The 71353-nt window shown below is 46.6% G+C and overlaps 2 protein-coding genes across 3 annotated transcripts in view; both read right to left on the bottom strand.

The window, feature by feature from the left end:
• The window catches only part of PPP1R2 (protein phosphatase 1 regulatory inhibitor subunit 2), a 20405-nt gene extending 12150 nt beyond the window's left edge, over window positions 1-8255 (bottom strand). Inside the window, exons 1-2 of one of the 2 annotated variants that reach the window (XM_058662093.1) lie at window positions 7800-8255; window positions 6137-6223 (exon numbers count right to left, since the gene is read on the bottom strand). In XM_058662093.1, coding sequence (XP_058518076.1) covers window positions 6137-6223; window positions 7800-7921 — 209 coding nt within the window. In that variant the 5' untranslated portion in view covers window positions 7922-8255. The remainder of the gene's footprint in view (window positions 1-6136; window positions 6224-7799) is intronic. The other variant, XM_004577806.3, reaches the window with a different exon arrangement.
• A 25903-nt stretch (window positions 8256-34158) lies between these two features.
• Window positions 34159-51575, bottom strand: APOD (apolipoprotein D). Its single transcript, XM_004578244.3, has 5 exons — window positions 51413-51575; window positions 47086-47244; window positions 42663-42784; window positions 36863-36951; window positions 34159-34616 (listed from the first exon to the last, which is right to left on the bottom strand). The coding sequence occupies exons 2-5, from the start codon at window positions 47209-47211 to the stop codon at window positions 34381-34383; spliced, it is 573 nt and encodes a 190-aa protein (XP_004578301.2). The 5' UTR covers window positions 47212-47244; window positions 51413-51575; the 3' UTR covers window positions 34159-34380.
• Between the last annotated feature and the right edge of the window lie 19778 nt (window positions 51576-71353).

Below are 71353 nucleotides of genomic sequence, written 5' to 3'. Positions count from 1 at the left end.
GAAAGCAAGAGTGTACTAAGAAATGCAATACCTGGGAGCTGGCTTGTGGTGCAGCACTTTCTGGAGGCTAAGGATGCAGAGACAGATATTTCACAGGTGATAAAGGCAATTTTCAGCACCCCCCCAAAAAAGTTAAAGTTGCCTTAAAGTCTCCTCATTGTGAAATAGTCTAAGTCTGAAACACCTACATGAAGCTAAAAACTAAGACATAGGTCTTCTTTTATTTTTAAAAAAGATTTACTTATTTTTATTAGAAAGGCAGATATAGAGGAGAGACAGAGGAAAATCTTTTTTTTTTAAAGATTTATTTATTTTTATTGGAAAGGCAGATATACAGAGAGGAGAGACAGGAAGATCTTCCGTCCGATGATTCACTCCCCAAATGACTGCAACGGTCAGCGCTGCACCGATCCAAAGCCAGGAGCCTAGAACCTCTTCCAGGTCTCCCTTGTGGATGCAGGGTCTCAAGTCTTTGGGCTGTCCTCAACTGCTTTCCCAGGCCACAAGCAGGGAGCTGGATTGGCAGGGGAGCTACCAGGATTAGAACCGGCGCCCATAAGGGATACCGCACGTTCAGGGTGAGGAATTTAGCCACTAGGCCACAGCACCGGGCCCCAGACAAAAATCTTGTGTTAGCTGACTCACTCCCCAAGGGGTCACAATGGCCACAGCAGAGCCAATATGATTTCAGGAGCCCAGAGGCTCTTCCAGGTCTCCCACACAGGTGTAGGGTCCCAAGGCTTTGGGCCATCCTAGACTGCTTTCCCAGGCCACAAGCAGGGAGCTGGATGGGAAGTGGAGCAGCCAGGGCACGAACTGGGGCCCATGTGGGATTCTGGTGCACGTAAGACAATGACTTTAGCCAGTAAGCTACCACACAGGGCCCAACAGGTCATTATTTTTAAGAAAGAAACCATTTCTACTGCATCATTATTCATTCAGCAGGAAACTCTTATGGGTATCCACCCAAGTCCCCTGAATTTTCAGCTAATCAAATTAAAATGTCTCTGATATTAAAAAAATCACTTAGTTAAGCTAGATTGGATAAAGAGAGCTTTAATAGTATCTATTCTTCAGATGCCCAGTCTTCTACCTATCATACTAATAGTTGATTCTGTGTCAGAAAACAAAATACAAACTAGTTGGGAGACCAATGTTTTAAGTTCCAGCTACCTTTCACGAGTGTCGTTTATTACAAACAATTCCAATAAACACCTTCTTTTGGGTTATATTTATGTGAAAATTATTATAAAATGGAGCTATAATACTTCCTATGAATAGTGTTGCTAACTGAAATAACGTCTGTGAAATCAAATTATAAAAGCACCATACAAATGTGAAGGAGCTTTTAGGATTTTAAAATCCAAAGTCTTGGATTAAAAATACTAGAACATGGGCCAGCACTGTGGCAGAGTGGTCTCTTGTTTGAAACCTGGATGTTTCGCTCGTGGTCCAGCTCCCCACGTGTGACGCACCTGGGAAAGCAGTGAAAGACGGCCCAAGTGCTAGGGTTCCTTGCGGGAAGAAGTTCCTTACTTAGGACTGACAGCCCCAGCTGTTGTGGCCATTTGGGGAGTGTACCAATCTTTCTGTTTCTCCTTCTCTGTAAATCTGATTCTCTAATAACAAGAAATAAACCTTTAAAAAATACCAAAACAAGATTTCACTTAATATACAGGGACTGAGTTACAATAGTTTTCTGAAAAGAAGTTTGAATTGCTTTTGTGTTAATTCCCTTCTACCTTTGTCCTACAAGATTTGAAACCTAAATCGTATCTTTGGAGATCTCCCCACTTGAACTGCTGGACTCAGAATTCTAACCAAGAAAAGACAGAAGACAGAATAGGACAATCATTCATCTCAGCTACATGTTGGCAGCGAAATATGGGACAAATGGAGACTTCATGATGGACCATATCAATCAGTGGACCACCTCATCGAGCGAAACTGGCAGTGACTCATAACTGGAGAACTATTAACTCCACTTGAGCACATATCTCAGAGCATGCCCCACATCCGAGACTTGGGGTGGGCGGGAAACCGGGTGGGGCTTCTCCCTCAATATCCCCTTTTACCTCAGATACATGATGGAAACAATATGGACATAATAGCATTGCCCACCTCCCTATCCCCCTGAACCTTTTTTTTTTTTCTTTTCTTCTCTTTCTTGATTTTCCTTCAACTATAGTTAACTATGTAAAGATTGTCAACAACAATACAATAAAATGGATTATTAAAAAAAAAAAAAAAAAAAAAAAAAAACAAAAACAAAAACAAAAAAAAAAAAAAAAAAAAAAAAAAAAGAAACCTAAATCATTTTTGGAAACACTCAGGAATTGCTACAAAATGGACATTTCTAAAAAGCAGTTAGTTCTCTACTTCAGATTAAATTTAGTTTCAGGAACTTTATTGTTTACTCTTTTCTGCAAATATTTGTAAATTTAGGAATGGCTATCAATTTAGGTAAGACACTTGAGATGCTTGTGTCCCATTACTGGAGTGCTTAAATGGAGGTCTTGCTCACACTGCTTCCAATCCAGCTTCCTGCTAAAGCACAAGCCGGGAGGCAACAGGTGAGGGCTCAAATAACTGAGACCCTGCCACCATGGGGAAGAACTAGATTAGGTTCCCAGGTCCTGGCTTCAAACGCATGCCCTAGCGGCTACAGTCGTTTGGAAGTGAACCAACCAATGGAAGATCTCTCCCACTCTCTCTCATTCTTTTTTCAAATAAGTAAATCAATAAATCTTTTAAAAAAAGATTTATTTTTATTGGAAAGTCAGATTTATAGAGATAAGGAGAGACATATGCTGGTTCACTCCCCAAGTGGCCACAACAGCCGGAGCTGTACCAGTATGAACCCAGGAGCCAGAAGCTTCTTCCAGGTCTCCCATACGGATGCAGGGTCCAGCAACAATTTAGGCTGTTCTCTCCTGCTTTCCCTGACCACAGGCAGCAACTAGAAGGAAAGTGGAGCATCTGGGATACGAACCAGCGCCCAAAGGGGATCCCGGTATGTGCAAGGTGAGGACTCTAGCCACTAGGCTACTGCACTGTGCCCAAAATCAATAAATCTTAAAAGTGGGAGGAAAAAAAAACTACAATCTCCCCAAAATGTTAGGAAATCAATGAAATTTCAACAAACTGTCAGAAGGCACTGGATATGAAAATCCACACCTCCACAATTCATGGCATGACCCTGAACTTTCAAAATCAACATCATGCACTGTGTGACCTTTCTGGACCAGTCTATCTGCAGACAGAAACAGAGGCACCACCACTACACGGCAGGTCTGCTGTGATGGCAAAAGCACCTGCTGGTTTTAGGCCTCTCTTCACTCCGCCTTGGGTAACTAGTTTTGCTACAACTTACATCTGGTCAATAAAAAGTCCCAACTTCTCACTTTCACTTTGTTAAGTCAAAGGATGCCACTTCAAAAACCCACATATACTTTTTGTAGCGGTGACGTGCTCTTTTGATAGTTTTGCCTGTGCCTGGTGTGGGAAGTAGGATTTTTGCTTCAAGGTGAAAAATGTTAATTGCACATTTCATAAGTAGTTTTGTTTCTTTAAATAAAAATTTAACTTGCACAGGTTGACAGAGTACAAGATTTTGGAGACTGATGTCATTACCAAACAGGTGAAGACTTACTGATAGAAGCAATTATAAGCAAGCAAAAAATAACTTTTATACAGTGAGATTCTGTGTGTAATATTCCACACCTCCTTATCAGCAGAAAAGACAGAGTTGGATTATGCCTCTACCTTGAATTATACCAAAGGAAATTAATTTAAGCACATTTTTTTGAAGCAGTAGTGGAGCCCAGATTGTATAAAACATCCCGCTGAGATACAGTAAAAGTTAGATTCCTATATTCATTACTATTACAGCAAGACTAACACCCAAAAGTTAGGCATTCGATTAAACAGTTGCATTTACTAATTCATTTAATACTTCAGCTTACCTACACGCACACACAAAATAATTCACTGGAAAATCATAACTAATAGCTTGCCATGGCAGACAGGATTCAAACCCAAGCAATTACCCAGTTCAAACCTTAAGTGTAACACTTCTCATAAAATAGGCTTTAGCGACATTTAACATATTTTAGTAATTCAAAATGTACATTTTTGCAATTTTAATATTTCCATAAAATAACTAAAGTAGATTGCACCTTATAATTGGCAGTTTTTCTTTCTTGGTAATACACTTTAGAACCAATGGTGCCCTGTTTTCATGAAGTACACATATGTATGCACACACTGGCTAACTTACACCTGCAGCTGTACACTATACTCAAGGTATGTGGAAAGAATATTGGAAATCTTACAATCAACAGAAGACAGTGAAGTTTTACTAGACAGTGGATCACAATGTACCCAGATATATCTATGCCAAATTAAGTGTGTTTATAAGTTCCATCTAATTTTAATTTAAGCAATCAATAAAAAGTAGTACCTAATAGTATCTTCAAGGAAATCATTCACTGAAAATAACAATCCTAATGTAAAGCACAAAGAGAAGAGTAATACTAGTAAGGGCAGCACTCAGCCTCATCACTCAGATTCCCTGGCTGTAATTTACTTGTGAAAATGGATTTGCAGTATTCCAGGTGTGTTGGCAACGTGACGCCACCGGGAGGGACCAGGGTTACAAAAAAGACAACACACAATGGGTCACTCTTGTAAACAGAATGCCGTTTATTTGGGGTAAGCCGGCCTCTTTTATAGTCTTCCTAGTTCCTCCCAGTATTATCCCAATGCTCAGGCAACTCCTAAGCTCCCCTGGGGGCATCTTAAAAAAGGGAAGCAGGGAAGAGGAACCTGAGGTCAAGCCAGGGGCTAAATGTATTAGGCCAAGATTGCCCATCCTGTTATCCCTTAGAAACAAGCTAAGCTGTGGAGTTAACCCTTGGGAGACCGGGCCCTGCACAGGTGCCTCAGTATTTGCTCAGACACCTGAAGAGTAGGAAGAAGTCAGATTGCCCACTGCCCATGTTCCTAGCTGAGGTGAACTGGCCCAGGTAAAGTCAAACCAACACTTTTACTTCAGCACTTATACAGTGTACAAAGGTCTCTTCACAATTCCTTCAGGATTTGTTCTCCTACATTTTTGTTGGTAAATTTCCTATGCTCTGAAGTGTAAAACACTGTCTAATGTTCCTAAGTGCAAGAAGGCTGTGATGTGACTTTCAGAGAAAACAAGAATAGAGAACCTTCGTCAGGCACAAGTTAATAGTGTCATTGGCTGTGAGCATAATGTTAATAAACCATTGCTAAGTGGAGACACAGAACAGGTGTGACCATAGATGTACAGGAATTTTATTCCAACTTCCCCTAAGAGCAAGGCTTCGGTACTCACTGATTCAGTGTATGGGCGTACTTCACAGAACTTAATTATTGTAAGTAACAACAAGAGACTTAGACCTCTGGTCAACTTTACACATGAAATTCTTCTGCCTTGTTCTGTATGTCACGTTGTATCATTACACTGTCATTTGAAGTTTTCAATCTTTCAAAACAATTTTTTAAGATTTGAAAGGCAGATTTTTACAGAGAGGAAAGATACAGAGAGATGTCTTCCATCCACTGATTCACCCCCCAAATGGCTGCAATGGTCGGCGGTAAGCCAATCTGAAGCCAGGAGCCAAGAGTTCCTTCCAAGTCTCCCAGGTGGGTGCAGCGTCCCCCGGCCTCGGCACAGCCTCTACTGCTATCCCAGGCAACAAACAAGGAGCTAGATGGGAAGTGGAGCAGCCAGGACATGAACTGGTGCCCATACAGGTGCCACAGGGTGGGTACTACATTAGCCCCTAAAGTTTCTCACTCTTAAGTGCCTTGTAATTGCAAGAATTATTAATTTCCTTTTTATGCAAAAGGAAGAATATTGATTATAATTAAATTAAAACTCAACATTACAGAGTTTCAAGTGCATTCAATTGTACTTCATTACTTCTGTTCAAAGAAGTCCTTATAAAGTTAGTAATGTTGCTTGCAAGAGCTGTGACATCACAATGCACACTGCTTGACTAATAGAATTATTTCTTGACTTTACAGTCACAGAATACTGATCATGAAAAGCCCAGCTCGTTTTACCACTTGGAACCAAGCATCAAGACCCTCAATGACTTACAGCTTGGTAGCTCCCTTTGAAGACACAATTCTAACTGCAGCTTCTACACACAAAGCCCGGAACAGCTGACTTAGTCCAGGACAGCAGCTTTGGAGACAAAAAAGACCTGGATGAAAACCCTAGGCAATTAGAGAGGAGCCAACCCATACTATGGGGCAGGGGAAATTAGAGCAGATCAAAGGTGAGAATAAGTAGAAGCTAAGAAAGCAGAGAAAGAAAAGACAGAAAGCTCACATTGCAGAATAACACAAGTGTCCCTGCCACATACATTCCTGAGGCTACCTGAGGACCATCCGCAGCTGTCTTCAACTACCTTGGTCTTCCTATTATAGCTTTGTTCTGCTGAGACTGTTTTCTTAATCCCATGACCTAAAATGCACGCTCCTCCCCTACAACTCTCCATTTAAAGTGGCTTACCCCAAACAGGGTTTGGAAAACTGCCTGGCACAGAATGCAGGACTGCAGCACCCAAAAGGGAGTGAGTGAGACATGGCACTGGGAGCTGCCGGATAAAAGCAAGGCCCTTTCCAAACTCAGAAACTTGTCATACTATCTAATATTTTCTCTAAGGTAATGTAGGTTATCCCAAAGTTACTATCATGAAGTTATGAATTCCTTTTATGGTCCAAAATGAAATCCTTTTTACAGGAAAGCTCTGATTCTAATAGTCTCAGAGTTCATGACCATAACTCAGTGTCAAGACCTCCCCAACTTCAGTAACTTTAACCTTTTTTTTTTTAACAGAATGCAGAGTTACATTTTAATACCCTGGTCCTCTTGCACCTGTGAACCAGTGTCTCACACTTTATATGATTTATTGCAAACTTTTTTTTTCCACCCAGCTTTGTATCTTGGAGATCTTTCTCTGTGTACAAAATCACACTGGAAATTGCTCCATTATACACACATACACCATAATGAATATTTCACTAGTTCTCACTAATGGGCCTTGGGTTGTTTCCAATTATCTATTACTACATGCCAATGCTTCCGGGCAACACGGGTCCCTGCAGAGTAAGGCTCAAGCAACTAAAATATCATTGGAACACTTCAAGTTGCTCCTCTCCCGACGATGAGCTTACTTGTGTCTGCACACAAACTAGAAATCATTTAAAACTAGCTGTAGATGCAAAAACTTACGCGCAGTAAATAGCTTTCCATTAAATATAGATCAAGGACTTAGGAAGTGCCGTGACAATGACACACCAGGAAGTCAGGCAGACATGTGTGGCCCGAAGCTTCAGGGCGACAGTAAGGGTCTTTTGCGGGGGCTGGGAGGAGACGGTCTCAATGGCTCGTGTCTTAAAGGGTTCCCAAGATAAGTAAACACACTAATTACTAAAGATTCCTAGACAGCTCAGAAATGAGGCTAAGAAATGTCAGCGAAAACTCCGAAACTTCAGTTTGATTCTTTAAGGTTCCCAACCACGGCAAGCACAAGGCTCCTGGTTGTTTACCAAACATGACAGACGTGCGTACTTTTTAACAACAAGGAAACGCGGCACGCGGCAGGGCTCCTGCCCCTCTTTCATCCTTACTCCGGGCACTGCGGACCGGAGGGCCGGGCGCGGCCGGGGTCGCGGCCCCGGGGGCGGCGGGGGGGGGAACGCCGGCTGCCCGGCCGGGGAAGGACGGACTCCATCCCCCCCGCCCCGGCTCTCACCTCAGCTCCTCGTCGACGCTCCCGCGGGGCTGCTCGGTCGAGGCCACCCGAGAGGAAGTCGCGGAGGTCTTGTTCTTCAGGATCCCCTTGATGGGCCGGTGCGAGGCCGTCGAGGCCGCCATTGCCGGGAGCTCCGGGGGTCGGCTCAGGGTCGCTGCTGGCGTGGGGTCCGGGAAGAGAAGGGGTCGGGCGCTCGCAGAGCCCCCTGCCAAGGCAGCCGCAACAGCCCGCTCGGGGCTAACGCAGCCTGCGCGCCTCTGGGTGTCGCAAAGACGGCCACGGACGCTGGTGGTCACGACACAAATGACCCCGACGCCAGAGCCTATGCCGCCCGGCCCGGCGGCCCCCGGCGCGCCGCCCTTCACCGCCGGCGTTTCACCCGCGGCCCGCGGAGACAGGCCGGCCTAGAGCCCCACCGCGGGAGCGACGCGGCAGCCCCAGCCCCGCGGGCCCGCCCTCTCGCGATATCTAAGGCGGGGCAGGGGCGGGGAGAGAACAAAGCCCACCTTCTGGCCCCGCCCCCTGCGTCCGGCCTCCCGCCGCCGGCTGGCTCCGGCCTCCCGCCGGCTGGCTCCGGCCGGGAGCGGCTCCCTGAGCGGGCGGGAGCGCTTCTGCCAGCCCGGCGCCCGGCTCGCGGCCCGGCCGGGCACCGCGGGGCGTGTCCGCCAGCCCCGTCCACGCCCCTCACCCGCACGGAGGGCGATTTCTGTTTCAACACTCTTAGACTCGAAGGTAACGTCACTCAACCACGCTGTTCACTGGCTTTCTAGAAAGATGACGTTTCGTTTTTCCCATTCAAGTCGCCGAAAAGATTGTTTTCTGAAATCGTAGAATGTCAGCAGTAGTGTGGACCTACTGTGAGGTCACAGGCACGTTGACTTGTAAGAAACAGGGGGCGCTTTGACTTTTCACCGCTGGAGAGGGGCTGCTAGGGCAGAGCGTGGAAGTGATCGCTGCTTGTCCGGAGCCTGTGAGGAGTGACCGGGAGGGCGCCGGGTGCTGCGGGCGCAGGCCAGCCAGGCCTCCCTCCGCAGGCCGCAGGCGAGAGCTCAGAGGTCTGCCCTCCCTCCGGCCACCCCACCGCCCAGGAGTGGTTAGCGCAGGCTGCCCTTCCTCAGCCTCCTCTGGGCCTCAGACTAGCCCGGGCGTGCTGGCAGCAGGCTCGTCCGGCCTGGCCATCGTCCTGCATCCTTCTCTGCTGGCCAGAGACGCCTCGCCAAGCAGTCAGCGGAGGAGCCTCTCTCCCTTCTGTCCCTGGACATCCCCACGTCACTTCTCTAATATTCCCGACAGCTCAGGAACCCCTGGTTTCTCCCACTGTGGTGCCGGTTTTGGGGGTACGAGGCAGAATTTTTCTAGGGCCGCCCTCTCTCAGGAAACTCTCTCAGAGTCTTGAGGACAAATTCCTGAAAGCTATTTCCGTAAGGCTGTTCTGACCCCCAGCCCCCAACCGAGTTCTTGGCAAGGGAATGGGTGCTGAGTGGAGATAAAGGAGAAGAAGTGAGCCAGGAAGGGGAAGAAGGGAAACAACTTCTGTTAGGGACCGACTATTTTCCCACCAGGAAGATGCCTCAGCTCCCCGCTCCACCTCTGTTCCCGGCCAAGTGTCCACCACTGCCCTTCCTCTCTCCCTGGCAGGGACTGCCTGTTGAGGTGGACATCACACTCTGGGACCCCTCACAGTGGGAGAGGACTCTTCAGGGAAGCGAAGCCGGATGGCCACCTCCCTTCCCTTCCTGAGGCCTTTGCCAGCCAGCTCCCAGCACTTGTGTTGCTAGTTAGCAGGGGCCAGGTCGGTGGTGGAAATCCTGTTTCCAGGGAATACGCCAATGTCTCTTAGTTCTGGGTAGGTTTCTTTGTTCCCGCTTGGGCCTGACCTGAACCTGTGATGGGATGTTTAGTGACGTGCTGCCTTACTTTGAGAGCCTACCGTGAAGAGGACTACCACTGGATGACGCGTAATACGTTTTATTGCAATGCATAAACTAAAAACAAAACAAACAAACAAAAATGTGGAAAAGAGGCAATGAAGAGTTCCCCAAAGGACCTTGGAAAAATCTTTTTCTCACCAAATTCCTTCTACACTCAGCTCCATCCCAATTGGAGAAGAATTTTAATACTTACAAAAAATAATAAAGGAAGAAAAGAGAGAATGAATAATAGAATAGTATTTTGGCTACAGAATTGTGAAGGCCTGGACGGGTGTACCTCATAACTTGGAGTATAGCTGAACCACTTCTTTCCTCCTTTATGGTCCAAAAGAAATTTCCAAATATATGTAAACAGAGTCCTTCTGTGTCTGTGCTGAGGTCTGTCCTTATGGGAAGTCACCAGTCAGTCTAAACACTGCATTTGACTGTGTTTGTATTACGTTTCCTGTGTGTTGAGAGTTTGGCTGCCAAAAGATGGACTGTGGGTGGAATCTTCCATTCTGATTTTGGTTTCTGAAAGCAGTTGTGGAGCCCACAGAGAATCATATATTTAAAAGTACTTATATGTCTTAAGAATTATCTGGGAATTGTTTCTGCTCTTCTTATGACTTCATTGTGCTTATCTGACCCCAGGAGGAGGAGATGTTTTTAATGATCATTGTGTATCTTTTTGTTTGTTTTTCTAACATTTTCAACTTTATATTAAAATGATTGCATGAACCTTGCAGGAGTTGAGCTACTTGGCTGTCTGTTCATTGGAGTGATTTCCTGAGGACAATCCCACTGGGTTTCTAACCAAGAATGAAAGTCCAGAGCTAGAAAAGCCTTCCATGCCTGAATCTACTCAGCCTATCTAAGTCATCAACCAGAGTTCACTGAATAGAGAAGTGGGTCATGTCCTAAGCCCAGCTTCTGGAAAAACACTCAACAGCTATGACTCAATGACCACCAAGTCAGCTGCCGCTCTTTATTTACTAAGAATAATCACACTGTTGTTGTCTTCCTTTTCAGGGAATCCTTTCCAGCACCCAAAGATCGTGGATCATGCAGTACACTGTAGAAATAGCAGCAAAGGCAAGACTATTGAAGCAAAATTAAAAAAGTATTACAAAGAGAAGAATGAGGATTCATAATTTTCTGCTTTAAAAAAATGAACTTGACTTAACAATCATGAGACATTCTCCACCATTTTTCTTTTATGCAAAGGCATCTCCAAGGATTCCTTAAGCTCACCACAAAAGACAAAACACTTTTCTGAGAAGACTCAGAAGCATGCACACCTGGAGTATACATGAAGCTTTATTAGTCCCAACATATTTTCTGACAGTCTAGGTTTTAGGGTTTTTAAAAGTTAATGAAATCCAGGGAATCTAGACAAATACTGACTTTTCCCCAAAAAAACCCATGATACAAAAACTGGAAACAAGGTAGCTGGATAAGTAGTGTTATGAGCCTTGGAATGATAAGTGGGAAAGGTGAAGTGTTTTCTTGGCCTATGCCTGCTAGAAATCACTCAGTTTTTCTGTGACTGTAAAGTTTTTGTAGCTGTTAACTGGTTTGTTTTGTAAACTGTTGCAAAAAATAAAGAAGCAATGCCATATATTGTAAATTCATTGTATCAGTTTGGCCAAATTGTGTTGCATTTTATTATAAGTTCATAATGGGATAAGAAGTACAGACTTTGCTTTAGCATACATGTAATGTTGGCATAAGAACTTATAGAAACATCTAAATGAATTCTTGAGTCTAGATCATTTTCAATATTTTCAATGGGAACTCATTTTTACTCATAATATTGTGCACATACTCACTTGTATTTGTCCTGGTTGAAATTTCTCAAATATGTAACATTATTGTTTCAATTTGGATGTTATGACAGTTTCCAGAATGGCCGAGGGTCCTTCCATTTATTCACAGTTTACTTGTCTTCCTATGGGTCTCATATGGAAAAAATTGAATTATGTAATGATACCTAATTTATAAATTGAATTCTGCTCTGCTACACATGGTGCTGGGCATGGGGCAAATAGATCCTTCCCCCTTTTCTCTTTTTTGCTTGAGGAATCCGGCTTTCAACAGTTACTCATGGCATAAGATGAGGTCCATTTTCCTTGCGCCTTAAAATTTGGCCCTCTGTGTTTTTCTGAGATCTTTTTTTTTTTTTTAAGATTTTATTATTATTGAAAAGCCGGATATGCAGATAGGAGAAGAAGAGAGGAAGATCTTCCATCCGATGTTTCACTCCCCAAGTGAGCCGCAGCGGGCCGGTACGCGCCAATCCGATGCCAGGAACCAGGAACCTCTTCCAGGTCTCCCACACGGGTGCAGGGTCCCAAAGCTTTGGGCCGTCCTCAACTGCTTTTCCAGGCCACAAGCAGGGAACTGGATGGGAAGTGGAGCTGCCAGGATTAGAACCGGCGCCCATATGGGAACCCCGGGGCTTTGAAGGTGAGGACTCTAGCCGCTAGGCCACGCCGCCGGGCCCCAAGATCTTTTTTTTTTAAATCACTTCTTTCCCCTGTGTTCTTTGCCCCTTGTCCTTCTCAAGGTTCCAGAGTACTTCATGTTTCCAACCTATCTGAAATACCATCCCCTATTCTTGCCCTTCCGTGGTGCTGCTCTAAGCTCATCTTCTTCTGGGACTCCATGCAGGCAGTCAGTCCTGCATGCAAGAGATGCCACAGCATTGCTATCATTCTTTTGTCTCTCAGTGTCCGCTATCTCTAGGTTCCTGTTTGCCTTCAGTGGCATCTTCAGGAACAGGCACATCCTTTAATGAATGAGGTGTCTGCTATGAGAAACCTTCAGGAAGTATTGGTTGAGTCAGAGATGGAGGATGCCTGGCCTAGCAGCCATATAAGGCCTGTGAAGTCATATGGTCTGGCCCTGCCAAGCAATCACAGACAGGACTCAAAATCCAATAAATCTCTACCAGACCAAATTTTAAACCAATAGTTGTGTATGGTCTGCAAATGAAGCTGTGAATATCTAAATGGCCCTTAGTGGGAAGAAGTTTCCTCTTCCCTGTGTAAATAAATGAATTGATCTTGGCTGTCTACATCGTGGTGCCCACAACAACATGAATGTTTTGGCAAGAAATCTGATTGTATATTTTGCTTTACATGGCAAAGTGAGGCATTGACAGCAAGAACACTGGGAAAAGAATGATAATAGAAATAAAGGCCTGGCGCAGCAGCCTAGTGGCTAAATCCTCACCTTGCACACACCGAGATCCCATATGGGTACTGGTTCTAACCCAGGCTGCTCTGCTTCCAATTCAGCTCCTGGCTTGTGGCCTGGGAAAGCAGTCAAGAAGGCCCAAAGCTTTGGGTCCCTGCACCCGTCTGGGAGACCTGGAAGAGGCTCCAGGCTCCTGGCTTCGGATTGGCTCAGCTTCATCTATTGCTGCCACTTGAAGAGTGAGTCAGTGGATGCAAGATCTTCCTCTCTGTCTCTCCTCCTCTTCGTATATCTCACTTTCCAATAAAAATAAATCTTTAAAAAAAGAAATATGAAACATTGCTGAAAGGAAGCAGCTGTCCTGTGAGCAACAGGTCAGAGACCTTTATTCAGGGCTCTTCTATGTCAGGCCCTTCCCCAGGTGCTCTCTGTTGTTTCCTAAAACACCAGCAGGTCCTTCCTCTGTTTTCATTTCACATTCAAAACTCTTCCTAACAGCGTCTCTGTTACTCAGTGTACACACACACACACACACACACACACACACACACACGATGCTTGTCTTCTGTTGGTTGTATGCACTGAGAGTGGTGATGCACTCTTCTTAAAGGTGTAGCCAGCTTCTCATTTGTGTCAGCCAGATATTGTCATTCAGTGGGGCCTCTGCCCGGAGTGGGATTCAGTCACCTATGTGTTCTCCCTGGGCTGAAGGTGGGAACCCCTCAACAGGAACCTCGGGGCTTTCACAAGGAAAATTGTGTCCAGTTGTCTTCTCTGCCATGGACCTGAAGCCAGGAGAAAGATGTGTTAACAGAGACCGCAGGGGAAAAAAAGCCCAGACTTGGGGAAGCAACAACAAGAGGCTGCGTGGGCTGTTGGTTTCTGTGTAAATGTTCTGAGGTGTGAAAAATACTCGTAAAGCATTTGCTGCTGAAGGCTCCCAATACTGCCTTTCATGTTTCCATCAAAAACATTCCAGAGCACATTAGAGCTTGCCTCTCACTGCTTCTCATACATGAAGGCTTTCTTGCCAGCATCTTGAATGGCATTGAATTAAACATGAAACTAAGGACCGCTGTTGTGGTGCAAGCTGCTGCCAGCATCCCATGTGGATGTTGGTTCAAGTCCCAGCTACTCTACTTCTAATCCAGCTCCCTGCTTTTATGCTTGGGAAAGCAGTGGAGGATGGCCCAAGTAGCTGGGGCTCAGGCCACCACATGGGAAGCCTGGATTCATACTGGCCCAGCTCTGGCTATTGCGATCATCTGGGAAGTTAACCAACTGTTGGAAAATTTCTCTCTCTCTCTAACTCTGCCTTTCAAATAAGTAAATCTTACTACAAAAACAGTGAAGCCAAACTAAAACCTAGCTTTGTCCCCCCACACTCCCGTTTTTTTCTGTTTTGTTGTGTCATATGTAACCAACTAGAATTGTCTGTTGTTAGTGGTTGGCCCATTTGGAAGCTCAACTGTGTCTAAGAAAGGTCCCAGTCAATACTAATTTTATCTTAGCTTTATGAAGATCTACTGCAATCCTGTTCTGATTTTTTTTCAAAGATTTTTAAAAATTTTTATTGGAAATACAGATTTACAGAGAGAAGGAAAGATAAAGATCTTCCATTCACCAGTTGACTCCCCAAGCGGCTGCAACGGCTGGAGCTGAGCCAATCCGAAGGCAGGAGCCAAGAGCTCTTCCGGGTCTCCCATGCAGGTGCAGGGTCCCAAAGCTTTGGGCCATCCTCAACTGCTTTTCCAGGCCACAAGCAGGAAGCTGGATGGGAAGCAGGGCAGCCGGGAATAGAGCCATTGCCCATATGGGATCCTGTCGTGTGCAAGGCGAGGACTTTAGCCGCTAGGCTATCAGGCCGGTCCTGATTATTATTTCTTTTTCAAAGATATTTATATATTTGAAAGCCAGAGTTATAGGGAAAAGAGGAAGGAGAGAAAGTGAGAGAGAACTTCATCTTCTGGTTTGTTACCAACACCTCTGCAATGGTGAGGGTTGGGGCAGGCCGAAGCCAAGCACCAGGATCTTTGTCATGTTTCCCACATGGTTTCAGGAGCCCACGTATCTGTGCTATCTGCTGCTACTTTCAAGCACATTAGCCAGAAACTAAATGGGACATGGAGAAGTTAGGATTCAAACCAGCGCCCATGTTGGATGGTAGCAATGCTGGTGGTTTAACCTGCTGTTTCACAATGTCAGCCCCTCTGATATATTTTTTTAAGATTTATCAATTTTTTTAATTGAAAGGCAGATTTACAGAGATAAGAGAGAGAAAGATGTTCCAGCCACCAGTTCACTCCCCAGGTGGCTGCAATAGTAAGAGCCAAGCTGATTCAAAGCCACTCGACTATTGCGCTGGGTCCTCTGATATTCTTAAACACACAGCTTAGCAGTCTTATGCAATGCCCATCCACCTGCCATGCTTCTGAATAATCCAGAAGCATGTTTGGCTCTGTGTTTGGAATGGCAGCAGCACAGGAGTGTGGTGACTTCTGGGTGACCACCGCTGGAACTCACTGTGATCTTGCTCGGACCCTCTGTATAGGAAAACAGTGAACAAAGGCTGTGGGCCAAATTCCCTCAGAATTTTTCAAGGCTAAAGAAAATGCATAAACATGATAACTGCTTTTGTTTCCCGTTCCTTTTCTCTTCAAAGAGGGACATGGAAATTAAGAAAATTTATATGAGTGGGCAGGAATAAAAACTTCCAGTTAATCAAGTTAGCATAATTATTAAGTGTGGGATTATTCTTCTTAAAGGATTGGAATATAATATAATTAATTCTATGCTATCAAAGCTCAAGCAGAATTTAGCACAACATTTTTTGTTCCTGTACTGCAAATATTGAACTCTGCTTTCTGTCGTTCCAGATACTGGGACCTGGCCAAGTCCTTGCCTCCTGCGACAGCTGCTGTCAGAACCAAGGAAGCCAGTTCAGCCAGCTGTCAGGGAATCGCGCGGCAGGTGGACAAGTTCTTTTGTACTCAAGACAGGTTTGCTCATGAGGCCTCTTATCACTGTAGCACTCTGGTCCCTGGACATGTATCCTCTTCTCCTATTGTCATCTCAGCGCTGCTTCTCCTCTGGGTTCCTGCAGGGATATTTCTTTTTCTTTTTTTTTTTTTTTAAGATTTATTCATTTTATTACAGCCAGAGGAGGAGAGACAGAGAGGAAGATCTTCCATCCAATGATTCACTCCCCAAGTGAGCTGCAACGGGCCGATGCGCGCTGATCCGATCGGATGCCTGGAACCTGGAACCTCTTCCGGATCTCCCACGCGGGTGCAGTGTCCCAATGCATTGGGCCGTCCTCGACTGCTTTCCCAGGCTACAAGCAGGGAGCTGGATGGGAAGTGGAGCTGCAGGGATTAGAACCGGCGCCCATATGGGATCCCGGGGCTTTCAAGGCGAGGACTTTAGCCGCTAGGCCACGCCGCTGGGCCCTGCAGGGATATTTCTGGCCTTCATTCTTTTCAGACAAACCCTTTCCACTCGGGGTATCTGAGAACGCAGGCAATGTGGGCTGGCCCCAGTCCAGCAGAACAGAACATGGCCATCAGGTGGCAGGGGTTCATTCCATCTGTGAGGGCTCTGCTGTACCAGGTATCCTCATTGTAGTTTTGGGAGGCGACCCAAAAGTGGCCCAGTGCTGGGGACATTCTGGAAGGACGGTAATATCACTCCTGCATCTCAGCCTGTTGGAGACCCCCGAAGCTTTTCCCAGTTGTTATCTGCATTTCTCCCTTTCTTCATCCTAACTTTCCTCATCCCTACTCTCACCCCTTCAGGGGAAAACTCCTTCCCCCTTTCTGCCTCTGGTGACCTCTTAACAGTCCCTGAATTTCATCAAGAACTTTAGCTCTTGTTTTTTTCTCATTTAAGCATGGTCTAAGTATTCACTGTGCCAAACAATCTGCGGAATGTACAAAGATGCATATAGCATGGTCTCTGTCTTACATAAACTCACAGTTTTGTGAAGAAATATTAGATTTCTAAAAAACAATCATTAGATTATGTTGGTAATTGCCAAAATGAACAGTGTTTGGAAATAGGGGTCCATGGAAATGATGGTATATTGTTTTTCCACGGTTGCCATGTCAAAGTGGATGGATTAAAAAACATAAATTTCCGGGGCTGGTTGTGGGGAGTGGCTGACCCCACGTGTATGTTAGGTGGTCACAAGATGGCGGCTGGCCGAGGGCCAGGAGGCGGGATTTATCTTGCCAGCAAGTAAACAGGATAGGCTAGTTCCCGCTGCGATTACTGGCCTATCAGATAGCCCCGTGGACCATGGGCAGAAGTGATTGGTGGAAAAACGATATAAAAGTAGCCGGTAAAAGCTGGACTCGGATGGACGAAGATGGGGGACAGGGCACTACTGGAATGGATGGACAATAAAAGACTGGGGGCGATGCAGAGACTACTAGGGGGTGACGAGGAGACTCGGGGGTGACGAGGAGACTGGGGGGTGATGAGGAGACTGGGGAATTAAGCAGAGAGTACGGGAAGAAATGTGGAAGAAGGGTGGCGGAAAATGGGAGGAAGGGTGGCGGAAGAAGCGGGTAGAAAAGCTTAGACCAATGGGTACAGGAGCAGCAGAGAAAAGGTTTTAAACGCAGCCGCTTTTGCCAGTTTTCCCCAGACCTCCAAGAGTATGACTCGGCGTTTTTAGTGTCGCCGCTGCTGGACGGCGGCGACAGTTGGTGAGGTGGTCTAGCAAACTAATCTTTTGCCTATAGCACCAGCATCCCATATTGGCGCTGGTTCGTGTCCTCAATGCTCCACTTGTGATCCAGTTAACTGCTTAAGAACTGGGAAGGCAGAAGAAGATGGCCCACATGGGAAACCTGGAAGAAGTTCCTGGATGCTGATTTTGGATCAGCTCAGCTCTGGCCATTGTGGCCATGTGGGGAGCGAGGCAGCGGATGGAAGATGTCTGTTTTTCTCACTCTTTCTCTCTGTAACTCCACCTTTCAAATAAAAATAAGTAAATCTTTAAACAGTTAATTTATCTCATCTTTATAAAGAGTGAAAATTCAAAATCAAAGTGCCAGCGGAACCTAGTTCTTTGTGACTCGGAGTGGACCCCTTCTGGTCTCCTACCAGCCTTCGGGGGTGACCGCAGACCCCTGGCATCCCTTCGCTGCATCTTGCCAGTGTCACCACCTGATGTTCTCCCTGTGCCTGTCTGTCTGCATGTGCCCCTCTCCTCTTCTGAGGACAGCAAGTCTTCCTGTCCCCAGGGACCCCATCCTTATCTATTCAATATGCAAAGGCCCTATTTCGCAAAGAGGTCACATCCATAGGTACTGGGGCTTGGCAGCAGATGATTCTAAAATGTGGCAGGAGTTAGGTTGGGAACCTAGGCCCTTCCTTCCACAGATATGCCTGCCTTCTTAAGCTTCCCTTTGGCTAGCAGCATTCAGTTACTTTGGATTCCTGCTTCCCCAGCATTCGCCACATGCGGCTGATGCTCAAGGCCTCACCATTTTGCTTCCTAAACATCTTCACACCCTGCATTCTCCTTTCCATCCAGGCTGTCTTCATGACACACCTTAGTGTAAAGCTACCTCTTTGCCCTTCGCTTTCAGCCCCACCCTCAGCCCCACCCTCACTCTCCTCACTGTCAAAGCTCAGGATGGTGCCTGTCCCAGCGGAGAAGCAGAGAGGTGGCAGGGAAACCTGCTGTGGAGTGCACGAGGTGACCTCTGCCTGCTGGCTGAACCTCCCTGCCACTCCCTCATCTCCAGCCTGCAGGCACCACCTCAGCTGCCTGGAGCACTGCAGCTGCTGAGCCACTCTCCAGGGACTTTCCTCACTGTAAATGAGTAAGCTTACATTCTGATTTTATTGTTCAATATGTATTCTCCCTTACTTGTTTTTAAGAGAAGTGATACTGTGAATTGAAGGTAAAGTTGTTCCTTCTGATACTTTCAGAGGGAGACTGAAGGCAATCTAGATTTTTTTGTTGTTTTGTCTTTTCAAATTTTCTAAATGATTACTTACTTCAAAGTCAGAGTGACAGAGTGAGAGAAAGAGAGAACTTTCATTCACTAATTCACTTCCCAATGTCCACGATAGCTAGGAATGGGCCAGGCTGGGACCAGGAACCAGGATTTCCATTTGGTTTTCCCATGCACTTGAAGGAACCCTTCCTTGGGCTATCAGCCATGGCCTTCCAGGCACACTGGCAGGCAGCTGGATCAGAGGCAGAAACAGAACTTGATCCTGGGCACTGTGATGTGATGTGATATGCTGGCATCAAAAGCAGCAGCTTAACCTGCTGTGTCACAATGCCTGCCCCCGTTTTTATATTTTTAATTAGTTTTATTTGTTTGAAAGGCAGAGATACAGAGGATGTCGGACCACTGGCTCCCACTATCTAAATGCCACAGAGCTGGGCTGACACAAAGGGAAAGTCTGCATCTTCCTTGGATGAGATGAGCTCAACCGCTTGAGCTGCCCCCCTCCCCAGGGTGTGTGTAATCAGGAAATGGATTGGAAATGGAGCTGGGACTGAAGCCTAGGCACTGATATGGAAAGGTGGGCCTCCCAACCAACATCATAACCAGTTGGTTAAACTCCTACCCTCTGACTTAATTAATGTATTTAAAACATTTTTAAAACTTTATTTATTTATTTATTTATTTGGTTAGAGAAAGCTCCCATCCACAGACTCACTCTCCTAAAACACCTGCAGTGGTCAGGGTTACACCAGGTCAAAGTCAAAAGCCAGACACTCAATCCCAGTCTCCCGGATAGGATGTAGGGACCCTACTACCCAAGTCATTGCCCACTGCCTTCTAGAATGCATATTATGGTAATGTTAGGTCGAAATCAGATAGTTACAACATGAATCAGGCAAGCTAATATAGCATGTGGTGTCCCAGGCAGCAATGTAGCTACTACACCAAATGCCTGACCCTGATTTTATCCTTAAAATGCAAACTTAATTGACTCCTGATATTTACATCCTTCACCCACTCCCTTCCTCTTCAGATTGAAATTTCAGCTTCTTGTCATGGAGTCAGAGTTGCCTGTGATCTGACCATTGACTACCTGCCTAGCTTCATCTTCGTTTGTTCCTCCTCAGGAGCTCCCTGAGGTCCAGTGTTGTTGGAGCTTCTTCTGTCTCCCTCTCCCAGATAACTCCAGCTTCCACATGCAGTTTAAGATTTGTCCTGAATGAAGTCTTCCCCTCCTCTTCCAAAGCAGGGGCAGGTCAGATGGCCCTCCTCTGTGCTCCCATGATGCCCCCATCTACCTGAGATTATAGATTCCTCACCAGTTTTCTTGTTCATTTTTTCTTGTAACAAAGGCAGGCTCCAGACTAATTCACATAAAAACAGTATACCTGTATTGATCATTTGGCATTCGTAGGGGTATTCCACAGTTTTTTTTTCCCCTTTTGGCACTTTTTTTTCTTTTAATGGAATTGCTGGATTTGTTGACATCAGATGTGGACTCAAGGCACCACCCTTCAGAACGATAGTGTTTGCAATTTCTCACAAAAGATACTGGGCAGCCGCGCCAGATGGGGAGAAAGCGATTAGCTGGCAGCTGGGGCAGCGCTGTGAATGAGAGGCTGAGATGATAACAGATGAAAACTGTTGGCTCTGCCTGGACCTCATTGCCAATAGTTGAAATAATTTGCTTTCCATCACCCGTAATATTTGGTACAAATTAGTGTTTATGGCTTCTAGTATTCATAATTAGGATTTCAGAATCTAGCATATTACTTGTTGATTTTGATTTATAGTAAATAAAGTGTGACAGCCATGACGGAACTAGGCAATATCATTCAGAGAATATTGCAGATCTGTCACAAGCCAATTTGAAATATGAATTCTGAATCAGAATTTTTTAGAGCCCTTACAATGCCAAAAATATTAGAAGTAAAGAAAGAACACTAAAAATATTCTAAGAAGTGTTACATTTTAAGAATAGCCTACATAGTTACTTATAAGGCTCCAGTCCATCACTCACTGGGAGGGACAAGCTGCCATGCCAAGGGATAAGAAGCAAGGATAGTATCTGGTGCGGTGGTATAATGAGCCAATCTTCCACCTGTGGCACTAGCATCCCATATGGGTGTTGGTTTTTGTTGCAGCTGCTCCACTTCTGATCCAGCTCCCTGCTTGTGAACTGGGAAAGAAACAGAAGGCTGAAGTCCTTGGACCCCTACACCCATTTAGGAGGCCTGGAAGAAGCCCCTGGATATTGGCTGCAGATGGGCACAGCCATGGCCACTGAGGCCACTTGGGGCATGAACAGAGGATGGAAGACCTCTTTGTCTTTCTCTCTGTGTAAAATCTGCCTTTCAAATAAAAAAGAAATGAATGTTTTGAAAAAGCTTTTCTCTTCTCAATGATGGAGAGTGACACTTGTCTGTTATAACTCAAATCAATGTTTAGAAGAGGTGACATTTTTAAGGAGACAGAAGTAAGATGTGGGCCCAGCATGACAGCTTAGTGGCTAAATCCTTGCCTTGCATCGGCTGGGATCTCATATGGATGCCAGTTCATGTTCCGGCTGTTCCACTTTGCGTCTAGCTCCCTGCTTGTGGCCTGGGAAAGCAGTAGAGGACAGTCCAAAGCCTTGGGACTTTACACCCACATGGGAGACCTGGAAGATGCTACTGGCTTCTGGCTTCAGATCAACTTAGCTCAGGCTGTTGCTGCTGCTTGGGGAGTGAAACAGCGAATGGAAGATCTTTCTTTCTGTTTCTCCTTCTCTTTGTAAATCTGCCTTTCAAATGAAAGAAAGAAAGAAAGAAAGAAAGAAAGAAAGAAAGAAAGAAAGAAAGAAAGAAAGAAAGAAAGAAAGAAAGAAAGAAAAAAGAAAAGACAAGACAAGACATAAAAAAGAAAGAAGATGTGAATGAATGAGCCAGGACACATTTTTTTATAAAATGTAAAGGGAAAATGAGAATTGGACACGAAAAAACCATTCACATTTATTCAGAAAACAGCAATATTTTCTATTGATGTATGAAGTACATGCTATCAGTATTTGCCCCTTAGATCACAAGGAGGCAGCACAATCTTATGTGGGTGGGGATATTCCAAGTTCCTGTCCATTGTGCCTGTCATGCTGTCTTTCTCCAGGTGGTTCCCAGGAGCTCTGCTCCCCTGCTTCCTGGGAGAGCTGCCCCAGCATCAGTAAACACTCTCTTACAGCTAAGACTAGCCAACTTGTGAGGCTAACCTCATGTACCTGGCAGCTCTGGGAGCAGGGGATCCTCTCTTGTTATCCCTCATCACACAGAGTACCCTCCAGCCCAGCCAGAGTTGCCTCCTTATTTCATTCTTGTCCCCTGCATAGTGGTTACTGACTTGCCAACTACAACCCTGGATTTACAGCATCATTTTTTTTTGTATCATAGAGATCAAAACATTTATCTCATAGAATGTATTTTGTTTTGCTTGCAGAGGAAAGGAAGAAAATGAGGTAACATTCTAAATCATCCTGTGAGTAAATTTTTTAAAAAAGATTTATTTATTTATTTATTTGAATAGCAGAGTTATAGAAATAGATGGAGAGACAGAGACAAAAATTTTCCATTGCTGGCTTACTCTCTGCACAGCCAGGGCTGCACCAGGCTAGATCTTCCAAACAGGTGGCAGGAGGCCAAGCACCTGGGCCATCTTCTGCCACTTTCCCAGGCATATTAGCAGGGAACTGAGTTGGAATTGGAGCAGCTGCACCTCGAGTTGGCACCAATATAGTATTATGTTGGCATCGCTGGTGGCCGCTTAACCCACTGCATCACCTTGCAAGTCCCCAAGTAGATTATTTCTGTGATAGAAGTCAGGATCCAACTGTCACACATAGTTTTGTTCAAATTACTTCATTTAGCTGCATTTCAGCTTCCCCATTTGGAAGGTGAACATGCATGTAAGGCAGATGATGTTCCAGGAGTGAGTTATGGGAATATACCAGAAATAGCAAATTGAGAAGCAATCTAAGCCAAATATGTTCAGCTGTGTGAAGATAAGGCATTGATATTTGAGTTCTGTTTTCTCCTTCGTGACCAATTTTTTCTTATGCTTGGGACACTTACTCAGCGTCTATAATCATGAATTCATTAATTTATTCATTGATCGATTGAAGCAATGAACATTTGTTGAGGGTCTCAATATGTGTCAATATTGTCCTAGGCTCTGAGGTTACAAAAGTGAGCTAAAAAGCCAAATTCTTGCTTTCAGGGAGCCTGCATTCTAGCAGAGAGGTGGACAATAAACACACCATCAAAGAGGAAAATAAGATCATTGCAGCTCATGAAAAGCAGTAAGGAGGAAATCAAAAGGCTCAGGGGATGGGATGCAGTAACTGCTTCCAAAGATTCCATCTGAGCTGAGATTTAGCAAGCGAAACACCAACAACCCACGTTGCTAAGCCAGCCGAGGTAGAGAGATTGCCATTAGCAGTAATCTACAGATGTGAACTTGACCCATCTACACAGTTTCCCGTGCATAGCAAACCTGCCTTTAAGCAACGCCCTGTGGAAGTCAGCCTCAGTTCTGCAATTTCCATAGCTTGGTCCAGTTCCTGTACCAGCCACTCCCTCCCTTGGGAAAGGGAGGATGCAGGTCATCCTTGGAGTATGTGGCGCACATCTGACCCTCACCATCCCTGCTCAGCCCAGGCTTCAGGCAAAGAACAAACACCCACTTAATCACAGCTCAACTGTGTTGACAAAGGAGCCGCCGCCTGCTTCCTCCAGCCTTGCTCATGCCAGCCATGGAGCTCCTGGGCCCATTCGTCACCCTCTGGAGATGGAGTTGACTCACAGAGTCCGGATAGCCAGTTTGACCTGGGAAGGTTAGTTAGAAGGATTGGAGGAGAGCACGTGGAGTTGGAAGCAGTCAATGTAACATAACTGGAATTTTTTTCTTCTGACCTGTCCACTGTAGTTAAACTTGTGCTGCTAAAAAATAACATCTAATCTACTTGGCTTTGAAAAGATGTTAAACAAGATTTAATCTTAAAATCTGTTAATGAGAATTTGGGTGGAGAGGCTACTCTTAAAACATAATTTAATATTTAAAAAATATATTTGTTTCTTTGTTTGAAAGGCAGAGTTAAGAGAGAGGGAGGGAGCGACTCAGAGAAATCTTCCATCTGCTAATTCATTCCTCAAATGCCCACAACAGCCAGAGCTAGGCTGGTCCAAAGTCAGGAGCCAGGAATCAAGAGCTTCTTTCGGGTCTCTCATGTGAATGCAGAGGCCCAAGGACTTAGGCTGTTGTCCACTACTTTATCAAGAGCTGGGTCAGAAGTGGAGCAATTGGGATGCAAACTGGTGCCCATATGGGATGCTGGCTGCTATGCTGCAGAGCTGGCCTCACAATTTAATATCTTAAATGAGATTTACAAAAGAATTTGAAAATACAGGACTGGTGTGATGGCTCAATTGGCTAATCCTTCAGCTGCAAGCACTGGCATCCCATGTGGACACCAGTTCATGCCCAGATGCTCTACTTTCCCATCCTTCTCCCTGCTTGTGGCCTGGGAAAGCAGCAGAGGATGGTCCAAAGCCTGAAAGAAGCTCCTGGCTCCTTGCTTGGGATTAGCTCAGTTGTGGCCACTTGAGTAGTGAACCAGAGGATAAAAGCTTTTTTTTAATTATTAATAATAATAACAAAGAATATGGAAATACATCTTTACCACTTTACCATGTTTACCAGATCATTGCATGTGAATGGGTATAGGACAGTCCTGTGGCCCAGAGAGCTTCACTAAGCCTGGTATCAATGTGCTTGGTCGTGGTCCCCAGCTGCTTCATGGCAAATGTCCAGATCTCTTTGAAAGCCTACAGAGTCCACTTCTTGGAGCCCATTGCAGGGCTATGCTTATGAATGTTGAGTGTTCTCTGGGTATATCTTCTGGGGTGGTGAAACAGCTCTTTTCCTTGTTGCCATCTGCTTTTGCCAGAGCCATTCTGCTGGGCCCAAGTTAAATTATGTCTGCTCTCACCTACCATTCAGCTTAAGCAATAAAATGTTAGCGTGGCAGGCACCTCCCCCTCCCCCCCCAAAAAAGCCTCTGCAAGTAGATCCTTGGGATCTCTAAAACCTGTAAATGTAAAATTTGGAAAAAAAGATTTTTTATTAATGTGATTAAGATCTTGAATTGGGCAGGTAAATCCTGAATTATACAAGTAGGTCCTAAATGCAATCACAGATACTCTGAGAGGCAGAGAGAGTTCACACACACACAGCAGCGCTTCAAAGACAGAACAAAGCACGTTTGAAGGTTGGAGTGATGTGGCTACAAACTAAGCAACAGCAAGAGCTGAAAGAGCTAAGGAGTAGATTCTCACTTAGCAGCCCCAGGGAAAGCACAGCCCTGCTCACATCTCCACTCCCAAGCTGTGGTACTGATTTTGGAGTTCTGGTCTCCAGAATAGTGAGAAAACAAGTTTCTGTGGTTTTAAGCCATCAGGTTTGTGATCATTTGTCACAGCATCTGTAGAAACCAATGTAACCTGGCCCGGCGGTGGCGTGGCCTAGCGGCTAAAGTCCTCACCTTGAAAGCCCCGGGATCCCATATGAGCGCCGGTTCTAAACCCGGCAGCTCCACTTCCCATCCAGCTCCCTGCCTGTGGCCTGGGAAAGCAGTCGAGGACGGCCCAATGCATTGGGACCCTGCACCCGCGTGGGAGACCTGGAAGAGGTTCCAGGTTCCCGGCATCCGATCGGATCGGCGCGCATCGGCCCATTGCGGCTCACTTGGGGAGTGAATCATCAGATGGAAGATCTTCCTCTCTGTCTCTCCTCCTCTCTGTATATCTGGCTGTAATAAGATGAATAAATCTTTAAAAAAAAAAAAAAAAAAGAAACCAATGTAACCACGAATGCAATGAAAATCACCCTTGTTCTCTAATCCGAACAAAGTCCCCTCTTTCCACTCTCTGGAAGTATCTACAACATTGAATTTGGTATTTATTATTCCCTGAATTTCATTATACTTTTATTACATATGTTTGTATTCTAAAATAATATATAACTTAAGAAATATTCTATTTATTTGAAAGGCAGAATTACAGAAAGAAAGATCAAGAGAGATCTTCACCCACTGATTGGTTCTCCCCAAAGGGCTATAATGGCTGAAGCTGGTCCAGGCTTGAACCAGGAGCCTGGAACTCATCTGGTCTCCCACACGGATGGCAAGGGCACGACTATCTTTGTCATCATCATCTATTTTCCATGATGTATTAATAGGGAGATGGATTGAAAGTGGAACATGTTGTGGGCTGAGGAGTTGATTTACATTCCTTAAGCTGAGCACTCAGGAATCAGGCCTAAGGCAGTAGCACCTAGCCTTTGCAGACTCATTGGCGTCCTATTGTCCTGTTGATGGGCTTGGGGGAAAGAGGAGATAATATGGTAATAAAGAGGCTTGTGGAGAGACTGCTCGGAGAGTCGGCTCCCAGCACTTGTAACACCATCATGGTCTCCGTGTGTCCGTGCTTTTCGCTCGGACATTCGCCGTGCCTACTATGCCGGCTCAGCTAGCCGCGACAGGAACAACCAGAATTTGAGCCACTCCCCTTAGGGAATACCAGTGTCACTGGCAAAGGCTTGACTCACTATGCCGTAATACCAGTCCCTACAAAATTTTGAAGCAATTTTACTGTTAATGAACTTTTAAGTCACTTCCAGCTCTTCACTATTTCAAACAGTGCTGCCTCAGACATTTGTATGTGTCTTTCTGCTGGAGAGCAGTAGTACTTCTAGGATGTTCATCTAAGAAAAGACTAAACCATCCTCAGATTCACCCAAGGTGGATGCATTGCTCTGAGCAAGTATCGGTGCACACGAGGTGTGTGCTGTACGTTGGATTTGACAGCAGGGTCTTTCAGTAAGAGGAATGGTGACAGCAGACACAGGGAGCAGCCATTAGTCAGGTCTCAGAAAAGCAGTGGTTCTCCATGAGTGTAAATCTGACCCATGTAGGGCATTGCTTTTTGAAGCTCCTGCCCTCTTTGTCCACTCTTTCCCTATTCTGCGATGTTTTCCCAAGGAACTGAGATATGGGAGGAAATGGGCTTTTTGCCTCATGGCAGAAGCCAGGTGTGACTGCGCCTGCTCACAGTGGAATAGCTGTCCCCTCAGCAGAGCATGCTGTGCCTAGGCTGGGAACCAGCACACAGTGCCCAAGGAGGAGCCAAGGGAGCAGAGGCAAGAAAGCTGCCCTGGGAGGTCTGAGCTGCCAGGCCAGGGGCATGCGTGTTAGTCAGGGCCGCAGAAAGTTTCTAAGCAAAAGCCGAGCATGGTCTCCACTCCAGGCATGCAGGCATCATTCAGGCTTTAGCTCCTGTAGGTTAAGAGACTTGGGAAGGCGACAGCATGGTGGCCCAGTGGCTAAAGTCCTCGCCTTGAATGCACTGGGATCACATATGGGCACTGGCTCTAATCCCAGCTGCTCCACTTCCCATCCAGCTCCCTGCTTGTTGCCTGGGAAGGCAGTCGAGGATGACCCAAAGTCTTAGGACCCTGCACCCAGATGGGAGACCTGGAAGAAGTTCCTGGCTTCTGGCTTCAGATCAGCGCAGCACTGGCCTTTGAGGTCACTTGGGGAGTGAACCATGGGACAGAAGATCTTCCTCTCTGTCTTTCCTCCTCTCTCTAAATCTGATTTTGCAACAAAAATAAATAAAACTGAGAGAGAGAGACTGGGGGAGGGGAGTGTGAGCTTGACCACAAGAATCAAGCCTCAGGCTCTGCTCAGATCTCCAGTGCCCTCCTAACCCATTTCACTGAGAAGGTCACTTCGTAGCACAATAGACTTCCACCCTCTTGCTATCTACACTATTGAGAGTCATTTTGTAATGCACTGGACTGTTTCTCCCCATTGATGTCTGCACGCATCAAGGCTGCTAAAGAGTTGGTTTAAGGGTGGCATTTTTGTATGTTGGTTATAATGGTCAGACTAGAAAAGCTCAGTGTAGCACTTTCATTGCGCTCATGGAATGTAACATGAAGTATGAGCAAAATACACGTATCTCCATGAAAGTGCATACACAGCAAAATTATGTATGCACTGGTATAGTTTAGAACAAGAAACAACAATGTAAAAAGTTGGTCTTAGAAATACCTTGATGGGGCCTGGCAGGGTGGCCTAGCGGCTAAAGTCCTCACCTTGCACACACTAAGATCCCATATGGGCGCCGGTTCTAATCTCAGCAGCTCTGCTTCCCATTCTGCTCCCTGCTTGTGCCTGGGAAAGCAGTAGAGAACGACCCAAAGTGTTGGGACTCTGTACCTGCATGGGAGTACTGGAGGAAGCTCCTGGCTCCTGGCTTTGCATCAGCTCAGCTCTGGCCACTGGGGCCACTTGGGGAGTGAATCAACAGATGAAAGATCTTCCTCTCTGTCTCTCCTCCTCTCTGTGTACCTGTCTTTCCAATGAAAATAAATATTTTATTTAAAAGATACCTTCATGGCTTATTTTACTTAAAGCAAAAAGGGCACACTTAGCTCATCTCCCTCAGCACCTTCTCATTTATGTATATGTGGTAATATTACACACATTTGACCTGGAAGAGTCCCTAGAGAGATCTGCAGGAACCACTTAGTGGTATGGGACCAGTGCCGAATACCATTTCCCTGCTTCCCTGGCATTTCCTAGACATTACAATCATGTTATTCTGCCCCCCAAATGTTATATAACTCTTGCGTCTATTTTAATCAGAATCAGAATTTTTATATAAGCCTTGACCAGATCTAACAAATATTAACAATGGTAAAAATTTCTCATATTTGTCAAAGGGGAAATGATCACTTTTTGGAAAAATCTGTTAGAAAATAATGTTTAAAGCAACTGTGAAAACATGTTTTCCTGCGTTATTTCACTTCCTAATTGTGTACCAAGGACCTTGTTAGTAGGGAATAAGGACTGCTTTAATATGGAAGTTTTGACCTAAAAAATATCCTGATTAACAAATCATGGCTTTATTTCAGATGAGTTATGTATGTGATGGGATGGGAAAATAGTCCAGAAAAGTCTTAAAACCAGAGGTTGGTGTTAGAGGAAGAGGCACATGTTGGGTGCCCAGGGCTAGACTTCTCAGAGGGTCAGTATGAACTAGCAGGAGGTTTTAAGGATCTAAATTTTTAAAGTTCTTCATACAAAAAGAAGTAGAAGTTAAAAAAATCTAAAATCCTACCTCCCTAACACATTAATTGCTTTCATTTTCTTTGTTCCCTCTTAGTCCCTGATTTTAAGCCATCTATTTCGTGTAGCTGCTATAAATACAGCGTACTTAAAATGCTGAATTCTTTTTCTTCACTCAACTTGATATTGTGAGCACTTTTGTCTTAGGACTATTTTGGTTGCAAAGAACAAGTCATGTTAAATTATCTCAGAGAACAGTTGCGTGTGTGTGTGTGGATTATGTGTGTGTGCTCTTTTTTTTTTTTTTTTAAGATTTATTCACTTTATTACAGCCAGATATACAGAGAGGAGGAGAGACAGAGAGGAAGATCTTCCGTCCAATGATTCACTCCCCAAGTGAGCCGCAACGGGCCGATGCGCGCCGATCGGATGCCGGGAACCTGGAACCTCTTCCAGGTCTCCCACGCGGGTGCAGGGTCCCAATGCATTGGGCCGTCCTCAACTGCTTTCCCAGGCCACAGGCAGGGAGCTGGATGGGAAGTGGAGCTGCCGGGATTAGAACCGGCGCCCATATGGGATCCCGGGGCTTTCAAGGTGAGGACTTTAGCCGCTAGGCCACGCCGCCGGGCCCTATGTGTGTGTGCTCTTAACCTTATAGACATCTAAGGACAGAAGCCTAAAGTGGCTAAGCTCTGCAAGCTCAGGAGCCATCAGCTTCTGAGGCTGCTGTGTCAGGACCTTGGGAGGGGAAAAGCGGGTCTCTGCATTCTCCTAACTGCAGGTGCACATCACCAGCAATGGTCACTGCGAACCTCATGGCCGTCCCATTCTAGAGTTTACAACCATCCTCTCAACCCCTATTTTCATCTCTTTTTAATTATGATTTTTCATTTTATTTGAAAGAGAGAAAGAGAAACTATATTTCCATCTACTGCTTTACTCCCTATATGCCTGCAGCAGCCAGTGCTAGGTCAGGTTGAATCCAGGCGCCCAGAATCCAATCTGAGTCTCCCAGGTGGGTGACAGGGACCCTAGGACTTGAGTCATCACCTACTGCCTCCACAGGTGTGCATTAGTAAGAAGCTGGAATCAGAAACAAAGCCAAGACTCAAATCAGGCCTCCTGTTTTGGGATGTCAAACACCTGTCCTGTCTCTGCAATCTCTCTCTCTTTAAAGATTTATTTTACTTGAAAGTCAGAATTAGAGAGAGAGAGAGAAAGAGGAAAAAACAGAGATTTTTCCATGTGCTGGTTTACTCCCCAAATGGCCAGTACAACCAGAGTGGGGCTAATCTGAAACTTGGAGCCAAGAACTTCTTCCAGGTCTCCCAAATGGGTACAGGGTCCCAAGGGTTTGGGCCATCTTCTGCTGCTTTCCCAGGCCATTAACAGGGAGCTGGATCAGAAATAGAACAGCCGGGACACAGAATTGGCACCTCTTTCAAATGCTGGTGCTACAGGCAGTAGGTTAGGCTGATAGACCACCACACTGGCCTCATTTTTTTTTTAAAGATTTATTTGTTTTACTTGAAAGAATTACAGAAAGAGAGAAAGAGAGAGATTCTGTCTCTTAAAAGTCAGATCCTGATTTAATTGTCCCAATTTATGTTTTCACCCAGTTAGACCACGTAAGTCAGAGGTTTCTGTTCATGTTGTAGATTAGATGTCACTAGCTCAGATGGACTCACCTTGGTCCAGTGAGTGTGCCTGGGAAGATGAAGTCCCATCCTCTATCCTCTAGAGTAAAGGGCAGCGAGACCATGGGTACCGACTCCTCCAGCAGAGAGCCTGGTGGACAAACTCTGATTCCTCTGGGCCTACATTAGCCTCACAACTACACAATTCAGTTGGCTCTAGGGCCCTGCTGGGTCCATGATCTGGAATACTCTTCCTTTACTACTGTTAGTAACTCTTCCCTGTTTGAGGGCTGCTACAAGTAAAACCATGATAAATGCATTCATGTACACTGTTTCTTTTTCATCTACATTATACAAGCTGGTGTTGAAATGATCTTCTCTGAACATCTTCATGACATCAAATAGAACATTACACAACACAGAGTGAAAAAGGGATCTTCTATCCACTGGTGTACTCCCCAGATGGCCTCAATGGCAAGCGCTGAGCTGATCAGAAGCCAGGACCTGGAGCTTCTTCTGAGTTTCCCATGTGAGTTCAGGGGCTTAGGACTTGGCCCATCCTTTGCTGCTTTCCCAGGCCACAAGCAGGGAGCTGGATCAGAGGTGGAGTAGCCAGAACACCAACGGGCACCCAATAAGGATGCCCGTGCTGCAGGTGGAAGATTAAAATGCTACACTACTATGTCAGCTCCAGAACCTTGCAAAAAAAAACCAAAAAACAAAAAACATTTTTTTGGCAAAGTTTTATATATTTAAAGGCAACGCATCAGAGTAAGAGGGAGATACGGAGAGCTCTCCCATCCACTGTTTCACTCTCTAAGTGGCTGCAACAGCCAGATCCAGGCCAGACCAAAGACTCCATCCTGGTCTCGGGCAGCTGGAGACCAGGCATTTGGGCCATGTCCAAGCCGTGAGCAAGGAACTTCATCAGAAGCAGAACAGCCAAGACTCAAATGAACATTCCAATATGGATTGCCAATGTCACTACCTAACTTGTTGTGCCACAGTACCAACTCCCAGAACTTGAAATTTATTTTTTGTTGTTAAAAATGTGCCTAATTTGCTAGAGATTTATGCTAAGACAACTATGAGCTCAATATAGGATGTAACGTTTGGGACTTGCTTCAAAATACGCAGGGAAGAAAACCAGGAGAATGGTAGGTGATAGTAGAAACAAGATTAGGCAAATGCCTGCTGTTGGAGCAGGCAGTGGGTATCCAGGGATTTACTCTGTACTATTGTCTCAATTTGCCTTTACTTCCCACCTCCCACATCTTCTTCTCCCTTCTGGATTATTCAAAGTCTTTCCTTAAGTTCCCGCTGGATGCTTGGTAGCTACCTGCTGCCTTCTGGATTCCCAAGAACTTTTCTCAGGTTCAATGACCTCTAACACCTTTTTTCTGGGTCCCTTCCCCTTCTTTACTAAAGTACTCAACCCATCCATCTGTCCGTCCATTCACTAATGAATTTAAATGAGAAAAAATTGAAGCCTATTGGGCAGGACTTTAAAACATGCAAAGTGAGGACACTTTCATTGTTTCTGAGGTTACCACTCAGCTGCGAAGAGGAAACAAGTCACCGTTTATTCTGTGTCTTGGCACCAAAGGCAGCCAGCCAGGTTGGCACGTCTCACCCACATAGTGCTTCTGAAGGGCAGTCACGTGTCCTCTGCTGGGTGGGTGTGTGATGAACCCAGAACTGGGAGAGATACTCTTCTGCAATCCCCACCACTTCCTCCCACCTTTTTATTAAAAAAATTATTTATTGATCATTCATTTATTTAGTAGGCAGGGTGATGGGGGTGGGTGAGGAGACACAGAGAAAGATCTCCCAAATAACTTAACAGTTGTTCACTCACCAAATAACTGTAACAGCTGAAGGCTGGCCAACCTGAAGCCAAGAGCAAGGAACCCCATACAGGTCTCCCATGTGAGTAGCAGAAACCCAACCTGAGCCATCATCTGATGTCTCCCATGTGTATTATGTCGGCAGGGAAGCCGAATCAGAAGCAAAGGTGGGACTCGATCCTGGACATTCTAAAATGGGATGCAGGTGGGTGTCTCAAATGACAGCTGAATCCTGTTTGCCACAACACTTGTTCCTCTTTCCCATTTTTTTGCCTATTTCTTCAACTTCTTGGAATTGTAAATCGGAAGCTATCATTTTTGAAGTCATATTTAGTTAGATGAAAATTACATGTATGTATGTTCTCAGCATTTTTGTGACCTTTAACATAAAGCATGAAAGATCCTCAAGTGTTCATGGAAATTAATACTTTATGTTCGTGATTTTAAAAAAATCTAAAATCTAGGCCTGGTGTGGTAGCCTAGTGCTAAAGTCCTCACCTTGCAGGCACCAGGATCCCACATGGTTGACGGTTCTAATCCTAACAGCCCTGCTTCCCATCCAGCTCCCTGCTTGTGGCCTGGGAAAGCAGTCAAGGACGGCCCAAAGCCTTGGGACCCTGCACCCGTGTGGGAGACCTGGAAGAGGTTCCTGGCTCCTGGCTTCAATCGGCACAGCACCAGCCGTTGCGGTCACTTGGGGGAGTGAATCATCGGATGGAAGATCTTCCTCTCTATCTCGCCTCCTCTCTGTATATCTGCCTTTCCAATAAAAATAAATAAATCTTTTTTAAAAAAAGTAAAAATCTAATCAAACAGTTAAAATTTCTATTCACTTCCCCAAACATTAGTGAACTATAAATAGACTGTAAGCTAAGTTAAACTACATGGGGTTAGTTCTAAAATCTGATTTTAAACTCACAATGTAAAGAAAGAAAGAAAAATGAAATCCAGGGTGGTTCTGAGCTTCTGTTTGTACAGGGAAGAGGGGAACTTCACTCCTAGAACCATAACCATAGCCCTGTGGTTACTTGTGTCTTGAAGGATTTGTTGAATTGTCACTTTCTTAGAATTCCCCTGGCACCCTCCACAGGCCCCACCCCTACTCTGGGGACCTTGGACACTGATTATCTTTACTTGTTTGTTTCTAGCCTGTGAGAACCGGGGAGAACAGCAGAGGACATGGACAATTTTTCAATATCTAGAATGCAGTTGGGTCTCAGTAAATGTCAGTTGAATCAAAGCAAACACCCTCCCCCATAGGAATAAGAAGAAATCATTGCCTTAAAAATAATCTCAATGGTTCTAGATTGTCTCTGCCACACAAAGACTGTGACAACCTCCTGAAGATAAAGTAAAAACTTCTTCAAGGAAAACTGCCCAACAAAGACTCCAAAACCCCAAATAACTCTTGCTAAAGGGGAATCTAGTACAGAATGGGGCACCAAGGTTCAGGGCACCTAGAATATGTCTTTGCCATTGGTTTTGATCTTCCACAAACAGGATTGTTATCCTTACCCTAGCACAAGTCAGTACTTTAGTGCTTTCCCAGCACACCTGGTTAAGGATTTATAAATAAAGCTTACAATGTGCAACTCACAGTAATTGATGCAACTCAGAGTATATGTGAGCACAGCAGGTCAGCAACAGGCCAGCAAGATAACAAGGTGGGGCATGGCTGAATTTGAGCCAAGTTTTCTTGAATTTCTCCCCCATTGGCTCCATTGCTATTAAACCTCTCTTCTAGCAATTGCAATGGTTTATCTGGATGGTTGGTCTGTTGTTATGAAGGGTAGAGTGGCGTGGGGGAAAGCAAAGCAGAAGTGATGTGGAACAGGTGCAGCCTCTTCTTTGAGCCTTGCTACTTGAACTCAGGGCAGTTCACTTGATCAGTGACAGTCATCTTCTTAATGTTGATGTTATTGGCAGTCAGGATTTCTTTCAGATGGGCCACTGTGTCTGGAGGGAGAGAACGGTTTCTGCCCAGGATCCAAACATAATCTATGTGGAAAAGCCAGATGATCGTGGTACAGGAGTACACGAGGGCATAGTTCTCATAGTCGGTGGCCAGGACCCAGTATGGGGCTGTTGGCATCACTGAGAAAAGGAGAATGGCAGCATTAGGAGAGCCCAGGGCAAGAGAGAAACCCCGTCTTCAGATCTCTGGAAGTTCTCTTTCTTATAGACACAACTCAGACACGTACAAGGAGTTTGAAAGATACTGAATCTATCTTTCCTGATGTGTACAGGGAGATAGTTGATGCTTTTGAAGGTTCACCAGTGATGTTAAGAGGCAACCCAAGTTAAGAACCATTGTTATGGTCCTTGTTCTTTGTAGCAGGGGGTTTCCTTGGATAACTGGGAGTCTGGCTGAACTCTTGGACTGACAGAACCACTCAGCACTTGTGCCCACGAATGCATCACCAAGTAAAGAGGAGTGGAAAATGTAAGGCCAATGAGTGCCTCAGGACTTCTGAATTTCTACTACTCCACTTCCTTTAGGACCTGCATCATGAAGGAGGCAGAAGCTAAACTTTCTGTTCTTGTTTCTGTCTTCCTGAATGATCTTTGAAAATCCTTCCATTTTTGAGAACATGGTAAGCCAGTTACAGCAAGTTATGAGCGCTTCCTCACCAAGTGCCTGTAAACATTCATTGACCGACATCTATAATGTATTAAAAGCCAAGATTAACGGGGTCCTTGACAGAAGATGGAGAATTCACTTTCTCTATTTTAGTCTAAATCCTGTAAGCTTGACCTCCTCAGCTAAGGTTCAAGCTAAGGAAAACCCACAGCCCAGCCTTCAGTGGAAATTGCACCTAGGTGGGAGAGAGCTGGGAGTTGATCTCCTAGGCATGAGATTTTGGGCACATATGCAATCTGTAGTGATTTTCTTTCCCAGCTTTTAAGCCTCCCACCTCCTCCACTCAAAAATAATCCTTATGTTTGTCAAATCAAAAGCAGAACTCAGCACTGTGGGTGATGTGAGAAGCCACTGGACACAGGAGGCAATGTGTTGTTGGAGCTTGACTGGGTTCTTGACACCCAGCTGGTTTACAGGACAACACAAGAGGGCTGGCCCAGATAACCAGCCACTATGGGCTTTTCTACCTCTGACTTTATAAATAGGGAAAGAGAAAAATACCTGGCAGCAGTCTGAATGGATGCCTACACTGAGTGGAGTGGCTGGCTCACCTTCATGGCCCTGTTGGTAGCCTGCCTGTCTGCCTCACTCACTGAGAGACAGAGAGAGAGAGGGATGGGAAGAGAGAGAGCGAGAGCGAGCTGTTACCCATCACTCATCTCTTCTCTGAAATCTAAAACTGCTTTGTGCATTCTCAGTGGAGAGTTCCTCAGCACAGAGTGATCCGAGATGAATATGTCTCCCACCTCTTCCAGCAGCCGTCCTCCGACCCACCTGCACATTCCAGGCATCTGTTTCCTCTCACCAGGTCTAGCTCTCAAAAACAAATACCCACAGATGTTTCCTCTTAGTATGGAAAGCTTCCATCTCTTTCTTTATTATAAAATGTGAGCCTCTTTTGGCTTACAAAGGACTTGCAAGCCAACATGGCATTCCAGGCCCTCCCTCATCTACTCCACACACCATTCTCATGTACCACGCTACTTTTTCCAGCCCTTTTCTTATGCCTTTCTCTCCTCTTGGAATATGCTGTGGAGTGGCAGTGGGAGGAGCTGGGAGGGATTGCTCTCACAGATGGTGATTTCAGTGTCATCCCTGCAGTTGGGGAGAAGGGCTCCCCAGCACTTCTATCATTAAAAAAAATCTCACACTCCAAGTTAAATCTGCTAGTGTGTCTGCATTAGCCTTGGAATTAAGATTTGGTGCGTTCTCTGTTGCCAGTTTCCACTCCTTGGTTAGCCCAGAACTCAGAGGTTCAATGCCTGTTATAAAGTCTCTCTTAGAGTCTCCAACACACTGAACAGATAGTGGCAGAGCCAGGACTCACACTAACCTTCGACATTATCATCTCTAGCCTCTAGGTTTTTGCATGTCGGGGGCCTCCGTTTCTACTGGGAAAGCAGACTGGATGGAGTCTCTGATGACTCATGCCTACGTCCTTCCATTTGTGCCCCAAACACTGGCTGCAGTTTTATAGTAAATCTCCTGGCCAGTAGCCACACCGGGATGTATGGTTCCTAAGGATAGGCTGGCTCTGCCATGCTCATTGTGGCATCCCTAGAAATGCCTCACCTGGTGGGAGGAAGGCTGGAGCAACTGACCATTGTGTTGAATCATTCCGGATACACTCAACCTCTAGCTCTAGCTCAGTTGGTTTAGCTTCTGTCATTACAACCTCATGATGGGAGTGGATACTCACACTTGAAAAACTTCACTCCCAGCTTGGCAGGTTCCGAGAGGTTACTCTGGGTGGCTTGACCTTCAATTTGATTCACAGTTCCATCAGTTCTATAATGAGTTTTTAAAAAAAGCAACAACAAAGAGAAAAATTAACCTGAAATCCTGGAAAGCCGAAAATCAGTGTGGGACATAGTAGTATTATAAATACTGATTGACTTAGTCTCTGCTCCTAGTTCCTGCCACACAATTCCTAAAACTTTCAGAATGTCCAGAGTGATGAGTGTGTCTTCTATGACAATGGGATGACTGGTGTGGCTGGGGACCCCTTCACAGCTTCAGAAAGTAGCCAAGGGTTGGGACTTTCAGCTGCATTTCCCATCTCTAGGGAAGGGAAACGAGGTTAGTTGGTCACCAGTCACCAATGATTTAATTAGCCATTGCCTTATACCCTAAAGCCTTCACAAACCCCAAAGGATAGGGGTTGAAGTGCTTCTGGACTGCTGAACGTGTGGAAGCAGCAGGAGGGTGTGGTGTGCCTAAGTAGGATGTGAAAGCCCTTTCCCACACACTTTCCTCTGTGCATCTCCTCCATCCAAATCCTCTGTAATATATTTTACAGTAATTGGGTGAATGTAAGCCTTCTCTGAGTTGCTTTAGAACATCGGCTGAACCTCAGAAAGGGGTGGTGGAAACTTCAGTTTATAGATAATCTGACAAAAACACTTGTCACAGTCTAGGGTTTGCAACTGGCTTTTGTTGAAGGGGAGATAATCTTAAGGACACTAAATCCTTAACTTGTAGGCCCGACAGTATCTGCAGGTGGATGGCGTCAGAACTGAGTAAGAGCATCCCCAACGGTTTCTTCTGGAGAATTGCCTGTTGGTAGGGAGACATCTCCAGATGTCTTGTTGACAAGAGGTGAAGTGTTCTGCACTGTGTTGGATGTGTGAGAAACAAGACGTTAGGGACCATGGCAGCCAACATCGTGACTTCTGGTGGGAGAGGCTCTCTAAGGCAGACTAGACCCTTCTCTTTGCTTAATGACTGACCCTGTAACCTAGATGGAGGAAGAGTTGTAGGGTACAAGCAGCAAATGCTCCAGGATTGCATGAGATGTGAGACCCTTGCCCTACAATGCTGTATCTTTTGATGGCCATGACCTAAAAAGTCATTTCTTCCTCCCAGGCTCCAATGAGAAAGTAAACAACCCAACACATGAAGAAAATTTACTTTAAACAATGAGAAGGGAGGTGGATGTTTAGCTAGTGGTTAAGCCTCCACTGAAGTACCTGGAGTTGATACCCAACTCCGGCTCCTGACTGCAACTTTCGGCCAATGTAGGCCCTGGGAGGCAGTGGTAATGATTCAGGTAATTGAGTTCCTGCCACTGAGTGGGAAACGTGGATTGAGTTCCTGGTCCTGTCTTTGGCCCAGCCCAGGCATGACTGCTGTGGGCATTTGAATCAGTAAATGTGAACTAGCACTCTCTCTCTATTTGAAAGGCAAAATGACACAGAATGCAAGACAGAAAGAACTTTCGGCTGCTGGCTCGCTGCCCAGTCCCAGGGGTGGGGAGAGAGTGGGGTCCAGCCTACAGGTTGTATTGATGGTTGCCGCGATTATGGAGGAGGGTGGAGTTTGCGTCAGACCCAGACCTCAGGACCTCAGGACCTCAGGCCGGATCCTGAAGGGCGGTAGAGATCTGGAGCATCACCAGGGCAGCGGAGCCCTGATGGATCAATGAAGAACTCAGGCCAGAATTTCCTAACCTAATAAGGACCAGAGCAGGACCTGCTGCAGCTTCTGTGTCTGGAGGGGTATAAAAACCTGCACGCACCCTTGCGCACCTTTTCCTTCCTGCAGTTCCCCTCTTCCTCCCCTCTTCCCCCCGGCTTCTGTCGTGTGGAGGAAACACCCAAAAACGGACTTCCCCTCAGTAAAGGCTGATAATTTTCTTTCCCTGGTGGTCGGTGAATCTGACATGTGTAAGTCTTACAAAACCATTTAGCTTGATTCTACCAAGGCAACCTCAGGTAGGAGCCAAAATTCAATTTTTAAGTTGGTAATTTGGTATGGCCTGGAAACAATGTTGTGAATGTCCAAATGACTCTTGGCAGAAAAAGGTTGCCCATCCCTGCCTCAAATGGCTGCAATAGCCAGAGCTGGGCGAGGCAGAAGCCAGGAGCCAAGAACTCTATCCCGCTCTCCAACGTGGGTGGTGGGGGTGCAGGTACTTGGGCCATCCTGCACTGCTTTCTCAGGTGCATTAGCAGGAAGTTGGATTGGACATGGAGTAGCTGGAACTTGAATCAACACTCTCACAGAAGATGCCAGCTTTGCAAGTGATGGCTTAACTTGCTGTACCACAACACCGGTTCCCCTTCACTTCTTCTGCCCCTACCTTTTGAATAAATCAGCGAACGTTTTTTAAAATGAGGAGCCCAAAGGAATAAAGACTGATGTTATCAGCAAAAATAATGCAAAATAAAGAGTCTGCAGAGACAAAAGTTTTCCCCCTTTTGGGCCTCAGTGACATCATCTGCCCAACATGGGACTTGAACATGGAAGCTCCTTCTAGGTATGCAAGCATCTCAGTGCGCAGGAGGGTTCGACAAAGGCCTGGTGAAAGCAGGGTGTGAAGGATTATCACAGATTGTTAGGTGCACCTAGATGTCAGGGACATGTAGAGAAATGCACATTTCACATTCGGTCTTCTTTCTTAGTGGTACATGAAATGGTGATATGCCTCACAGTGAGGCTTAGATTAGAGGAAGTATTTAAACCCTTTCAAAGAGACCCAGTCCCATTTCAGAATAAGTTTCCCCATCCCATAAACCCAGGAGAGAGGTCTGGAAAAGGGGCCAGTGAAGGGAAGGTGCTTAGGTATTGGGATGTGATGTTCTTCCTAGGATGTTTATAGATAGAGCTTCCTGCCCATTAGTCCTCAAATGGAACAGGCAAACAGGTATTGGAGAGATTGTATGTGCTAGAAAGTCTTGAGGTCGGTGTTGGGGTTAGAGGTAGTCGACCATCTAAGAACCAGACCATGAGCAACAAGGGCCGGAGTGTGAGGAGTGACTCAAACATTTGCCCTGGAGACCCTCATCATTTGGGACTTAGTACAATTTTAAATATCTGCTTCCTCTAGGTCTCAGTGTCCTTAAGATTTACGTGCCCTTCAGGTTCAAATTTTGTGGTCTGCCAATCAGCTAGCTGTAACTTCATAACCCTGTTCCCACCAATCCTCTGTAAGGTCATGGTGCCTTACTAAACAGCCCTCTCCACCAACCCCTCACAGCTCCTACTCCTAAATCCCGCCCACCTACCAATCCCCTGCAGCTCCGACAATCTTATCCACCAAGCCCCCACGGCCCTGTGATGCCCGTGCCTGGCCACAAAAAAAGGCACATTCGGGCCTGAGTGTCTCTCTTTCCTTGGTGTACTGCGACTTCCCCTGCCCTGCTCTTCCGCTGTCCTCCTTCCTCTTGTCCCCATCTAGCACCCTGGCAGCTCCTTTCTGCCACCATGGCAAGAGATGTCCCCCTTCCTTCTGCCCCCACTCCAAAATACCTCCTAGGTGCCTTGCTGCGTCGATATTTTGGCTTATTGTGGCAAATTTATCCAAAAGAGAACTTAGCTGCATGAAAGAACTAACAGGGAAGCTGAATGCGTCTGTTCTAGCTGCATCATCGGTCAATGACCAGGTCACCTGGGACCATGTTTTGCAATTTCACCTGCAACTCAGACATCTGGGTGAGATGGGGATCTCCTTCTGCACACAGTAACTTGGCCACAATCCAGACCCTGCCCTCTCCTTTCTCACCTCACCGACCATCACTGGCATTGTTCTCTAGAGCAATTTTCAGTCTCGATCTCTGATGACATGCCTTGTTAATGGGGAAGACACATTTCTATCTTCATAAACACTAAGTGATTATTACACAGCAAACCCTGCTTTGCTAAGAGCTTCCCATGTGCTACCTTGTTCAACGCTCAAAGGGCTCTGTAGAGGTGGTCTATTATCATTGCCATTTTATAGATGAGGACAACTGAGGTCTCAAGAATTGTTACATATAATCTAAGGTCACAGAACAAGTGGAAGAACCAGGACTTAAAGCCATGCAGCCCCATTCTACCATCAGAGCCCTTCCATTCCCTGACCCTGTGCCAGCCATGTTGGGCATCAGATTGTGATCCTGCACAAGGCTATGCCCCACCTCGGAGCCCCTGCCGTGTTCTCTGCTCCTTCTGCAATCCCTCTAGAAGGAAGCACAAATGGTGCTATGTTTCTGAACTGATAAACTTGTTTTCCATGTGCCCCTGGGTCCAAAACTGGGATAACCTTAGAGGTTGGGCAACCTAATACTTGGGAGACATGAAACAGCATTCCTGCTCTGCCTCGCATGAGCAGGTGGGGATGGGGTGGGAGTTTCAGGGACTTCAGGGTTTGTGTCACACTTGCTGTTGGAATGGGGCAGCCTCTGCAGTGGGGTTGTGTTGGCTTGACTCTTGAAACTCCCCTGCGATCTTTTGGTGATCCGTATCTGGACCCCCACAGGTTCCCTGGGGGTTCTAACCCAGCTGGGTATTTCTCTGGGGATCTACAAGGCCTTTGCTTAACTTTGTCAGTTACTGGAGGGTCAGGTTTCCCCTGCTGGGTTTTGGCTCACAGGAAGGCTCCAGGGTGAGGGAATGGTGGCAAAGGGCCTCTCCCAACCCAGGCATGCCAGTCAGGATCTGGGGGAGTTGAACACCATTCTCACACACCGTAGGGAACAGGAAGGACAATTTTCGACTCCAGCCTTCTTTCCATTTGTTTTCTTTCTTTTACTTCTACCTGGGTCTGAACCTCATCTGTCATCCCTTCCAAGCTGTGTAGCTGTTGGGCAAATTATTTTACCTCTCTATACTTCAGTATCTTAGTCTACAAAATCAGAGTTAGCAATAACACCTGCCACAGGGTGCAAGGGTTAAATCAATATGTATTGGTACACACACACACACACACACACACAGGTGTGCATGGTGGAGTGGTGCAGGTGGAGAGGTCCCTTGCCCACTTACAGGCAGGTTATGTTGCTGTTCTCTTTGTTGATGAAGGGTAAGGAGGAAGGGGTTCTTTCTAGACTTTTGGAAAGTTTCTGTTTACAAGATTAGAGTAGAAACATCTCTCTCCCACCTTTTGCCTCCTCGCCCCCTCTAGCCTGAATACGGCCCAGGTGTGTCCGTGATTTCCTAATCTTTTACATAAACTTCATCAAAAAAGAAGAGTATGGGTTTGCTTGTCCATGTGTAATCTTTGACTTGTGTGTTAACATTGGAAGCCCTCAGTAATGGAAACATGCAGTTCTCCAGGACACATTAATGTGTACCTATTGGATTATTGCTTAGAAAAGAGGTGAGGCCACCTGGAAATGAGGTCACCTACCATGAAAGGCAATGAGCTTCCAGTTTCCAGAAGCCTCTGGCAAGGCCAGGTGCCTCCTAACAGTCATTGGTGCAGAAGGAACTTCTGTCTTGGTTTAAGGTCACAACAAGGGACTCCCTGAAGTCCTTGGCTAACAGAGTAACTAACTGTATTGTTGGCAGGGAACCACCAGAATGGGCCACCGTGGAGTGCCCCTGCATGACTCACAGGGTCTTGTATGCAAAAGGTGCCCAACAAATGAATGCAGAAGTGAGTGTCTGTAGCCCCACTGCCCTGTCTCGGTTTCGGTGCCTGCAGTGAGCAGCTGTGGGGACCCAGCAGATGCCTTGGGCTCCATGCTCCATGCTCCACACTCTGGGCCTGGCTCTGGGCCATGCGTGCAGCCACTCACCTCAGCTCCTGATTCAGCACTTTGATGTTTCCGCTTTCCATTAGCGAGTAGTTGGCTTGGATGCAGCTTCCCTTCTCAAAGCTCGCGGGGATCTTCTCAATTTCATACCATTTTCCAAGATACTGCAGAGACAACAACAAGCAGAGGCTAACCATGTGTTGGCTGGGAACCCATAGCCTCTTCCCCATTGTGATATCTGAGAAGCAGGGCTTCCCTGGGGAAACCAGGGGCAGCTTGTAAGGCTTCCTTCCTGGCATTCACTGAGCACCATGCCAAGTCCATGACCGATAAATGAATCAGATATATGAGCATGGGTTGAGTGCCACATTTAATTCCTAAAGCTGCCACTGTGCAGTGGGGGCAAGCGGAAGGACACACTCAGGCCTCCTTCCATGCATGCCTCCCATAGAGAGCAATTTACAACGTCTGAAGAAGGCAGCTTGTTAGCATCTAGCAAGATAGAAAATCCAGACTGCGTGTCCCAAAAATTGTACTTCTGAGAATGTTACCTCTTGACAAAGGAAATGATGTAGGATCAGGTGATTTGTTATAGGACTGTTGGTAACAACAGAAGACTGAAACCCAACTAAGTGAGATCAGGAGGGACCTGGGTAAATGAATGCTGGTACATTCAGACAATGCAGTTGCAGGCATCCTCTTTAAAAGTGGTATTTGAGGGGCCTGGTGCAATAGCCTAGTGGCTGAATCCTCCCCTTGCATGTACCAGGATCCCATACGGGCACCGGTTCATTTCCTGGCTGCTCCACTTCCATTCCAGCTCCCTGCTTGTGGCCTGGGAAAGCAATAGATGGTGGCCCAAAGCCTTGGGACCCTGCAGTTGCATGGGAGACCTGGAAGAGGCTCCTGGCTCCTGGCTTCAGATCAGCTCAGCTCCAGCCATTTGCAGCTACTTGAGGAGTGAACCAGTGGTTGGAAGATCTTTCTTTCTGTAAATCTGCCTTTCCAGTAAAAATGAATAATTTTCTTTTTAAAAGAGGCATTTAAGAGAGAGTGAGAGATAGAACAAGAGAGAGAGAGAGAGAGAGAGAGAGAGAGAGAGAGAGAGAACAAACAGGGGCAGGATTGCTTTAGTCACAAAGACGCAGCCATGTTTCTGACCACACGTTTCTCACTCACTTACTAAGACACAATTCTCAATTAAAACCACTAGAATAGGCCAATGCTGTGATGCAACCAACAGAATAGGCTGCTGTTTGTGGCTTGGGCATCCCATACTGAGTGCCAGAGAAATCCAGAATATAAAGAACTGCCACATTTCTGTCATAAAGATAAGTTGCCCAATTAAAGGATGAGCAAAGGGAGCCAGTACTGGGGCGTAGTGGGTTAAGCTATTGTTAATTTGAGTCTTGACCACTTCCAATTGAGTTCTCTGCCTGTGGACTCACGAAAGCAGAAAAGATGGCCCATTTATAGGGACTCCCCTACCCCTCATCACGTGAGAGAACTGAATGGAGTTCCAGGTCCTTGGCTTCATCCTGACACAGCCTGGGTCACTGCAGCCATTTGGGGAATGGACTGGCAGATAGACAATCTCTCTCTTCCTTTCTGTAACTTCACCTTTCAAATAATTGAAATAGCTTTTTTTTTTTTAAAGTGAAAAAACATGGGCAAAGGATTTGAATGGAAAACATACATGTGGTCAATAAGCATATTTAAAGATGTTTTAACACTTGTCACCATTATAGAAATGCAAGCCAAAAGCCCAAGGAGGCACCACCTCACATCCACTAAAAGACGGCAATAGCAATGGCGAGAGGCAAAGATACGGAGAAACTGGAATTGTTCTGCTGGTAGGAATGTAAACTGGTGCACACTGGCAAAATCTAGCAGTTTCTCGAAGGGATAAAAATGGAGCTACAACTTCAGCAATTCCACTCGTCTCTGTATCCTCAGGAGAACTGAAAAGGTTTGTCACCACTGTCTACAAAAATTTGAACATAAACATTCATAGCAACAGTATTAACCCTAACACTAAAAAAGTAGAAACAACACAAAAGGTTAATGAAACAGCAGAATCCATCCAGGAGATCATTGTTTGTCCTTAAAATGGCATAGAATGCTGAGGTATATTGTAACATGGACAAACCTTGAAAGTATTATGTTCAATCCAAGAAGCTGGACACAAAAGGCCAAGTTCATGGAGATGGAAAGGAGAAGATTGATTGCTTAGGGCTGGAAGCCAGTAGCTGTTAATGGTGTAGGTTTTCTTCTGTTAGTGAGGTGATAAAAATGTGTGAAAATTGATTGTGGTGGGCCTGGTGGCTAAAGTTCTGGCCTTGCAAGCGCTGGTATCCCATATGGGCACTGGTTCTAATCCCGGTGGCCCTGCTTCCTGTCCAGCTTCCTGCTTGTGGCCTGGGAAAGCAGTCGAGGATGGCCCAAAGCCTTGGGACCCTGCACTCACATGGGAGACCCAGAAGAGCTCCTGGCTCCTGGCTTCGGATTGGCGCAAATCTGCTTGTTGCAGCCGCCTGGGGAGTGAATCATCGGATAGAAGATTTTCCTCTCTGTCTCTCTTCCTGTCTGTATATCTGCCTTTCCAATAATAGAAATAAATAAATCTTTTTTAAAAATTGATTGTGGTAATGGTTGCACAATTGTGCTAAAAACCACTAAAAATGAGAAACCACTTTAAATATGGCAATGATACAGTATATGAACCACATTTTGATAAAGATTTTACTGTGATAAGATTCATTTCTTCTATTATTAATCTATTATTATCTATTTGAAAGGCAGGGTGACAAAGAGAATGGCCACAAAAACTGGATCTAGGCCAGGTCAAAGTTGGGACCCAAGGGATTGGACTGCTTTGTGCTGCTACTCTTGCCACATAAGTTGGAAGTCAACTAGTTTGGGACTCAGACCAGCATTCCTGTACAGTGTGCTGACATCACAAACACCAGTTTAATAACCCATTGAACCACAATACTGGCACCTGCTATTTTGAAAATCTTACTTTGGTTCTCAAGGGACTTTTGTAAATGCAGATCAATTATAATTTCCAAAGTGTTTTGTTGGAATTTTTACCCTAAAAGTAAAATGTGACCCAAGATCCCTGATCTTTTCTGTAATGTCCCCTGTGCTCCGCAAGGAGTAGTGACTGGACCTCAGGGTCCCTTCTGAGGAAGCCCACCCAGGCCCACCAGGGACCTTCTTTCCCACTGCCCTGTGGCTTCAAGCTCTCCCCTTCCCACCTTTACCAAACCCCACCTCTCAGAGCTCCCAACAGCCTTCCACACCGCAGTGCCAGGGACTGATAACAGCTTCCCCACTGGATTTCTTAATAGAAGGCATTAAACCTATGCATCCATGGGGCAACCATTTGATGCTACACATTGAGCTTGGGATGCCTGCAGGTCATGCAGAGTCCCTCTACGGCTTTAGATCCGACATCCTGGAAGGAGGCAGCCGGTGATGGCATCAAGTGCTTGGACCTCTGCCACACGCCTGAGAGACCTGGATGGAGTTCCTGGCTCCTGGCTTCAGCCTGGCCCAGCACCAGCTGTTGTAGGCATTTGGAGTGTAACCCAGTGGACAGAAGATCGATCTCGCTCTCTCTTTCTCATTCTACCTTTCAAATGCCAAAAAATAAACCTTGACACCTCTCCCCCTCCACACCCACACACAGAGGAACCCTTCTAGTTAGGAGAAAATGTCTTTAAGGTAAGACCCAGGCCTCAGTCAGCTGCAGCAGTAACACTGAGTGATGTCAAATACCTGCCCCTGTCTGCTGCCTCCTCCTTTTCCTCCTTCCCAATCCCAGGAAGAACAGCTTTTTTGGGGAGAGCTGGTTATATGGATCATTTTTAGGGCAGGTGCAGCAAAGCCCGCACTCCAGAGGGGTGGGGGAGGGTGGTGCTGGCCTTAGCTAGGGTCTTGTCAGAGCAGTGCTGGGGCACTCTGCAAGCCTGGGAAGTCTCTTCTTGCATCCCACGCCGGTTGGCTGGCTGTCCTTCCTGCAGAAGGAGGGCCATTGGCTTCTCTGTATTTGGGTGGGGTAGGCCCGCAAGTTCACCTCCTCCACTGTGCCTAATTCCCACAGGCTACCGGCTCCCTTCCCAAGCTCAGTCCAGGCCTGGCTGGTGCAAAGGAGTCCCCAGGCCAGCTGGCACCTCAAGGGCTTTATATGTATGTCCAGCAGATCTCCCCAAGTTCCAGCTCAGACCACATACACTGCTAGTTCGCATCCCTTTACTGCTTCCCAGCCATGCCCCCTCACTTGCCCACCTGCCCAGCTGGCTCCTGCCCAGGTCACTTGGCACATACCCTCTTGCCCTTAGTCCTCAAGCTAGGTCAGCAGGAGTCCCCAGGCTTGCTGGGAGATGAGCGAGAACTGTTATCAGTGAGCCTTGCAGGGTGCTTGTGATGGTAGAACAGACAGGGTAACCTCTCACCTCACCTTGTGCACATCAAAATTCTCCTGCACCGGAGGACTTGGGCACTTCCCCATGTGGAATGCCTGCCCCTCTGCCAGGGCAAACAGGCCGGCCAAGGAGGGGAGCAGCAGCAGGAGCATTGGTGCCATTTGGGGGCTGGGCAGAGCACTGGGAACCTGGAGCTGTGGAAACAAAGATGGAATGGTTCTGACTCCTCTGCGAATACCCAGCCCCGGGTCCCCGTGCTCGCAGCCCACCTTCTCCGCGATGGGGATCCCTCCCTCTCAGGGGACACCTGTTGCTAGTGCCACTGCCTGGCCTCCCCTAAGGTGCTGCTGTATCCAGGCAAGCCAATATATAGGAACACCACGCCCTGATAAATATTTGAAAGTCCTTTATGGTCGCAGGTGGAAAATGGGCTCATGCCCTAAATATCTATCGATATCAAATTACACAACAGTGGGATTAATAAAGGCAGAAAACACAAATCAGAGGGCCTCAGGAGGAGTGAGCTAATGCAGAACTACATTAGGGATGAAAAATGTTGCTAACTTTGATGCTTTTGTTGTTGTATGAAGTCAAAACCATTTTTCTCCTGGTCATGCTTGATCAGCCTAGCTAGGGATTTGTGCATTCTTACCAAACAGGATGCGGTTTTCTCAAATGGATTACAGCCTCACAAGTCACTGAAGGAGGACAAGGGGGTGGTACCTCACTTAAGCTGGAGCCCAGCTCAATATGGAGTCCCTCGAGTCAAGCCTGTTCTTCCCGCACCCTTTGTGAGGTTTCAGAGCGATCTTGGACTTGATTCCGTGCCCCCTACCCGCCCTCCCCCCTGGGGGCTTGAGTCTCCTGAGATTCAGACTTGAGGACCTTGGACTGTCAGGCTCAGAAAAAGAACAGGAACAGCATGGACAAGGGGCAGGCAAAGGGGGTGAGGGTGGCCTTGCCACAGGCTGAGACGGGAGCAAGGGTAACACAGAAGCATGCACAACTGTAACATCTTGCAACTTCTGAAGGGAAAGGTCTTCCACTTCTCCCCAGTACACCCCAGTCCCCATCTTGCTGGGTTGTTTGGAAAGCTAGGGGTAGGCTTGGGAACGGGGAGCAGGATGTGTGTGTGCAGGGTGACCCTAAATAGGTCCCAGTTCTGGCTGAGCTGCATAAGAGGTGTGACTGGGTGCCTTCGTGCCTTAGCCCCCTTGTCTGCTAAGTGGGAGCAGCGCATCTATCAGTCTCCAGGAGCCTTCCAAGAGTTGACAGAGTGCATCACACAGCATCGAACAGTGAGCACTCAGGGAGCAGTAGCTATTCTCATTGCAGAAAGCAGAATGATAGGATCATTGCATTTCCCAAATCTTCTTTCCCTTTTGACATCCCAGAGAGGGTCTTTTCCATACACATCGCACGTCCCGCCAGGAAAGGACCATCAGCTGATAGGTAAAGGTACAGCAATTACGCCAACCCAGAGGGTCCTGTACCTGCCTCGGCCAGCTCTGAGGAGCGGCAGTGGGCTGGGGATGGGCGGGGACGGAGGCTGCCCTGTGGGTTGGCCGGCCCAGAGCTCCGGGGCTTGTCCCTGCTGCCGCCCCTGGCTTGCCTGCAGTCAGCTCCCGTCCTTGTGGCTGCTTTGCCTGTGACTGCCATGAGCTATTTCCAGCTCCTTGCTTTTCTCGCAGTGATGATGATGACTGAGTCAACACATGCAAAATGTTCTCAGATCTGAGCATTGAAAAGGCTGTGTCATAACAGGAATAATTATAGCTGCTTCGTTATGAGCCTTGAAACCTCCAAATAACTTTAATAATCAATAGCTTGTCTTCTGGAGGCTTCGTTGCCTGATGTTCAAAAGAACAGTTATGTAATGTGTGATAGCTACCAGCTGGGGCGGGTGGGGGAGGGGCAGCTACTGAGTCCTCCCCACCTCCCCTCTGCCCACCACCTTGGGTAAGTCGGAGTGGGACCACCTTGCTTATTCCTGGGAGCTCCTTGTTCCCGTTCGTGCCTACCTCCTGTCTTTTAACCTTTCCTGGGGTGATGGATTTATAGAAATGCAACCCAAAGGCATGATCATCTGTGTTTGTCTTCAGGAGACATTCGGAACCTTGGGAGCTTGTCTCAGGAGGTCCAACACCAAGGCCTTGCACGGAGGACCAAACTTGAGGTGTGTACTACAGGATCCCAGAAGTGGATAGGGCCTTGGAAGGACACTTAGTCAACCCCACCCTTCTTCCAAGGTTGCAGAGGGAGAAACTGAGGCCACGACTCAGGCCTCCTAGCCAGCCTCCTGCCTGCAGCACCCCGGACCGCAGGTTACCTCCTGCACACAGCTCCTTTGAAGAAACACCTGCTGGGCCTGGCGCAGTAGCCTAGTGGCTAAAGCGTTCACCTTGTATGCACCGATCCCATGTGGGCACCGGTTCTAATCCCAGGAGCCCCACTTCCCATCCAGCTCCCTGCTTGTGGCCTGGGAAAGCAGTCAAGGACATCCCAAAGCCTTGGGACCCTGCACCCACATGGGAGACCCAGAAGAGCCTCTGGGCTCCTGCTTTAGATCGGCACAGCACCAGTCGTTGCAGTCACTTCGGGAGTGAGTCATCAGATGGAAGATCTTCCTCTCTGTCCTCCTCTCTGTATATCTGCCTTTCCAATAAAAATAAAAGTAAATCTTAAAAAACAAAACAAGAAACACCTGCCTTGGTGAGCAGCTGAGTCTGGCATCACCATGTGACAACTAGAACAAAAGGCAGTAGTACATGTGATTCTGACAAATGACTTGCGACCAAGCGTTCCTGGTGGGCTGGCACATACTCCTTAGTGCCGTGGGAGGATTTCAGAACAAGGCTAATTCCTAGTGCTTGCATCTCTTCTAGAGATGTCTCTAGGTCACAGAAGTTTCATTCCGACAGTCAAAACCCCTTGTGAGGGCCCAGTGCAATAGCCTAGTGGCTAAAATCCTCTCCTTGCGTGTGCCGGGATTCCATATAGGTGCTGGTTCTAATCCCAGCTGCTCCACTTCCCTTCCAGCTCCCTGGTTGTGGCCTGGGAAAGCAGAAGAGGATGGCTCAAAGCCTTGAGACCCTGTACCCACCTAGGAGACAGGGAGGAAGCTCCTGGCTCCAGCCATTGCGGCCACTTGGGGAATGAGCAACAGATGGAAGATCTTTCTGTCTCCTTCTCTATGAAAATCTAACTTTCCAATAATAGATAAGTAAATCATTAAAACCAAACAAAAGAAAACAAAACCCCTTGTGAGACACGGGTTGATTACATCCATGGTATTCCTTAATGCCCCTTTGCTTTGGGGTTTGCCCTACACTTCCTAAGCATCTTATTAAGGTATGCCTATGACCTTGGGTAAAATACAGATTATGGCATGCACTTGCATTTGTTGCTTCAGATACCAATAGGAAGGTTTTACCCAATGAGAATTTCAAGCACTTTTAAAAGGAGATGAATACCACCTTAAGTTGGACATTAAATAGTTAAAAAGTGATTCCACTTTGGCAACAGTGCGTCCACCATGGATCAGGCACACTGTATGAGACTCCCTCTGCTTACAGTCATGGAGCTTTCTCCCGGAGAAGCCGTGACCTCCCAGTTTTGAGTGTGTTCCACCCTGAATCTCCACACTACTGGACCTGGAAATGTTCCTTGCGGACATTGTCTTTGTCCTAGCGAAGACGATTTCACAGGTCCCTTCCTGATAAACTGTAGAGCCAGAATTTAAGCTCAGGTCTCCCAAGAGTCCTGGAGCAGCAGGACACAATCTAGCAGAACTAAATTTGCAGCTTGCACATAACAAAATAAGATACGTTGCCACAGGGAGACAGAACTTAACAACGAAGCAAAACAACCTACTGAGCCACTGACTCTAACAAAAAGCATAACTTTGGAAGAAAGCATTTCTATGCCATATCGTTAAAATGTGTTTTCCATTCACACAATTAGTTCTAGGCTTCGCTTCATTTTGCTGCAATGCACAGTTGGACCACTCCCTGAGAACTCCTCTAGGGGGGTACTTGGCACGGAAAATTGTCATGTTGTTTCATTTGCTTGGGGGAAGGCAGAGCGTACACAGAAGATTTTGGAGGTAAGTCAGTGTTGACGTGGATCTGACTGAAGGTCTGTGAAGCTCCCCATAGCTGCTCTCACCTGAACAACAGCACTCGCAGTACCTACCTTGTTAGTTAGTTTTAGGAACAAAATGAGACCAAGTTTGTGAAGCTACCTCTCAAGCCCTCAATCGGAGGTTATTATTATTATTAGCCAAAAGGAAGCAACAGAAGTTTGATCATCTCTATTTGAAGCATTATTTATAAGCAATGAAAAATGAACTACAGTACGTACCTTTTTCCCAAGATACAGGCAGTGTCCACACAAAAATTTTTCCAACCCAAGATACCTCTCGCGGAGACTGGCAGCTCCGGAGTTGTTTTATAAGCTTTGCGTGATCATTAGTGCTTAATTCTCATGCTTGCCACACCCCCTGGCGTCCAGAGAGCTGGCCTAAAAGCCCAGCTCTGTATGAAACACAAAGATGGTATGTGGTGTCCATCCCCCGCCCTGCCAATTTCCTTCACAGCTGCTCTGGAAAGAAGGAACAAGGATATATTGTCTGTGTACAACGGAGCCAGGGAGAGAGAGTGACAGAGGAAGCAATATTTTAATCTGAAACATCTTTTACTACGTGGGTTTTTCTAATTTATTTTTTCCAGTCAGATGCACTTTTTAAATTCCAGTAAAATGAGGTGCACTATATTTCAAACATTTGGCAAATACTGTTTTCAATTTTGGGTAAATGAAAAAATCAACAAGCCTGCTTCTGGATACAGACGACGGCCTCCATCCACCCCACGTGGTGCCTGGACTGCAGTGGGGTTTGGTAGTAGAGACCAGTAGGGATCAGAATGGTTTTGAGCAGAGTCCTGGGCAAGCCCTCCACATCCCTAAGCCTTAGCAGCTTCACTGTAATGAAGTAGGAGCTGACACTTTGTCCTCACCTGGAGTGACCATGGGAGGGAGAACCAGTTCTATGATGTTGAGAAAGCCAGAAATCTTTTCAGCAGCTCCTCTCTCACTGTGCTGGTCCTCCCAGCTATGCACTGTGGGCATCCTGTCACTGCTGGCATGAGGGTGCAGGGGGAGCACTGTTGATGCAGACACATGCTGACATCATGCAAGGCAGAGGAACAATTCAGGACAGGAGAGTAGGAACATGGAAGAGCACAGGGAATGTTCCAGATCCACGTTAGCAACCCTGCCTTGGAGAATGCCAAAGAGATTGACTCAACAGGCCTGATGAACTTCCCAGCCTTGATTGGTACAGGCTGTCAGCTGTTCACATTCACCAACCAGAGAACTAACTACCACATCTCGGGCCTCACCGGGGTCTGTGGCCACACCTGTAGGTTCAGCTCTAGGGAGAGCCTCTCAGACTACACTTGCTTCTAACTCACAGAGCTCCCTAGTGCTGAATAGATCGCTCTGTTTTTGGAGAACTCTTGCTTTCCTGGACATCTGAAGTTTCAGAGCAGTCCAGCGTTAGGGACAAACTGTTCTGTGGAGGGTCACTGGTGGGCAGGTGAGGAAGGCAGGGTTTAGTGTCTGAGCATCAAGCAGTAGGTGGCCAACCTAGCTTGAGAACCAAGCAAGTTGAACTTTGTTCTCATTGGTGTCACAACCAACTGGGCCACAGTCTGTGTCTTCCTGTAATGTGGATGTCCTATAAGGTCATTATTATGCTACATGTCACAACAACGGAGTGAGTCAGTGAGACTCTCCCAAGCACCTGATTAAAGACTTCTCCTGTGTGAGGCCCAGGTGATGTGCCACTGGCCTCGCATTGCACCCATTCTACCAAGTCAAAGTCCCATCCTTTCTTGGCACTTGAAAGTCCTGTGACTGGGATGTGACACCTGGTCTGGAAGAAAGGCACATTTCCAGCAGGTCAGGGGAGGCCAAGAGAGACGGAGAGCCGGGGAAGCATGGAAACTATGGCAGTCTTAATCAACTCAGCCAGCACATTTCAGAGTTAGAAGCCCACCTGCTGCACTTCAGTTCCCAAGCCACCCACACTTCCTGGGACTCTGTCTCCAGTTTCGTTTCCACCCATGCAATCTGCAGGAGGAAGGAGACAGAGAAAAAGAGAAAGAGAGAACTTGAGGAAGGAGGGCAGGTGGGAAAGGAGCTTCCAGCTCCAGCACCAGGAGGAGACCACACACATCAGATGTTGTTGTCTTTAGATGAAATCATTTACCTTAAACAAGCAATGCAAAACACAAGTTCCCCTTTCTGCTTTTTTCTTAGCCTGGTGGGATTAATAATCGTTGTGTAATCCACAGTGTGGTTATTGAATTTACGGTCACAAAGGAACTGTAAGGAAGCCAACAGACACACACTGCCCAAGGCAGGATCTGGAGGTTTTGCAAATTCCAAACTGTGTGGCCAGTGAACTCTAGTAACCCAGCAGCAGGCTGCAGAGCGCAGCTCGTACTCCCAGTGCAGCCCGTGCTCACGCTGTTGTCCCGACCCCAGGAGGATGTCCCATGTGTGCTGTTCTCAGGGTCTTACCCCATGAGCTCGTCCTGTACTCAGTACGGTGGATATGAGGTGAACAGGGCGGTCTGTCCTCCCTGCACAAAGTGACCCCAGTGAGGACTGGGAATGGCTCATGTTGCTTTGGAGGAGTTTATTGTATGACACAAATAGGCTGATGGAGTCTCCCAAACTGGAGGGATAAGTGTGCGTCTCTGCGTATTGTCTGTGTGTGTTGTGTTTGTGTACATGTATGCACAGGTGTACGCGTGCGTCTCTGTTGCTGGTATGTGCATGCATGTGTATGTGTGTATCTGCACATGTGTGTCTGTGTTCGTGTGCGTGTATGTATGTGTCTGAGCACGTGCATGTGTGCCTGTGTTTTGTGTTTCTTGTTCATGTGCATGTCTTTATGTTTTCATGTGTGTCTGTGTGCATCTGTGTGTTCATTTTGTGTGAATGTACATCTCTCTGTGTGTCTGTGTGTGCATGCATGTGTGTGTGTGTTATGGGGGTGCTGGTCACCTGAGGTTTGGATCCCTCGGACTCAGGAGTAAAGCAGCATTTCATGATGGGCCTTGAGGGCTCAGATCAGAACCTGGTTTCTGGGCTGGTTTTGAATGTGGTTCAGAACAAGGCTGCCTTCCATGTTCAGGGTCTGCACGTTTGGATGTGTGGGGATGGTGGCAGAGGGCAGGGAGCAGTCTGCACTCTGAGTTTCCATTGCTCAGCAGGTCCCGGGCTACAGCAGCAGAACTGGGGCATACAGCGAGTGACACCTGCGAGAGAGGAGGACCAGAGGAAGACCACGCTGAAACTTCTCAGACCAAGCTTGCCTCACATGGACATTCTGTGTTTCCTAATGATCTGCTCAGTCCGCAGGATTCAGGTGGGGCTGACTTAGCTCCATCCCTGTAGGTGAAATAACACCTGTGCAGTAGACTTAGACTCCTAATGAAAACTTTTCCGCACATTTGTAAGCAAAAATACCAGCAGCAATGGACCTTGTCGGGATTAAAACAAGCACAGTCGCTGCTCCCAATGCTGAATGTTTAAAATTCCAACCACGACAGCTGTAATCTTGCATGCTGTTGACTTTACATCAAGATAAAGACTCCCGCCCCTACCCTGGGTGCTGGTTTTTGCAGGGCTTCTGTAGAGTTCTCCCCCCGGGAACTCTGCACACCTTGTTTCATCCCATGTCCCTACTCACGTGTACCAGTGAACTAAGCAGGGAAGCCTGGCTTGATGGGCAGACAGGGGGGATGCCCACAGGAGCAGTGCTCCTGAAGCAGGTTCATCCTTTCAGAGTGTCTTTGTCAAGGATGAAACAAGATAAACTTTCTGACGGTGCTGACCAAAATTTCTCCATTTGGGGATATGGCTATTTTGTGTCTCCTGATTTCCTGGAAGGTCACATAAACAGCTCAATTGTGGCTTGGGAGCCTGGAATTTGAATGCGAAAAACTCCTGGTTGGTTTGGTTTATAGATCCCAGTGCAGGAAGCTCAATCTTAATCAGTGCTCCCCCCCACATTTTATTTAGCAATTCTAAGCCATTTCCCAGAAGGTAACATTCCAAAGATTTGTAGAAATGCAAGTGGCTGTTCCATGAATCTGTGTATTTTATCTCTCAACATTAACCAGTAACCGTGGAGCTGACAACAGAAGTCAGGAACAGAGCACGAGAAAAATCACACCTTTTAAGGTCTCATTTATTTTTTCCTGTAAATGTTGGAAATTGATAGAGTTTAGGGAAATCCTGTCTAGCCAATCACCAGTGTTTAAGGTGTCATAAAATCAATCAGACCTATGTTCTGAACAAGTCTTGTTTTGACTCCAAAAACAATACACACTGACCCTAAATAATTAGAATAATACCAGCCTGTAGGACTCAGAACATGTATGGATTCCATAAATGAATGCCTTGGGTATAACCATCACTATGTTTCATTTATTCTCCTAGGCCCTTTTGTAGAGATCATGATGTATTAAGTGACAGAAGCTTGTGTTGTTACTGTGGCCCTGTATCCCTCTCTATCCACTCACACACATCTGCCTCCTTCTTTTGCCTACCATAGAACCTTGCTTTTACTTGACAGCACAATTCTCTAAAAAGATGCAATGTATTTTATATTTATTTATTTTTATTTTGCCATGCCATTCTCTACTGCTTTCCCAGGCCTCAAGTAAGGAGCTGGAAGGGAAGTGAGGCAACCGAAACACAAACTGGTGCCCATATGGGATCTTGGCAAATGCAAGGTGAGGACTTTGCTGCTAAGCTACTGTGCCAGGCCCTGAGATACCATATGGTTTTACAGGAAAATAGTTCTTTGGCTGGGTGATTTTCCTTCATATTGATGTTTTCCTCATGTCTTCACTATGAGACCCACAGAAAGAAACTATTTCTGTGGACACTATGGCAAAAAGAGAGAGAGAGAGAGACTCCATTTCTTTTTATAAAAATTAAATCTTTCCTGATGAAAGCATTTCTTATTCTCAGGGACTCTTTCAAGCACCAGTCATTCTAGATGTCCTTATAAAGAGATTTTTTTTTCCTTTTTCCTTTTGTTTTTTTGGTGTCAGTTAAGACAAAGTGAAACACAGCTGTACTTTGCATTGGAAAACCCAAAGGGAGAGGTTTCCATGAAGTGTGTTTGCACTCCAAGACCCAACTCAACAGTCTACCCTTGGTAACATCTTTTTGAGTCCTTACTTACCCTCTACTTTTCACAGTACCTGCTGGTCCTTCAGGGCTGGTCTTTTAACCAGGTATTTTTTTTTTTTAAGATTTATTTGTTTATTTGGAAGTCAGAGTTACAGAGAAGAGGGGGTGAGAAGAGACAGTAGCCAGACCTGAGCCAGACCAAAGCCAGGATCTCCTTCTAGGTTTTTCACATGGAAGTCAGGGGCCCAAGCACTTGGAGCCATCCTCTCCTGCTTTCCCAAGCCATAAGCAAGGAGTTGGATGAGAAATGGAGCAGCCAGCACTCGAACTGGTGCCCATAAGGGATTTAAATATATTTTCATAAATTTATATATGAATATATATATATATATATATATATATTCATATATAAATATAAATTTTTAAAAGTATATATATATTAAAAAAATTTTTTTACACTTCTACATTTGCACTATGGGACACATCAGGGCTGTCCATATTTAGTGTTTTCAAACTGCAAATCTCTGTTTCCAGGATGAAAGTTGTTCTTTCGACCTCCATGTCTATCTATTTGTTGTTAACTATTGAATATTTCATGGCTTATCCAAAGGCTTTTTTTGTTCCCCTTCTAGCCCCCTTGTGGTCACTGCATTTGTCCCTGGGAGTTGGCACCCTGTGAGAGATGAGTGGTGTCACGCATCTGGTGTGCAGGAAGCGGGCAATCACCCTGGTACAGACAGTGACTCCAGACGGCACTCTGGACAGGACAATGGGTCGGAGGCAGGAGGCCTAGGTGCTGGTTAGGGTGTGTCTCTACTTTCTTGGTTCACTCCTTCAATCATTCCATAACATGTGGCAACAGAACACACATACACAGCAATAACCGCATGTCTCTGCATCATCCCAAGCCCTGCAGTGGCAAAGGAGAACAACGGCCAGCTCCTGCTGCACTTGCCTCCAAAGCCATGGCAGAGAGGAGGAATCTACAGAGAACAGGGTGGTGTGATAGGGACCATGGGGGCTCCTGCAGTTGGGCAGTGGGGAGGGGCCTCCTTCAGGACTGACAGGTCAGTGGGGATGCGATGATAAAAACAAACCTGGGCACGTAGGGGTCAGAGGGTAAAGCCGTCCAGGAAATTCTCAAGCAAAAGTCCTAAGATGAGAACAGACTTTAGGTTTCTGAAAGATAGAAAGACCAGTGTGACTGTAGTAGAAAAGAAGGAAAAAATGAATGTGGAAGGGTGGGGAGAATGATTATGACTTGGTGTTCAGAAATCTGGATTTTTTAAAAAAGATTTGTTTTGTTTATTTGAAAGAGTTACAGAGAGGGAAGGAGAGAAAGAGAAGAAAGAGGGGGAGAGAGAGAGAGATTTTCCATCTGCCAGTTTACTTCCCCAGTGGTGATAATACCAGGGCTGGGCAAGAGTGAAACCAGGAGATAAAAGCGTCTTCTAAGTCTCCCATGTTGATTTCAAGGCTCAAGCCCTTGAACCATTTTCTGCTGTTTTCCCAGGTGCAGTAACGAGGACCTGGATCACAGCCAGGATCCAAACTGGCACCCATATGGGATGCCAGCATCACAGGCAATGGCTTGACCCACTGTGCCATAAAGCCCACCCCAGGAATTTTAATTTTATTTCAAGTGAAATAGGAAGCCATTGGAGAACCTTAAGCAAAAGTATCAGATCATTGAGATGCCCAGTAGGAGTGGATTGGCAGTGGGGCTACTGGGGGTCAGCTGGGAGGCTATTGCAGTGACTTGGGGCACAGACAATGGTATTTTTGGCTGGAGTGCTCACTATAATAAACGTGAAGAGGAGTGGGTGAATATGGATGGTCCACTGGAGATAAAATGAGAAAGACTTGCTGAGGGATTGAGTGTGGGATATGAGGAAGGAGGGGAATCAAAGCAGGGTTGGGCAATCCAGGGGATGCCATGAAGAAGTCGGAGTCAGGAGCCAGTCTGGAAGGAATGCTGGTGCTCTGCATGGATAGAACTGTCTGCCAGATAGCCAAGTGAAAACACTAAGAAGCCAGTTGGATGTTCAAGTTTTTGGGGCAAGTCAGGCATGGAGACAGAGATTTGGGAGTCACCAGAACATGGATAGTCTTCAAAGACAAAGGGCTGGTTGGGGTCCCCAAGGATAGGCACACAGAGAGGAAGGCAAGGACATCCAGGACAGATCCCTGGTTCCATAAAATCTTCAGATTCGATCAGAACCAACTACAGGGACAGAGGAAACGAAGAAATCACGAAGCCAAGAGAAGGAGGGGACAATCAACTTCTGTGGAGGGGTCAGAGATGTGAACCGCTGGGCAAACTTGGAGCATGGGTGACCTTGCAGGTTCTGTAGTCTAGTTGGGACAGACACTCATTTTGAGTGGGTTGATGAAAAAGGAGATAGAAACATTCTTCAGATGGGTGGGCAGGTAGAGACGTTGGTAGCTGCCACGAGACATGCAGGAGGCACTAAGGACATGTAGGAGAGAGTGGCAGCCGGGGCTGAGAGCTAAGCAGTTTTGCTGGTGAGAAGAGGAAGGATCTCCTCTTTGTGGGCCGATGGTTGAGTCCCTGATTTTGCTGAGAGGTGTTAGAAATGTGGATCTGCTCTGGGCATGCCTGTCTTACATCTGCTTGGTTTATAAGGTGTAGCGTTCAAGCTGGCGTGAGTTAGAGTAATAGCTCCTGACTGCAGAACATGACCCATCAGGAGCTGTATATGCATTCTGATTATCCACTCCCCTCCTGAAATGCAAGTATTACTACTATTCCCGTGAGAGAGATGGAGAGACTGAGGGAGCAGAAGAGGGAGGTGGTCACACAATTTGCCAACGTGACACAGTTAGAGGTGAACCTTGATCCAAATCATCACTTCTAACTCTTACCTTCTCATCTCCCAGCAGGGAGAGAAGGAGATGAAAGGGGTCAGCTGGGAGACTGACCAAGGGTTAAACACCAGCCAGCCTTCTCAGCAAGACCAGGGTGACGGCACATACTCATTAGTTCCTAAGGAGCGCTAAAGCTTCAAGGCTGGTGTTCCAGACTCTTTGACAGAGGACCCCAGGGAGCAGATGAATTAGAGCCATTCAGTCCATCCACAATTCAGCACAGCCATCCATCATGTTCTGGGAACTAGGACATCTGCAGCCAGTTCCAGGGCACTGGCAGAATCCGCTCAGTTCAGCTATTGTGGCCTTAAGCTTTTCCAGATGTTTACCGGGAAATCAACTTTAGTTTTGCAATTCTGCATAGGCATAAAGCAAGGTTATTTCTGTTTTCAAAATTATTTTCATTTTATTTGAAAGGAAGAGAGAGTGAGTGAGCTAGAGCAATCACCCATCTATTGGACCAGGTCAAAGCTGAGATAGTGGAACTTGGACTAGGCTTCTCATATGGGTGCAGGGACCCAAGCACCTGAACTTCCTGCATATCAGCAGGAAGCTGCAATGCCGCACAGAGCCAGGCTTCCAATCCAGGCATACCAACTGACTTAACCACTGTGCCTGAAGCCTGTGCCACGGCCAGTTCATATGGATACCCAGATGGCCAGTTGGGCTCCCTTACATCTTCCATATGGACAAAATGCAGGACTTTTCCATGCAGAAGCATCAAGATGTCTCTTGCTTTTCCTACTTTTCTGAAACAATAAATAACTTTGTGGAAGAGCTTGGGTCCAGGATTGGGAGATGAGGCTCTTTCACGTACCTGGGTGATCCCAGCTTTTCAGTAAGGACTTTGTCTGTTGTGTGCTTATTCTATGGAATCCACGGTTCCCCAAGGGAAGCCAGATAGAATCATTATTCCAATATAACCAATAACTAAATTTCTTTGTGATCCAGCGTCTTTTCTAAAAGATATATTGATTGATTTGTTTGTTATTTATTTTATTTTATATTTGAAAGGCAAAGTGACAGTGAGACAGTGAAGGAGGGCAGGGTGGGGGGAAGATGGACAGAGATACAGAAGAGAGATTACAGCCTTCCAACCACTGGTCTAATCTTCATATGCCTACAGCAGCCAGGAGCCAGGAACTTTGAGCTACCCCTTGCTGCCTCCCAGCATGCACATTCACAGGATATTGTATCAGAAGCAGAACCAGCACTCAGTCCCAGACACTCCAATATGGAATACAGCTTGCTTAACCACTGCACCCCAAAACCTGCTCAGTGGCTTTTATTTTATGCATTTATGGGCTTTTTTTTTTTTTTTTTTTTTTTTTTTGCCAAGCTCCCAAAAGAAGTCCATGGCACTGGGAGAGTAGGAAGCCTGCCAGAGGCTTCAACCTTCTGGGGTCCCCAGGTTGAGTCAATACTTGCGATTTCTATCAACAAATCTTATGAAAGCTTTTTTCTTCTAGGTGAGTCTGTCTGAGTATGGAGGAGTTTCCTAGTGCAGGGGTGAGTGGGAAGTTTCTCAGTGCTGGATGGGAAAGGTCAGGACATAGGAGGTAAAGCAGCCATCACATTTGGCTGAGGCCAAATGGGGGAGACTCTTGGGTCCCACATGCTGTGGTCATCTGGATAGAGACATTTTGATAAGGGATACAGGTGCCCCTGGTGGCATCATAGCCACCAGACCTAACACCTGCCCTTATTGTGTGGTTTGTTTTTTTTTTTTTTCATATGAAAGAGAACTTTTATTTTTTTTTTTGTAGGTATAATTTTATTTTTTTTCTTTAATATTCATTTATTCGTTAATTACATTGCATTACATGACACTATTGTGTGTTTTTTTAAAGGTCTCTCCTGTGCTGTTACCATGACCACCACAACAAGTGCTAAAGTCTCTGACTGCAGCCCTCCCCCAGACTCCAGCACCTGCTCAACTTATGACTCAGGCCACCTCTGTTCAGAGGAACACAGAAGACATTCTGCCCATAAGAGAATGCTTTTCAGGACTTTGTGGTACCATGTTAGAGAGAAGACACTTTTCTGTCTGTTGGGTGGGTACTAGCAAAAGCTGGGCCATGCCCATGACCTTTAGTTGTGAAGTTCAAATAAAGATCCTGGTGATAGGGTGGCTTTAGGCGGCCACTCTGAGGCTTCCAGGTAGGCTAGTCTTACAAAGACTAGTTTTACAAATGAGGAGGGAGAGGGAAAAAGCAGAAGAGGAAAACAGCTTTGATCCAGAATGTTCCCAATGGCGTTCAGGTACTGGCCAGGCGCTCTACCATGTTGATCCGCTGCTCCTCGCAGCAGCCCCAAGCCCTGTTTCCTGGTGTGTCACTGTCCTCCCACCCCCGCACACTGCTGATCCCTGCAGTCTGTACTCCTCCTCCTGAATTCCTCCCACAGTGCCTCTCCCCTCCTCACTGGTAATGCCTTGTTTAGGCCAACATGGGGTGTGGCATGAGCAGATACAAGTGTCACTGCTGAGTTAGCACTACAGCTCACAGCCTCAGAGGAAGCTGCATCCAGTCCCATGTCTTGGATTCGAGGGACTCCTCCCTTGAGTCAAGAACCAGGAGCCCTACAGAGATTGTCCTCTTAGATTTCCATCCGACTTTACCACACCCAAGCCTGAATATTTAACCGGCTCTCAGAAATTAACTTCTTGGTTTGCTTTTAAAGACTTATTTTATCTCAAAAATCTATTTTACAGAGAGAATAAGGATAAACAGAGAAGCATCCCATCCACTGATTCACTCCCTAAATGACCAGAGCTGAGCTGATCTGAAGTCAGGAGCCAGGAGCCTCTTCTGTGTCTCCTACATGGGTCTAGGGACCCAAACACTAGAGCCATTCTCCAGTGCTTTCTCAGGACATAAGAAGGGAGCTGGATGAGAAGTGCAGAAACTGAGACACGAACCTGTGCCCATCTAGGATGCTCCACTTGCAGGTGGAGGGCTGGCCTGTTGAGCCATCTCACCAGCCCCACCAACTTCTTTTTAACATAACAAATATTTGCTTCCTGTGGGTTAGCATTCTGCTAGCCCGGAAGAGGTGGTGTACAGTTGAGATTCCATGTCTCCCTGGAATTTGCTCTTTCAGTTCCCTTCCCTTTGACTGGTACTCTTGTCTCCTGCCCGCAGCCCGCAGCCTGGACTCACACTCTCCCACCTGGAGCAGAGCCTGGCTTCAGGACTTTCGGGCCAGAAGGTGTCCATGGCCAGTAGTCAAACCCAAAGGTTCAGGGATCCCTCAGATGTTCTGCAATTGGTCTACTCCTACCATTGCCTCCAGTCAAGACAAGAACAAATCCCTCGGGAGCCTTGGGCCTCACGGGCACAGTTTAGCTCTGCTGTCTTCCTCTCCACATGCCCTGGGGCTGGCCAGAACCTGGGTGATTAACCTGAGGTAGACCTTCTGACTTTGGTGTGATGAGCTTTCTGGCCCACATGACTCATACATTCTCCCCTTAATGATATCAAATAAATGCCTGTTTGTCTGGTACATTCTGTTTCTTTGCACAGGGTTGTTTTGATGCAGTTAGAACTAACAAAAAGTTAGGAAAACAAAGTCAATGTTTTAAAGCAAAAAAAAAAAAAGGATCAGCAGAACTATTTGCAACAGGGAAGTTTCAATCAGGCATAGAAACCTGTGATTCTCTTGTGAGGGACTTAGAGGGGCTCATCTAATACAGGCTCCTGGGCACGGAGGACCTTTCCACCTCCCAGCCCCAGGGGATGAACAAGCAATTGGCTTGTCTTGGTCTGGGATGGTCTTTTCTGGTATCACAGTCACTATTCTAGGTTGTGAATTTCATTTCTGGGAGATTCACCAAAACTCTCGGACAAGAACCCAGCTGGCAGCCTGGAGGCTGAAGGCATTGATGTCCCTCATTCAGCCTGTACTCTGCTCCTTTCTTCTAGGTCCCAGGGATGGGGGGCTGTGGACGCCCCCAGGGACTGATGCCTCTGACTGAGGGACCCTGACTGGATTTCCATTCCCCCCCCAGGGCCATTTGCAAAGATGCCCGTTACCTGCTGAGGAAAAGGTGACAAGTCCTGCTGCAGAGATGTTCTTGGTTGGGTGGCCTTCAACTGAGTCCCAAAGAACTGAGTATGAGGGGAGTGGAGAGGGGAATGTTTAAGAACCAAAACCAGGAAAAGCAAAACAATGGTCCAAAGGAAGCACTATCCTTATGAACAGATGGAGTGGCGGGATCAGCCCAGCCTGGGTCACCGTACCAGGCCTCCCACGTCATCCGTGGTGGGCTGGGAGGATGCCGATCTCTGGTCCAAGATCAGCATGGGTGTGAAAGCAGGTGCAGGGATAAGTGCACACAGCAGGATGCCTAGCAGAGCCTAGGCACACACGTGGAACTGTAGATTTGAACACTGAAAGAGTACAAGGGATGCACCAGAACCACTTTACTTTTTTTTTTAAAGACTTATTTTTATTACAAAGTCAGATATACAGAGAGGAAGAGAGACAGAGAGGAAGATCTTCCATCCGATGATTCACTCCCCAAGTGAGCCACAACGGCCGGTGCGCGCAGATCCGAAGCCGGGAACCAGGAACCTCTTCCAGGTCTCCCACGCGGGTGCAGTGTCCCAAAGCATTGGGCCATCCTCGACTGCTTTCCCAGGCCACAAGCAGGGAGCTGGATGGGAAGTGGAGCTGTCTGGATTAGAACCGGCGCCCATATGGGATCCCAGGGCGTTCAAGGCGAGGACTTTAGCCGCTAGGCCATGCCGCCGGGCCCACTTTTTTTTTTTTTTTAAGATTTATTTATTTGAAAGCCAGAATTACAGAGAGAGATACACACACACACACACAGAGACACACAGACACACACACACCTTTCCTCCACTGACTGACTCCTCAGGGCAAGGCTTGACAAAAGACAGGAGCCAGGAGCTTCTTGGGCGTCTCCCATGTGAGTGGCAGTGGCCCAGCACTTGGCTATCTGCTGACTTTCTCAAGCCATTTGCAAGGAGCTGGATTGGAATAAGAGCAGCTAGGCCTTGAATCAGAGCCCACATGGGATGCTGGCATTGCAAGCTACAGCAGCGGCCACACAGATCCACGTTAGCAACCCTGCCTTGGAGAATGCCAAAGAGATTGACTCAACAGGCCTGATGAACTTCCCAGCCTTGATTGGTACAGGCTGTCAGCTGTTCACATTCACCAACCAGAGAACTAACTACCACATCTCGGGCCTCACTGGGGTCTGTGGCCACACCTGTAGGTTCAGCTCTAGGGAGAGCCTCTCAGACTACACTTGCTTCTAACTCACAGAGCTCCCTTGTGTTGAATAGATCCCTCTGTTTTTGGAGAACTCTTGCTTTCCTGGACATCTGAAGTTTCAGAGCAGTCCAGCGTTAGGGACAAACTGTTCTGTGGAGGGTCACTGGTGGGCAGGTGAGGAAGGCAGGGTTTAGTGTCTGAGCATCAAGCAGTAGGTGGTCAACCTAGCTTCAGATCCCTTGAGACAAGGGGGACCAGGCAGGCTGGCCTGTACTCTCGATGATGTCACAACCAACTGGGCCACAGTCTGTCTTCCTGAAACATGGGTCTCCTGCAGGGTCATTATTATGCTACATGTCACACCAAGGGAGTGAGTCAGTGAGATTCTCCAGGCTCCCGGTTAAAAACTTCTGTGTGAGGCCCAGGTGGACAGCCCAATGGTCACTGGCCTTCTGCCATTGGTTAGCCTGGTGGGATTAATAATCGTTGTGTAATCCACAGTGTGGTTATTGAATTTACGGTCACAAAGGAACTGTAAGGAAGCCAACAGACACACACTGCCCAAGGCAGGATCTGGAGGTTTTGCAAATTCCAAACTGTGTGGCCAGTGAACTCTAGTAACCCAGCAGCAGGCTGCAGAGCGCAGCTCATACTCCCAGTGCAGCCCGTGCTCACGCTGTTGTCCCGACCCCAGGAGGATGTCCCATGTGTGCTGTTCTCAGGGTCTTACCCCACCAGCTCGTCCTGTACTCAGTAGGGTGGACATGAGGTGAACAGGGCGGTCTGTCCTCCCTGCACAAAGTGACCACAGTGAGGACTGGGAATGGCTTATGTTGCTGTGGAGGAGTTTATTGTATGACACAAATAGGCTGATGGAGTCTCCCAAGCTGGAGGGATTTGGGGTGTGTGTTGTGTGTGTGTGTGTGTGTGTGTGTGTGTGTATGTGTCTCTATGGGCATGTACTTGCATTTCTGTGTCTTGGTACATGTTCACATGTGTATGTGTGTCTGTATATACATGTGTGTCTGTACATGTACATGTGTGCTTGCACATCTGTATGCATGTGTGTCACTGTGTATGTGCATGTACACCTGAGTGTGCATGTGTGGGAGACTGGCCCTGGATCTCTGCCTATTTGGCCTATGTGGGAGGCACACCATGTTGTTGAGGACTCTGACAATGTTCTTGGCTCGCTGTGACCTCAACCTGATGTGATCACTGGCCATGCAGGCGAGAGCTGTCTTTGGATGAGCTGTGTGCTGGGAAAACCTTGATAAGCAACTCTGAGAAGTCAAGGTGCGGTCCACACTACCTGCCAGCCACACGTGATATGCATGACCTTCAGCCGACCCATGGTCACATATGGTGAACCTGACCTGCAGCATACCTGTCAGCCATGTGTGTGTGTGACCTGTGACTTGCTTGGAGGGCCTTCTAGCCAATAACAGTGTCATTGTTGGATGGGAGGACTGTTTGGAGACACCCTTCTGCCTGCCCCTTTCATAGTCTATACAAGTTTTTGCATGCCTTATAATAAACAGACATGCTTGACTGGACTATCTCTGGTGGTTCTTGTTGAACACCGTCGCCTTGCTCCCTCATGTATGTGTGTTAATGTGTTCGTGTGTGCTTGTATTTCTTGGTGTGTCTATTCATTGTGTATGTGTGTCATAGTGTGCATTCTTGGTTGCATGCTTGTGTGTGTTCTCTGTATATATGTGCATGTTTGTGTTTGTTGTATCTGTACATGTGCACATGTGTGCATGCGTGTGTGCATGTTTGTGTGTGTGTGACTTTTGGGGGTCCTGGTCATCTAAAACTTGGAGTCCCTGAAACCCAGTAGTAAAAGGGCCTTTCATGATGGGTCCTGAGGGCTCAGACCAGAACCAGCCCTGGGTGGGGGTAAGAGTCTTGGGCAATCAGGAGAGGAAGAAGAAGGGCCCAGGAGAAGGTTTCAGTGGGGACAGGAGGTGATCCTCAGTAGTACCTCCAGATGGGGACCTCAGTGGTACACATAGTGATGCTGTCATTCTGGCTTTACAACAGGGCTGGTCCCCTCTCCAGCTCCCCTCTCCGGCTCTGCCTCTGTCTCAGCCCCCTCACTTCTCCCTAGGGCTGCCTTCTGTGCTCAGGGTCTGCATGTTTGGGTTGTGGGGGTGATGGCAGAGGGCAGGGAGGAGTCTGTACTCTGAGCTTTCATTGCTCAGCAGGTCCAGAGCTATAGCAGCAAAACTTGTCATACAGTGAGTGACACCTGGGAGAGAGGAGGACCAGAGGAACACCACACTGTGACCTGTAGTCAGAACAAGCTTGCCCCTCCTGACTGTCCCTCCTTTGGGAAGTTTCTCTTTCTGATTTTTTTTTTATTTAAAGATTTATTTATTTATTTGATTACAAAGTCAGATATACAGAGAGGAGGAGAGACAGAGAGGAAGATCTTCCATCCGATGATTCACTCCCCAAGTGAGCCACAACGGCCAGTGCACACCGATCCGAAGCCCGGAACCAAGAACCTCTTCCGGGTCTCCCATGTGGGTACAGGGTCCCAAAGCATTGGACCGTCCTCGACTGCTTTCCCAGGCCACAAGCAGGGAGCTGGATGGGAAGTGGAGCTGTCTGGATTAGAACCAGCACCCATATAGGATCCCGGGGCGTTCAAGGTGAGCACTTTAGCCGCTAGGCCACGCCGCCGGGCCCTCTCTTTCTCTGTGCTCAGTCCACGGGATGCAGTTGGGGGTGACTCATCCTTACCCGACTGCAGGGGGCAGACATCTGACTCAGGCCTGTACTTCTGGAATCTTCCTTTCTGAACCAGCTTCCCTCTGGACTTACAAATCCTTCCCTGGATGTGTGCTAAGTTTTTCAGACAGAAATTCTCATTTTCCTTATAATGGTGCCTCAGAGCTTCCAGCAAGTTCTTAGCATAGCATTTCGGTTGAAAGTCTTTTTGCCTGAAGTCTAGCAGAGATGGTTTGTACCTGTCACTTAAGCCTTGGGTTTGTCTGTGCCTCAGTCTGAAACCAGTGCAGGTGTAGAGAGCAGAGAACAGAAATTCATCTCTTTATTGTTGCTGCAGAAAGTAACTCAAGCCAGGAATGTTGATGGTGAGTCTCCGTGCAAGTTGAAGGGCTTGACTCCAGCAGCTCTGATGCGCTGTGGCAGGTGTCGATGGATGTCCCAGCTCAAGAAGAGAAGCAGAGGAGTTGCCCTTCTTCTGCCCACAAATGGAAATGGGACACCCAGAGGGAAGAGGATTGTGGTCTACACTCAGGCTGTAAGTTCCAATGATAACCTTTTCTAGAAACATCCGCACAGACTTGGGAACATTATCTTTTACCAACTCACTGGACATTCCTTAGTTAGGCCAAGTTCATGAATAAAATTAACCATCACAGTGGTTATGGAAAATAAAGATCATTACAGAGTTTAGAGAACTAAATTTTATAAGCTTTCCTTCTGTCTTAATTCTTGGTAGGGTGGAAGGAGAAAAGACCACTAATAGGGGGGGAGAATAATAAAGGAAAACAATATTAATTTGGAAGATTTTGTCCTTTTGATTTGGCCTTGGACTAGTTATTCCTGGAGCCAGCATTGTGACTTTGCAAGCTCAGCCTCCTCTAGAGATGCTAGAATTCCACATGAGTATTGGTTTGAGTCCCAGCTTCTCTACTTTTGATCCAGCTCTCTGTTAATGTGCCTAGGGTGGCAACAGAAGATGGTCCAAGTGCTAAGGTTCCTGCAATCTATGTGGGAAACACAGATGGAATCACTGGCTGCTGGCCCATTTCAGGTTTTGAAGCCATTCAGGGAGTGAACCAGTGGGTGAAAGATTCTCTCTCTCTGTCTCTCTCTTACTCTCTCCCTCTCTCTCGATCTCTCTTGATCTCTCCTCACTTTGTTACTCTACCTTTCAAACTGACAAATAAATCTTAAAAAAAAGAAAAATATAAAAAAATATTCGAAAGGCAGATTTACGGAGAGAGGAGGAGAGGCACACACAGAGAGACTCATTCGTCGGCTGGTTCACTCCCCAAGTGGCCACAATGGCCGGAGCTGAGCCAATCAAAAGCTAGGAGCCAGGAACCTTTTTCCAGGTTTTCCACAAGGGTGCAGGGTCCCAAGGCTTTGGGCCCTCCTCAACTGCTTTCCCAGGTCACAAGCAGGGAGCTGGATGGGAAGCAGGGCTGCCGGGATATGGGATCCCAACTTGTGCAAGGTGAGGCTACTGTGCTGGTCCCTGAATTAGTTATTCTTAAGAGAGTTTAGAATAAAAAGAAGAATTTAGTTGTATTCAAATCTAATCACATATCTTAGGAAGTTCTTCCTGTGGAATACCTCAGCTGTGACCAGTTGGGGAGGGGCCATAAAAGACTCACCTAAATTTAATGGCAAAGAATAGTTACATATTTTTATGGGGTACAATGTGATGTTTTGCTATTTGTGTATAATGTGGAATGACTAACTCAGGCTAGTTAACAAATCTATCATGTCACATACTTGTTTTGTGTCTATGTATGTATATATATTTATAATCTGGTATTTTAGCAATTTGGACATGCATACTGCATTGTTATTCATTGCAGTCACCATTCTGTGCAGATGTTAGCCAAAGCTTCATTCCTCTTAACAGCATCTTTCTTTTTATTCACATTGCCCCCCACCCCCAGAACTGCATTGAGTTGCACTGTTTTGCATTGTGTTGAATTTACCAGAATAAACCACGACATTGAGAGAAATCCAAGTGGGGATCCCTGCAGAGAAGAAGTGAAAAAGTATAGAAAAGAAGTGATAGAAACGCTGCAATCGCTATAGAATTCATGCAAGCCGTTAGGATGGAGCCGCATTTGAGACTGTTTAAGCCTGCTGAAATCTTGTGTCAGATTCAGGGGCAAACCTTATGAGGTCATTCTCCCTGAGCCACCATCTCATGGTCCATGTTTGCACGGATTGGCAAACAGGAGAGTGTTTAACCCCTGAGAAGCCTGACACTTCAGTAAGAAGGAAAGGCCACTATTTGTCCTGGAAAGTCACACTTTCTTGTGGGCAACATAGGAATTGCTCAACTGTTTCCTAATTGGTTGAGAGATCACCAGAGGGGAATGTCTAGTGAACTAGTAGATGGAAGACTCTCTGTATCTTTGTGTTTTAAATAAAAATAAAACAAATGTTTAAAAATATTATTTATCAAAGGAGGAGTGTTTGGCACAGCAGTTGAGACACTGCTTGGGCACCTGCATCCCATTTGCGATTCCCTGAGCTTGGGTCCTGGCTCTGGCTCCTCCCTGTCTGACCCCAGCATCCTACTGATGCCTGGGAGGAAGCAGTTCATGGGTCAGGTGGTTAGGTCCCCACCAAGACTTAGATTGTGTTCATGGCTCCTGGCTCTGGCCCAACCCAGCTTTGGTTGGCATGGGTATTTGGGGAGTGAACTAGCAGATGGAAGATGTCTCTCCCTTCCTTTCTCTGTTTCTCAAATAAACATTTACTGAGAATAAGTCCAGTCCACGCCATCAAACACTTTTCAACTAAGATAGGGCAGGCGTGTGGCTTGGTAGTTAGGACATCACATGGGACACCCATGTCCCATAGCAAGGTGTCTGGGTTCGAGTCACAGCCCTAGCTCTGGACTATAGCGTCCTGTTAATGCAAATCTTGGAAAGCAGTAGTGACAACCCAAGGGCCACTCATGTAGGGGACCTGAATTGAGTTCCTCTTGTCCAATTTCAGTTAGGTCCACCCTTGCCTGTTGTGGACATTTGAGGTATGAATCCATGGACAGAGCACACACACTCTCTCTCCCGTTCACATGGGCTGCAAGAATTCATAGAGCATAGGGACATGTTTGGGACAAACATCTGGATAGCTGCCATTGTTGTCCTATCCAGACTCTGACTACATTAGCCTTGTCTGGAGTTATGTGCAAGGGGATGGTTCTGCAGGGCCGTCCCTCCAGCAAGACAATCAGGACTTGCTGCTGCTTTTACAAACAAGCTCTCCACTTGTCCGTGCCAGTTGTTGAGGTCTTTTCAAGTTTGGGGCCTGGAGGGTGGACTCAGGCTACAAGACACCCTAGTAGCACCAGGCGGATCTTCCTCTAACATCTCTCATGATGACTCAGGTCCCGTCACCGGCCCAGGCTCCAGAGGGACTATGCTCACACTGGGACACTATAGTTAAAGCAACAGCTCACAAAAGCTGGAAGAGAAAGCCAGTGTGAGGCGTAGCAGGTTAAACCTTTCCTCCAATGACCACGCCATCTTCAGAACAAGAGCTGCACCATGTTTAGGAATTCCAGGTGCTTACAGCTTTGCTCTCTGGGAAGTTAAATCAATAAAGGATACCTGCTTCTCCAACTGCATCTGGAGCTCCTGTAGCGAGATGCCAATGTGCCACTAGGTTACAAACAAAAACAGGAAAAGAAGTCCAAGTCGCACGCTGAGAATCTGTGGCATGCATGACCTGGGATCTGACTTTCCCCTTGTAGTCAGCATTTCTGCGCTTTAGTTATTCCAGCAAGACTGACTTGCAAATATTTCATGAATTTCTCTTACAAAGGTTTTTTGCATGTTAGCGTCCCTGTGCCTTGGCAAGTTGGCCACTGTCAGCAGAGACTTAAATATCATGACTTTGTCACAATTCACTCACCTTGGCCTGACATAAAGCAAACACATCTGAAGTCATAAGAATTGAGGCTAACGGGAAGAAAAATGTATGTAAGATTTAGCTCAAGGTCACCTGCGCTAGAACTCATGGCACGAAAGTGAATCATAATCTTTCTTCCTAGCAAGCACCACTGAGAGGAATTCACCCTAAGCATTCTCAGCAGTGTTAGCCCAAGGGTAGCCCACCAGAGGCCCTGGTGGGATTCTGCCTCCTACACTGGGGCACACTGTGGTTTCTGATCTCCATCTTAGCCAAGTCCTCCCGCATCCTCCTGCCCAACCTGGCTCTGCA

The sequence above is a fragment of the Ochotona princeps genome, chromosome 3 (genome assembly GCF_030435755.1).
Source record: "Ochotona princeps isolate mOchPri1 chromosome 3, mOchPri1.hap1, whole genome shotgun sequence".
In the NCBI taxonomy this organism is placed as follows: Eukaryota; Metazoa; Chordata; class Mammalia; order Lagomorpha; family Ochotonidae; genus Ochotona; species Ochotona princeps.
The sequence above is the reverse complement of the archived record's forward strand: the minus strand, read 5'-3'. Positions and strand labels throughout refer to the sequence as shown.

Excerpts from the sequence above, each read along its gene's own strand:
- APOD (XM_004578244.3), bottom strand. The coding sequence starts at position 47,211 with ATGGCACCAATGCTCCTGCTGCTGCTCCCCTCCTTGGCCGGCCTGTTT. Across the intron at positions 42,785-47,085 it reads AGAATTTTGATGTGCACAAG|TATCTTGGAAAATGGTATGA; the intron begins GTGAGGTGAGAG and ends TTGTCTCTGCAG. Across the intron at positions 36,952-42,662 it reads GTGCTGAATCAGGAGCTGAG|AACTGATGGAACTGTGAATC; the intron begins GTGAGTGGCTGC and ends AACTCATTATAG.